Raw genomic sequence first — 72,089 nt, 5'->3', positions numbered from 1 at the left:
CAACACCTAGATCCAACACATACTAGTTTACGAGAACAATGGGAATCTGACATGGACTGACCCTTTTGTGACACGGAATGGACAATAATCTGTGCACATCCGAATAAGGTATTATGCAATGCCTGCTTTAAGCTGATTCAGTTGTCATATTTAATAGAGCTTTTGTTGTGTCTAAAAGGCTACACACTCAAGGCCGGAAGGGCCGAACGGGCATTGGGCGTTTCCCCAGGAGGCTGCAAGGGAGGGTGAGGCACTTTTGTACTGGGGGCAGCTTTTGTAGCAGTGCAGCAGTTTTAAAAGCACTGGAGAGTTCCTTGCATATCCAACAGTTTTTGGGTAACAATAAAAGTGGCAAGATAATTATGGTGTTTAATGTACCTGCTGGAGAGAGATCAGAGTTTTGTTTAAAGGCAGTTTTGACTTATCGAAGGTAGGGCAGATGGTTGATATGCCTGCTGCATAGAGCGTGCACTATGCAGATCACAGAACAGTATTTTATGTGCATTGCTCAATGAGTAATTGCTTTTGTCACAGAGATCTTTTTGTCACTGTGTAGCTCATAAGTTACAATCGCAATTTAGGTTAGAAAACTATGTTTTTTCCCAGTCTTTCATTATCCTAATTTTGCTAAAAAGGGTTTGTTTGGGTAGAAATAAGTTCTTAGTAGTAAGATCAACCCTAACAACTGTGTTATGTTCTGAATACTGAGTATGTGCTTCCCCAGACCAAGGATGCCTTCCAATATGGATGACATGTGAATCCTACACCTTTTAGTCCCCTTTGTCTTATGTAACATTTTCTATACACTGAGTATGCAACTAGTATACAACACGTATGGTTCACTGTCTCTGTATGTGGGTGTGATGTAAAATGCCACACTTGTGAGAAGCACTATAAAACACAAATCAAATACATGTGAGAGAGAGGCTATGGAGCGATGAGAGGAAATCATTTAGGAGCCTCAATAAAGATTGCTGTATTCTGGTGCGCTGTAAAATCATCATTTACTATGCTTTAAAAATAAATACAATTGAATATATAATGAAAACTGTGTTGTAGAGTGCACCATTTTCCCCCACATGTTCTCGGGGGAGAACCCCCACTCCCCCAAGGTCCCTTGTAGTGGTCAGGCGTACTTGTTGCGCACACTCGCAATGCACCATATGGGGGCTGGTCTGACAAAATTTGCCAGGGTTTCTTTGGGTTCCCAGTCCGGATCTGTCCACAAGCCGCAGGCTTTTCTCATATGATGTGATCCAGCACTGCTCTGCAATTTAACTGGGACGAGATCCTTCCCACCGTATGCACTTCCCAGAGTATGCGCTCCAATGCACAGTTGTGACCTGTATACTAGGTCTCTTCACACATTCTAAATACGGTAACGCTTAAGGGAAAATTATTGAATTGGTCTTACTTTAAGAGCATCACACTATAATATTTTTATTACAGTGCTCCTCACTTAGTAAATGCTATTTCAATTTCTTGATTCTGAACCAAGGTAAATGTGTGTCATTCCCTTGCTATAGGACTACTACGCAGATGGGCTGCTGAAGACGCGATTTATGTAACTCCATGATTGAGGAAGTACAGAGATGTGACATTACAACTGACTGTGTGCAGGATAAGGGTTAGGCAGGGCGGGAAGCGTTTGTTCCTGTTGTAGTTTTTTGTTGGCTTTTCAATTGAAAAAATTAACAATGGTCTACTCGTGGTAATTTGCAGCTGGATATCCCCATGAAACTAATTTGATGCATGTAAAAGTCTCCAATGTCTGAAACGCCTTACTGAATACTGTAGCATGCATTTTGCTAACTGACCAATACAAATATATATATTTTAAAAACTAAATGAGTGCTTAGTGCAGAAAGAAATCCTCCCCCACAGCTGTGCAATTCCCAGAAATCGGAGTAATGAGATTGGTCTGAAGTTACTAAATTCTGTAGAATTTAAAGTATTTGTTTTTAAGAGTGGTTTCACCACTGCCTGTTCCAATGTTTCTGGGGACCTGGGAGCTGTTTAGAATACTGGGTGATTGATGGAGAAGGACTCTGAGAAAGCCAGTAGGCAGTGATCTACTCATGGAAGTCCTTTAGGGGTTGAAGGTGCAACCCTAGCTTGCCCCTTGCTACCCCTGGCACTGCCTTTGCGACCCCTGACCTCAGAGGTGGCAAACTCAGTGCCAAGAACACAAGGGTGTCTCACATTATCAGAGTCAGGCTCTAACCTCGTTTTCTACTCATTTTTATTACATCAATAGTGAATAATAGTTATTATTTACTATTAGTGTAATATAAAGAGGAGCAGCAAGATCTGGACCTTCACTGACATCTTAGATAAGAAAAATAAAATGGTTTTAATGTATGTTGTGTGAGTGCATATAGGAGTGAGGTAGTTTGGGTAAGAGAGCATGTACATGTGTGAGCATGTATGTTTGTATATGGAATCGTGAATGTGTGTGTGTGTGTGTGTGTCAAAATTAGTGAGTAAGTATAAGTGAGTCAGAGTAAGAGTGAGCGAGAGAGTGTGAATGAGTGATTATGGGTGAGAGTGCACAAGAGTAGGTGAAAATGAATGAGTGCAAGTCAGTGTTAATGTCAGAATGAGCGTCAATAAGTGAATGTAAGTGAGCATGTGTTGTTATGCTTGTAGATCCGCTGTTGGACCTGCCATGCTTCTTGGCTTGTAGAAGCACCCTTGACAAAATGTTGGCACTGGAATACTGGAGGCAATACTTGCATATGGGATAATCTCGCCAAAATGCTACTGCTGGCACTCTAACAAGTCGTGCTGCCCGGACGCACTCTGCTTGTAGCTCCGCGTTCGGGCAGCAGAAGAGACGGTGTCACATCGTCAATCCGAGCTCCGAGCCGACTAAACCGAAGTCGGAACTCAAGCTGCGCCTAGAGGGACGCTGTAATCACGGAAAGCCGCAGCGTTGACGAGGATTATCGCAGAAGAGCCATCCCGGTGTCCGGCAACAAGATGGCGGTATCCAGAACTACGCCCCGGTCAAGCTCCATTTCGCGAGGGGCACAATCCCGGAGCGGGGGCACCAGATGGCGGCCCAGGGCGGCGGCAGGGGAAATAGCTACCTACTCCACACCGATCTTCCACGCCGACCCCCGCAAACCTTGAGAGCCGCGTGCTGCTGCACGGTCCCCCGCCCAGGTGCCAAATCTCCCCACTCCAGTGAACGTTTGAGGCACCTACTGGGGGCCAGAACACGGACGCATCGCGGGTACCGCCACCCCCCCTCATCTTACTGGCATTTCCAGAGGTGGCTGTCACTTCGCGCCACACCGCCATCCTGGCAGCAACGGCAGAGAATGGCCACAGTGGACCCGACGCGCATGCAATCTGGGAGTGCACTGGCGGGCTGCGGCGATCCTCCGTTGAGATCTGGGAAGAGAACGCCCGTCGGGTGCTGGAACGGAGCGCACACCAGCTGTAGCCATGAGCTAGTCTTGGAGGGCAGTTGCGGGGAGGCCCGGGACACAGGAGTAGTGCCCCCACACAGTGCCTGACTTTAAGATGGCGGGCGGCGGCTGACATCGCAACAAAGGCACCCTTGGGCTGAATACTGGGCTGAATACTGACAGATTGAAGCGGAGGCAACGCACAGCAAGAAGCCAGCGCCGGTGGTCACCCTGAGGATTGACAAAGCACTACATGGGGGGACACCAGAGGCTCAAAGGCAGATGACACGAGGTCTGCCCGATTCCAAAATGGCCGAGACCACACACGGTGAGCTCGACTCCATGTAGCACCAGAGTGCACATCTACAAGCAGGAATCAGGCCGGACAGGGCACGTTCATTTTGGCCAGGGGCACTCCTATAAGAAGCATCGGAAAGTCGGATGATCATAATTACAGACCCCGATACGGGTATCACTTGAGACACTGCATTTGTGGACCACAGACTCTCATGGACTTCTTTACTTTTCCTTCTGTCCTGCCCGCCATTTTGCTGCTGTTCTCGGCCGTTTTTCTCTGGTCCCTGGCCTGTCTTCTTGTCCATTCCTTTGTCTTTTACCCTTTTCCCTTGTTTCGCCCTTGATGTTCCTCAAATGTTTCTTCCCTTTTCTGCTTTGCCTTCTCTCCTTACCCTTGATTCCCTCACACCCTCTCTTGGTGTTGTGACCACGTCCCCCCTACGACCCCACTTAAGGGAACTCTGCCTGAGTAAATCTACTATGTGTGTATATATATGTATATAGGGATAACTCTAATCACTAGTATATGCAGTAGACCTTTGTACCATCTACCGTTCCTATGTGACTCTTGGAGTATATCCAGTCATATCCCTTCCCTATGTATATAGAGTTAACTCTAATCACTAGTATATGCAGTAGACCTTTGTACTCTACCATTCCTATGTGACTCTTAGAGTATATCCATTCGTATCCCCAACCTATGTATATAGAGATAACTCTAATCACTAGTATATGCAGTAGACCGTTGTGCTCTCTTCCATTTCTATGTGACCCTTAGAGTATATCCACTCGTATTCCTTCTCTATGTATATAGAGATAACTCTAATCACTAGTATAAGCAGTAGACCTTTATACTAGCTACCATTCATATGTGACTCTTAGAGTATATCCACTTGTATCTCCTCCTTGTGTGACTTTACATCTTGTACATTTGAAATTTTTTCCGTGTGTATCCTCTTTGTAACGCATGTAATCCTTAGTCCTTATGTTTTTCAATTGGTGCTTATGTAAAGCGCTCTGATACCTTCGGGTAAAGTTCGCGCTATAGAAAATCGCATAAATAAAATAACTCTGTAGACAAATTGTGGTATGGAGCCCCCATGAAAAAATGCCAGCCCTGTCATCCTGGAGGAAATTCTTGGCATAGCTGGCACCTGTGGCAAATTTCTGGTGATGGCACATTGGAGCAAATTCTTGGCATATGGAAAGACAGCTGCGGCAAATTCATGGGGCCATCCATGACAAAATGTGGTCCTTGACCTTTCAGACATAACATTTGGCATAAGGGACCCCCATAGTACAAGAAAGGCAATATTAGGAAAATTCTGGCACTGCCATATTGCATGTAATGTTTGGGCAAAAGGGGACACATTGGGAAAATGCTGGTCCTAGCAATGGAGGTAATGTTTGACATATGGGAGCACCCATAGGACATTTTAAAAACCCAATTAGGTGAACTCATGGGGACTGTCAGATTTCAGTACTTGGCACACCATGAAAGGACTTGAATATCTAGTGAGTGGTTTTTTAGAGCCTATGGCTTTTTAGCAAATTTATGTCAAAATTGTGCATTAAAATTCACAAGTAAAGCACATTTTTTTCAAAATGTTCTCAGGGAAGAAAAAGCCCCCACCCTTTGTTCTCCCCTAAAAGAATATATAATAATAATTATGCAATGATGTTACTTCAGCAATGTTTGTGATGTCATCAGGATTAATGTTATGTGACATCACTTCTTCGAATGATGCAGGGTCAAAGGTCATATGACATCACTTTCTGTGACATCATTAAGGTCAAAGGGTATATGAAGTCAATTCTGCTACCACAGGAATTTTAGTGAATCAATGTCCATGGACCTACTGCTTATGAAAACCCCCCTTCAAATTATGCAGGCACAGGGTCATATACTAGGTAAACCTATTGTTAGAGTCAGTAGGCATTAGCCTATTAATTATGAAAACCTATAGGCAGCAGTATATTGATTGTGAAAAGCTATTGGCAAAGCTTTTAGGCAGGGGCTAATTGATAATGAAAAGCCATTGCCAAAACTAGCAAGCAGAGGTCTATTTATTGTGTAAGCCTATATTACAATTTTTGTTTTGTTTCTTCATGGTCATTTATTTTATCATGTTTGTTAATTTGTGAAAAAATAAGTGTCAGGCATAATGAGGAGGCTATTGCAGCTTGCACCAGCCCATTGCTCCTATGAGTGCTGCTTATAACAGAACCAACACTACTGACCATGAAAACCTACAAGTGTGACACGTTAGACTAGTCCAGGCCCTTAATGCTGTAGGAATGGCTCGGAAGGCAGGTGAAAGTCATTTTAAGGTACATTGAATTCATAACAACCGTTGTTGTGCTCGTCTCTATATTAGCCAAACAGCGCCACCATGTGGCAGGCGGTCATGAGCGCCGGTGTTGACAATTAAGTGCTGGAGCCGAGCACCAGAAACTACCGGCTCAAATTAATCACTACATGTGTAGTATTCAGCTGTGTTTAGAATACATTTCTTTTTCTTTATAAAGTAAATTCACTGCTGTGGGTATTAATTGTTATTATAGTCTCTGCTAAATTCTGGGTTTCTTGCCCACACCCCTTCCCTGAGTAAGACTTGGACCACTCTTCGTAGCTATCTGAAGGCCCAAGGGCTAAAGGGATGTGCTTGGTGCTTGGGTTTGTGTGCAACAGCAACCCCTAACTGCCCTCAGTTCCCTGGATCAGTTCCCACACCATCATGTTTGCAACAGAACTTCCTACATTGATTTGCAACATTACAAGCCAACAAAACATTAGACAGAACTCTTTACTTATACCCAACACAGACAAGATACACTATATAAACTGGCCTTCACAAAAGAGATAGTCAACGTGAAAGTACGCAAATTCATCTCCATCTGCTCAGCTATGGGAATGTCTACTAACCTGCAAGATGCAGTCGCAATTAGTGAAGCCTTCGGCCTTAGCCCTGAGACATTAAAATTTCACTCATGTGGTTGAATAAAAAAGACACAACTACCTAACCAAAAAAATATGTAAGCGCACAATATTGGTACCACAACATCACAAGTTCAATTAGCCTCTGGTGGAAAAATCAGAACCATGCTGAGAGGGCTTTCGGAATGCGGAGAGCACTGTGAGGTCATACCGGCAGAATGTGCATTGTACAAAGTCTACTAAAGTAATAAGGTCACTAAGTTGTGAGATCCAGTAATACATTTCAGCATCGTAAGCCTGAGCTCAATCCCTGCTGGCTGTGGCACTGAGCAGACAGGCTTAACTAAGACAAATGTGTAAAGCAAAAAGTAAAAACCACTGCACAATAGAAATCCCACTCCAATTCACAGAAATAGAGAAATATGTAATAAACAAAGAGACACCAAAACAACAAAAGTCCAATAAGGGGAACAGGATATATGATTTTTGTTAACGAATTAAGAGAAATGCTGCCAAGAACTGCAAAGCTCTAATTGTGGCTAGTAGTTGTGGTAAACCGGGGCCTATGCGCACTTTGAGGCTGATTGTAATGCAGCGCAGCTGATTGGCCTCTCAAGGGCCTGGGAGGAGGGAAGTTCAAAAAAATTTCTAAGTCCCACTCTGAAAAGGGACTTTGTTGTTTTTCTGAGGAAAAACTCTTCTCCACACGGACAAACTTGAAATTCAACCCAGTGTAGTAGAACTGCCAATCAGACGCTTTTTGCTGTTGAAGCTCTAAAACAAAGTTTTAGAAAAGTCCCCACACTTCCATTCGTACCCAAACAACCACATGAAGACACTTCCAAGACCCCAAAGACCTCAGGGGGACCACTTAGGGACTCTCAGGCAGAGAGGAAAAGCAGGGCCCAGTCACCACTTGTGAGAAATGTGGTTTTTTGGTTCAGGGAGGTGAAACCCCTACTTAAGTAACAGCCACAATCCTTGTCAGGGTGAACCAGAAAAAGTCCCTACATTAACCTGTGGTTAACCCATTAGCAGCGTGGCACAAATGTGGTGAGGTTTAACTTAGAGGCAATATGAAGAGTATTTATGGAGCACACAAACAGCAATAAAGTGAAAACACAACACAAGCAAAATCCCACACCAATTTAGAAAATAGAGTTAAATTTAATAAAGTATTTGACACCAACATGACAAAAATCCAATCAGTAGAACCGGAGATATGCCATTTCAAAATTTCAGGTAAGTATAGCGCCTAAAATCACAAAGCGCCACTTGCGATTATCTGGTCATATGAAACTGGGTGAAAGTCACAAGTTCACGCATGGGCCCTTCTAGTCCAGCTGAAAATGTTACCAGAGGGAAGAGTTCCATTCACTGTGGAGGAATCTGTCAGGAGCAGGAAAAGCATCTCAGATGGTCTTCGTGTAGCGTCAAGAGCAGGCTGTATGTTGTGGACAGACATGGTTGTACCGCGAAGATCCTGCTGATAGTTGCAGGTGGTTGTTGCTGGAGATTTGCATTGGTGGTTACTGCAGGCTGTTGGTGCTGTAGAGTAAAGTGCAGATCTTGTGGTTGGCGGTTGCTGTAGTGCGGAGTCGGGTTTACTGGAGCTATGCATTAGATGTTTTGCTGGCAGCACGATCATTGAGCAAATGGGCCCATTTGTGGTCCAAATCTACAGGATTTCTCCTTTTTCTTCATGGAGGAGCTCATCAGAAAAGGAAGGCAGTCAGCTGACCCTTTGACCCCTTCAACCTGGAGGGTGCAGGTCCAGTCTTCCTTCTCAGACTGCTTGGGGCAGGCCTCAAGCAGCAGGGCAGGAGGGTGTCCTTCTTCTGTTGCATCCGTAGGTACAGATGTGCACTGAATAGTGGGTCTGAAGTTCCTATTTTTATTTGTTGTGCACCCTTTGAAGTGAGAGAAGATTCTGGAGTTTTAACCCCACAGACGTTTCTGGAATTTCCTGCCTCCCTGTCCTGGTCCCAGTCTGTCTGGGGGCACAATAGGCTAGTGTAAAGTAGTGTAAAGTAATTTGTGTGTGAGCTGAACAGTGTTTTTTTAAGTGGAAGTATGGCAGGTTACAGCTCCGTGCCTGTCATCAACTCAGAATGGCCCATCTATTGTGATACTGTCCGGAAGGAATACCCAAAGGCCAACTACACCTGGTCACCTGACCCGGAAAATAGGCTGCACACACCAAATGGTGAGGACAAGAAAATGGCAACGTTTTAAAAGTGCCATTTTCAGAATTGTGACTTGAGATCTGACTTTACCATTAAAGATGTTTTAAATTGCAATTCCTCAGACACGAAACATGACATTCCCACCTGCTCCCAAACAAAAGTTATTACTCGTTAAATGTAATAAGGCAACCAAATGTTATCCTATGGGGTAGGTATGCCTTGCAATAGTGAAAAACAAATTGGAGAGTGTAGGAAAGTAGGATCTGCTTTCATGGTTACCCCCAATTGTTGCTGATGTCATTCTGTTTTATGACTAGTTTGTCTGGGATCCTGCTAATCAGGACCCAGTCACTGTGCTCTCTCCCTAAATTTGACTATGGCAAGTACTTTGGTACCTTCCCAATTGGCTACTGGTGTATCCTTCTAAGTAAACACAAGGAGATGAGGGACGGAGTGCTGAAACTTTTAAGACACTCACCCCCAGTCACAGATCAGGGCAGAATTCATCATCGATCTTCAGCTCACTTTGCCACTCCAGCTCAGACCCACCCATATGCAAATCAGCCTTGAAACTGTTCCTCATGGGAACAGTTCAGCCCAAACTGCCAGGCCAAGTCTTCCCTGGACCAGAAACAAGCACCTGGGATGAGGTTCGGGGTAACACCACTACCCTTACGGGTGATTGTGCGCTTTACAAATGTGGACTTTACTTTTACTTTACTATCATGCAGGCTAGCTTGAAACCAGTGCCAAAGTAAGCAAGGGACCCACGTCTGGGCATACCCTGCCATTCCATTAACACACTCCCAACTAAATTGAATGAAAAGTCTTTAATAGTGTAGTGAGTCCTCAGGTCCAACCAACTCCCTAAATTTACAAATAACACTACCCTAGTTGAGATCAAAACCTCCCCGCTACACAAAATGCAAGACAACAGGCTACATTCTCAACGCTGAGAAATTAGACGTACAATATTCACTTGCCATTAATCTAACCACCAGTGCAGTAGTCTAACCACAGTTGCTGAAGTAAAGGTATTTTGAATTCATTTACTCCTCATTTTGAGACCATGATTTGTCAGTCATTACTGCAACAGATATTTAAAGGTTGGCCTTTTACACTAGTAATAGAATTCACTCCAAAGATATTTGTGCACATCATCATTTCAGTAATTTAACAAAAAAATTATAGTGGTTCCCTCTGAAAAAGCTTCAAGTCTATTCTCCCATGGCAAGGCACAATGTAAAACAACATAAACCTATATTTAGTTAGATTTATACACATGTATTCTTGACATTTTGAGAACAGTGGAAAGATAATAAGAAAAACAAGAACATAAGAAAACGTAGGTGTTTCAAAAATGTGGCACGTAGTGACAGAAGTGATTAATGTTGCACTTGTGATATTAAACCAGCAAAAACGACACTGTTGACTGTTTGGCTGAACTATGTAATTACAACAAAACTCTGTTATTGGAAAGTCTGTTTTTTTAATCAACAGTAAATGGCAGGCAACAGGACAATCATTGATGTTTCGGCCCACATACCAACTTCAATGAGGACTTCCTCAGGACTAATTAATGGTAGCAACCCTGATAAAACATCCACGCGATATGTATAAAGGATATTTCTAAGTGTTACAAGATCACTGGTTTCCTAATGATGATACATTGTACTGAGCATGGTGTCGCTGTAGAAGTAATTTCTCTTCATGTCTCTTGAAACCTTGCCATACTCAAAGAGACGCGTTTGGAGAAAAAAGTTGCTCACGTATGTAATAATGCCATCAGAAAGATCACATTCTATTCCATTATTTGTAGCATCTCGAGCAATGTCTCATCTGATATAATTTCTTTGTCCAGGCTCTATTCGAGGTATCCAGGGCTGTCCCTTAATCATATAGGATAATTTCAGTGTAAGGCATTAAATCAAATGCAATTTCAAAGTTAACTCTTTATCGAACATCGTCAATATCTTGCACAGTACCAAAATATGAGTTACCCTTCCTCTATCATCACATCCAAAAAAAATCCGCATACGATGTTTTATAGAAGTTCATTATTTTTTCAGTGTGAAATGTAAACTGTAAAGAATAGCCAAACAGCAATATCTATTTGTTAATAATAGAGATGGCAGGAGGAATTTATCCCACTGTGTGCCAAAGTGACAGCGCTACCTTATAATCAGTACTAGGTGTAATGGGTTTCAGCATGATTTGTCTGTAATAAAGGCACCGTTGTAATGAAATCCCCCACGTTCACTCATTTATTTCTTCTCTACATCTTATTCGCTGGTATCCTTGAAAAGCCTGGTAACATGGAGCTTTTTTTCCTACTTTTTTATATTCTGGGTGCAAATGCAAAGTGTTTAAAAGTTCTCAGGTTTTGCCCTTGACAAAGGTTAAATGCATGCTGCACAAGAGGCATGTTTCCTGCATTAGGGTGACAGTCATCTCAGCATTCTATCGTTTGCACCTCGTAGTCCCCTCTAGCATTGTTAACAGTCAAGTTTCTGTTCTACAACACAATTTGAGCACAGCGATCTTCCCAGAAGCATCGTATAGATGAACTAGGTTTGGTTGCTTGTTTACATCCATGTGGTGCTCTGTTGAGCTACAGATTGAGCCCACTTGGGCTATCAGTGGCGTAACGCAGGCCCCTGCAGCCCCCACAGTCCCGGCGGTGCGGGGGTGCCCCGAGCTGCAGGGGGGGCCCTCAGCACAGTACTCAGGCCTGGGAGCTCCATATTAAAGACAGAGTGGGGGCCCCTTCATGTACCTCGAAGGGGGCCCCCCTCAACTTTCGTTATGCCAGTGTGGGCTATCTATCCTGTGGCCACACAATTCACATCTCAATTGCCACCTATTACTCTTCCCTACCTCTACTGTAAAAAGATCACAGGAAACAAATAGGAAGATGTTTCCCGCACTGGTTGTCTGGAGAGCTTACATTTGAAGGTTGTACACCTCACTGGGCCCATGCTTTCTGCAAGTGCCACCGGTTTTCGGAATTAATAGACAGCTGAAGCCACGGATTTGCACTGATTTGGACTTGGGCAGGAGCATCAACTGATCTACATCACATCTAGAGAAGTAGAACATCCTAATGCTGCTTTCCTTTAGACTGGAACTAAGCCTACCTGGAAAGATGAGCTGATCCAGAATGAGGAGATAAAAGACTTTATTAAAGTTACTGGAACATCAGGAGAGAGCTGCCAGTCAGCTCCTCAACAGTTGTCCTTCTCCCATTGTCATTTGGATCTTGACAAACGCATGCTGTCCAGAGTATTGCCTCGCACCACGTGTCTCCTGAAGCAGACTCTTAGGAGTCTGAATACAATGCATCTCCCTCCTCATATTAACCAACACATCTTAGTATGACTAGGAAACAACAACATAACAATAATAATAATAAACAACTGAAAGGAAAAACAAAGGCAATGCATAAATGTGCAACACATAATGCATTGACCGGTGAATATCTTCCTCAAGTGAAGAAAACAAAGAACCTCTCAATTGTAACTATACATTATCCAGTAAAACATTTAAAATACAAATGCCCAACAAGCTTTATACCGACATGTGTGGTCTCATCTCATGACAAAATCTCCTTGCCAAACTGGCTTCTGTCTGACCCTTTGCAGAACTTCCACCCTATTCTCTCTCCCTACACTGATGACTAAGATCACTGTCACCCTGTAATTCTGTAATTCATCTTTTTGTCCTTTTTGCTGCTTCCTATCCCGCTCACAGAGTTTTTCATCTTCATTAATTCCATTTTCCCTTTCACCTTTCAATAAATAATCTGCAATTTTCACCACCTTTTTACAGTTCCACACAATTCCATCACTCAACAACACAGTGTACAGCTACACCGTCTTAACCTGTAAAGCATCTGAAAACGTAGCCAACCCTTTGTCCTCTTTATGTCGTTTCCTTACACAGACTCATTCTCCAATTTTTAAACCATATCCTGGTCCTTCAGTCTTCTCTGAACCATCTCTTCCTTTCCACTCCTTTGGACATCGACACTCTTGCTTTTCTTTCTTTCATAACTTCGAACTGCACTTTTCCAGTAGCACTGTTGGCCGTAGTGCGATAAGCCCACAACACTTTTTCCCCAGTCCTTTTCCATTGGTAACCTTGGCTCAAGGCCAGTTGTAAACCTTCCTTTAAAGCTCTGTTCCACATTTCCATGAGCCCATTGCTCAGTGGATAATAAACTGAAGGTCTGATGTGTTCAAACCCATACATACCCCAAAAATTCCTTAATTTCCAATGAAACGCACTGCACACCATTATCATCTGTTACCATCTGATCTGGAATCCCTTCTCTGTGCCATAATTCTTCCAGGAATTTTATCACATCCTGAGATGTCACATCATCAGTAGAAATGTACCTCTGGCCACCATGAATAATAATCAATGGCAACCACGGAACATTTGGGACAAAAACCCAACAGTCTGAAATGAGCCAGAGATGTCCAAACCAAGGGGCCGATTAGGATGGCGGACGGACTTGCGTCCGTCCGCCATCCCAGAGGTGGAGGGACCGTCCGCATGGACTGCGGAGGTCCCTCCATGCAAATCAGGATGTGACCGCCACCCTGGCGGTCACATCCTGGATATTTAACATTGCGGCGGGTGCTGCTTCAAGCAGCACCCGCCGCAATGTTAAAAGTGCATGTGTAACATTTACATGCACAAAGCGGCAGGCACCGCGCGGTGCCTGCCGCTTTGTGCATGTAAATGCTGGGGGGTACCATAGGTACCCCCCATGTGCACCCCCCACCCGCCTACGCCCTGGGGGCCCGCAACTGGCCCCCAAAAGCAAAAGTACACATGCTTTTCCACGGCGGAAAAACCGCCGCGGAAAAGCATGTTTACTAATGCTTCCTAATTTGGCTGGCGGTGTCTGATAGACACTGCCAGCCAAAGGAGAGCTTTTCCGCCGCGGTTGTAATCCGACCGCGGCGGAAAAGCAGCGGACAGAATCCAAGACCCACCAGCCATCGTAATGCGGCGGTGGGTCTTTGGTGACTCCGCAGAGGATTTTCCGCCTCCTCCGGGCCGGCGGTGGCTTCCGCCGGCCCGGAGGAGGCGGAAAATCCTCTATCATAATCGGCCCCTATATTTCTTCCAAGCCTCCTCCCTTTTGTCCACTTCCACTGGTGTATACTCCATCGTCTTTTGTGACTTGTCGCTCCACGCACATGGTAAACAATCTCTTATTGCTCTTTCAACGTCATTGTCTAACCCAGGCCACCAGTACTCTGACCTCATCCTGTAATTGGTTGCACTCATGCCAAAATTACCCTTGTGTGCCAATCTCACTATGCGATTCCTCAATACCTCTGGTACAACCAGCAGCTCACCCTTGAGGAATACTTCACAAGTGATTGATAATTTTGTGTTAACATTCCTAAACAATCCTGCTTTGTCAGAAACTTTACTCTTGGCTTACCCTTCATCATATACTCCTTCACCTCTTCCAATGTGGTATCCTCACTGACAACCTGTACCCATTCTTCACAAGGGATTCAACCCTCAGTGAGTATCCCCACATTTGCCCCAAGCCATTGCTCCTCTTCTTCAATCCCTCCATCCTCACTCTTCACTGGAAACCTTGACAAACAGTCTGCAGCAACATTTTTATTTTCTGGCACATATTCCATTCTGAAAGTGTATTCCATCAATCTTAAAATGCACTCGGTAATCCTTGATGAAAGCTGAACTGTGCCTTTCCTGGTAAGCACATCCACCAAAGGTCAATGATCAGCGCAATCACAAAGTCCATTCCCCACATAAACTTCCGAAAATGACATACACCCCACTAACAGTCCAAACTTTCTCTTTCATTAGTGGAATAGAACAATTAGGTACCTCTCCATCCTTTCCATCTCCCTACCAAATGGCTTCTATGCTGGTACTAATGCAATGCATTTCTTGATCAAATCAAACTCCTTTTGGCATTCCACATTCCATTCAAATTTGACATTTCTTGCTACAAGTTTTCTCATACTGTCTTATCCTCAAACATTGAAACATAATGTGAATATTACGCTGGCAGTCACAAAAATGACCTCAACTGATCTATGTTCTGTGGAGATATAACTTCCTCAATGATCCACCAATTTCAATTTGGGTGCCACCCCTTGCTCATTCAACCAATGACCCAAGTATTCCACACTTTTCGCCATAATTTTGCATTTTTCATGCTACATGATCAATCCACACCCCTGCAAAGTTCTCAGCACTCTCCTCAACACCCTGTCATGCTCCTCAATATCCTTCCCAGACACCAGTATATGATCTTGAAAATAAGTCACCTTGTCTTCTTTCTTAAACAGTTGGTGCATGGCCCTCTGACATACCTCTACTGCAGATGCTGGACCAAAAGGCATGCGCTTGAACTGGTATGCTCCCTCAGTCGTGACAAAACAATTGAGAGGCCTTGACTCTGGATGCAGTGTGATCTGGTGATATGCTGATGACAGATCCAATGTAGAGAAAAACTTAGCAAACTTGATCGTCATCAACATATCAATGCTGATCTGTTCAGATACATTTGTTTACATCACGCAGATCTACACACATCTGCAAGTCCCCATTATGTTTTTTTAGCTAAAACTAATGGGGCCAACCACTATGAAGGTTCAATTTCCTCAATGATATCCTCTTGGCAGAACCTCTGCAATTCATTCCGCAAAGGTTCTCGTAACACCAATGGCACTCCCCGAGGCTTATGTGCAATTTTGGGTGCAGACTCATTCAATAAAACTAGATTCTCCTTAAAGACCCCCGAAAATTCACTCTCCCACTTGGTCTCCCTAACCACATTCACATTGGTTAATGCACCCAACACCTGATCTTAGACTACAATTTGATTTTAAGTTACCTCTGCTGTGGCCAACCCAAAAAATTCAACCCATACTTGCCAACATACACTTTGGATATTGTTTTTTCACCTTGAAACTCTAGTGTACCCATCCAATAACCCACCAAGTTAATGTGCTTGTCCCTGTATACCACTAACTTGATGTCTGGAGCGTATATTTATTTTCCAGGAAATGTTCCTCCCCGGTCTTCTCCAACTAAGGTGTAGCACGCCCCTGAATCTGCCATCGTGCGCACTTCCACTCCAACAATGGTGACACCACAAAACAGGTGATGTCTCACCACAGAATCTCCAACCTCACTCACGTCCAACAGAAATTCTTCCTGCAAATCCTGTAATTCTTTCTCATCATACAACATGTTAATACTTTTCTTGTCTACAGATGCACTGGCCTGAAACAACCCTTTTCCACTACAAACTCATACAAAATTACATTTCATTTTACATTTTCTATACACTTGGCCCACAGCTGGGCACGTTGATTCCGTTTCTATATGCCCCCTCCATCTGTATTTGCAGCAAATTGCTGTTCTCCTCTGCCCACAAGTGTTTTTCGTCAGGAATCCATCACTTCTTTCTTCTCTCTGGATGTTTTATACACCACACCTTTAACACCATCTATTTTCTTTATATCACCAGTAGCCATTTCCTTCATACCTTCTTCCGTGTTTTCAGCTCTTTTCGCTATTTTAGCAGCTTTCTGTAAAGTTAAACCTTTTGTGTTTAACAATCTTTCTTGAACATTCTTAACTCTCAACTTGTGTACTAACTGGTCTCTCAACATTTCATCCAGAACCCCCTTGTAGTTGCAAGTAGATGCCAGCATTCTAAGTGCTGCAACAAATTTGTCTACTGACTCTCCCAGCAATTGTGTGTTTTTTTTCTCACTAATGCCACTCTATCGCCTCATTTTTTTTCTTCCCGAAATTCAGATCTAATTTCTGCATTGCCACCTCATAGTTCTCTCCTTCTGAATCTTCATCACCTTCACCAGGTAATGAAGGCAAATATTTTTAAATGCTTCTTCCTTCTGCCACCAAACAATGCTTCAGCATAGCCAACTTTCGTGATGCTGTAAAGTCTTTACCACCCACAGCTTCTAAATATACTTGAAACCCTTCCTTCCAATCATCCCAAATGACATTTGGTTCTCCTGGTAAGTTCAGGAATGATGATGGTGGCATAAACCCTTCCATCATAAGAACAGTTCTAAAGCAAGAGTGGACTAGAGATGACACACTACCTGAAACCATAAAAAAAGAAATAAGGATGAACGTGTTAAAGTGACAGTGACCTAAAGAAGAGGTGTGCGCATCACCACAAATGAACTCACTGCATGGCCACAAATTGCATTAACTTCTTATTTTTCCCAATAATTATTCTTATAAATGCATGCACATAGTATGTCTGTCACTGAAATCCTGGTACGGTTGCCACCACCTCCAGGCGAAGTTCAATGGACAGGAAAGCTAAATAACCAGCTTCATTGTTGCCTGTCACCGTAATGTCATCACAAATATTGTACATACAAGGACACGCAAAGCTCAATGAACAGCTTCAGGTGTGCCTGTCACAGTAACATGAAAACAAGCATTGCTCATAAATCACAGCAGTTATATTGCAGTGAAACGGCAATTCAATTCGAAACTGGACTACATAGTCAATTCTTTCTAACGAGAATCTGCCCAGTCACCCAAAATGGCCACCAAATGTTCTTTGCATGAGTTTCCCTGTGCGCGTTAGGCTTGTATAACGACGCGCCGATGGCCAGAAGACCTTCAAGAAGGTAGCTATAGAACATCAGGTCGTGCACTACATTGTGGCTTCTGCTCATGCGCAGACACAGATACAACGATGAACCAGCGCTACACCACATCTTACCAGTGTCACAAACTACCAGGAAACCGCTGAATCCTCTGTCAAACATTATTTTACTTGCAGAGGCAACGCATCGTTTTTCAACAGCCCCACACAAAAGTCTTTAATAGTGTAGTGAGTCCTCAGGTCCAACCAACTCCATAAATTTACAAATAACACTACCGTAGTTGAGATCAAAACCTCCCCGCTACACAAAATGCATGATAACAGGCTACATACTCAACACTGAGAAATTAGACGTACAATATTCACTTGGCATTAATCTAACCACCAGTGCAGTAGTCTAACCACAGTTGCTGAAGTAAAGGTATTTTGAATTCATTTACTCCTCATTTTGAGACCATGATTTGTCAATCATTACTGCAACAGAAATTGAAGGTTGGCCTTTTACACTAGTAATTGAATTCACTCCAAAGATATTTGTACACATCATCATTTCAGTAATTTAACAAAAAAATTATAGTGGTTCCCTCTGAAAGAGCTTCAAGTCTATTCTCCCATGGCAAGGCACAATGTAAAACAACATAAACCTATATTTAGTTAGATTAATACACATGTATTCTTGAAATTTTGAGAACAGTGGAAAGATAATAAGAAAAACAAGAACATAAGAAAACATAGGTGTTTCAAACATGTGGCACGTAGTGACAGAAGTGATTAATGTTGCACTTGTGATATTAAACCAGCAAAAACGACACTGTAGACTGTTTGGCTGAACTATGTAATTACAACAAAACTCTGCTATTGGAAAGTCTGTTTTTTTTAATCCACAGTAAATGGCAGTCAACAGGACAATCATTGATGTTTCGGCCCACATACCAACTTCAATGAGAACTTCCTCAGGACTAATTAACGGTAGCAACCCTGATAAAAACATCCACGCGATATGTATAAAGGATATTTCTAACTGTTACAAGATAACTGGTTTGCTAATGATGATACATTGTACTGCGCATGGTGTCGCTGTAGAAGTAATTTCTCTTCATGTCTCTTGAAACCTTGTCATACTCAAAGAGACCCGTTTGGAGAAAAAAGTTGCTCACGTATGTAATAATGCCATCAGAAAGATCACATTCTATTCCATTATTTGTAGCAGCTCGAGCAATGTCTTATCTGATATAATTTCTTTGTCCAGGCTCTATTCGAGGTATCCAGGGTTGTCCCTTAATAGTTTAGGATAATTTCAGTGTAAGGCATTAAATCAAATGCAATTTCAAAGTTAACTCTTTATCGAACATCGTCAATATTTCGCACAGTACCAAAATATGAGTTACTCTTCCTCTATCATCACATCCAAAAAAATCTGCATACCATGTTTTATAGAAGTTTAGTATTTTTTCAGTGTGAAATGTAAACTGTAAAGAATAGCCAAACAGCAATATCTATTTGTTAATAATAGAGATGGCAGGAGGAATTTATCCCACTGTGTGCCAAAGTGACAGTGCTACCTTATAATCAGGTACTAGGAGTAATGGGTTTCAGCATGATTTGTCTGTTATAAAGGCACTGTTGTAATGAAATCCCCCACGTTCACTTATTTATTTCTTCTCTACATCTTATTCGCTGGTATCCTTGAACAGCCTGGTAACATGGAGCTTTTTGTCTTACTTTTTTATATTCTGGGTGCAAATGCAAAGTGTTTAAAAGTTCTCAGGTTTTGCCCTTGACAAAGGTTAAATGCATGCTGCACAAGAGGCATGTTTCCTGCATTAGGGTGACAGCCATCTCAGCATTCTATCCTTTGCACCTCGTAGTCCCCTCTAGCATTGTTAACAGTCAAGTTTCTATTATACAATACAATTTGAGCACAGCGATCTTCCCAGAAGCATCGCATAGATGAACTAGGTTTGGTTGCTTGTTTACATCCATGTGCTGCTCTGTCGAGCTACAGATTGAGCCCACTTGGGCTATAAGTGGCGTAACACAGGCCCGCAGCCCCCACAGTCCCCGCGGTGCGGGGTGCCCCGAGCTGCAGGGGGGGCCCTCAGCACAGTACTCAGGCCTGGGAGCTCCATATTAAAGACAGAGTGGGGGCCCCTTTATGTACCTCGAAGGGGGTCCCCCTCAATTTTCACTACGCCAGTGTGGGCTATCTATCCTGTGGCCACACAATTCACATCTCAATGGCCACCTATTACTCTTCCCTACCTCTACTGTAAAAAGATCAGAGGAAACAAATAGGAAGATGTTTCCCGCACTGGTTGTCTGGAGAGCTTACATTTGAAGGTTGTACACCTCACTGGGCCCATGCTTTCTGCAAGGGCCACCAGTTTTCAGAATTAATAGACAGCTGAAGCCACGGATTTGCACTGATTTGGACTTGGGCAGGAGCATCAACTGATCTACATCACATCTAGAGAAGTAGAACATCCTAAAGCTGCTTTCCTTTAGACTGGAACTAAGCCTACCTGGAAAGATGAGCTGATCCAGAATGAGCAGATAAAAGACTTTATTAAAGTTACTGGAACATCAGGAGAGAGCTGCCAGCCAGCTCCTCAACAGTCGTCCTTCTCCCGTTGTCATTTGGATCTTGACAAACGCACGCTGTCCAGAGTATTGCCTCGCACCACGTGTCTCATGAAGCAGACTCTTAGGAGTCTGAATACAATGCATCTCCCTCCTCATATTAACCAACACATCTTAGTATGACTAGGAAACAACAACATAACAATAATAATAATAAACAACTGAAAGGAAAAACAAAGGCAATGCATAAATGTGCACAACATAATGCATTGACCGGTGAATATCTTCCTCAAGTGAAGAAAACAAAGAACCTCTCAATTGTAACTATACATTAGCCAGTAAAACATTTAAAATACAAATGCCCAACAAGCTTTATACCGACATGTGTTGTCTCCTCTCATGACAAAATCTCCATGCCAAACTGGCTTCTGTCTGACCCTTTGCAGAACTTCCACCCTATTCTCTCTCCCTACACTGATGACTAAGATCACTGTCACCCTGTAATTCTGTAATTCATCTCTTTGTCCTTTTTGCTGCTTCCTATCCCACTCACAGTGTTTTTTATCTTCATTAATTCCATTTTCCCTTTCACCTTTCAATAAATAATCTGCAATTTTCACCACCTTTTTACAGTTCCACACAATGCCATCACTCAACAACACAGTGGACAGCTACACCGTCTTAACCTGTAAAGCATCTGAAAACGTAGCCAACCCTTTGTCATCTTTACGTCCTTTCCTTACACACACTCATTCTCCAATTTTTAAACCATGCCCTGGTCCTTCAGTCTTCTCTGAACCATCTCTTCCTTTCCACTCCTTTGGACATCGACACTCTTGCTTTTCTTCCTTGCATAACTTCGAACTGCACTTTTCCAGTAGCACTGTTGGGCGTAGTGCGATAAGCCCAAACACTTTTTCCCCAGTCCTTTTCCATTTGTAACCTTGGCTCAAGACCATTTGTAAACCTTCCTTTAAAGCTCTGTTCCACATTTCCATGAGCCCATTGCTCAGTGGATAATATTTGAAGGTCTGATATGTGCTCAAACCCATACATTCCCCAAAAATTCCTTAATTTCCAAGTAAACAAACTGCACACCATTATCATCTGTTACCATCTGATCTGGAATCCCTTCTCTGTGCCATAATTCATCCAGGAATTGTATCACATCCTGAGATGTCACATCATCAGTAAAAATTTACTTCTGGCCACCATGAATAATAATCAATGGCAACCACGGAACATTTGGGACAAAAACCCAACAGTCTGAAATGAGCCAGAGATGTCCAAACCAAATTTCTTCCAAGCCTCCTTCCTCCCTTTTGTCCACTTCCACTGGTATATACTCCACCGTCTTTTGTTACTTGTCACTCCACGCACATGGTAAACAATCTCTTATCGCTCTTTCAACGTCATTGTCTAACACAGGCCACCAGTACTCTGACCTCACCCTGTAATTGGTTGCACTCATGCCAAAATTACCATTGTGTGCCAATCTCACTATGCGATTCCTCAATACCTCTGGTACAACCAGCAGCTCACCCTTGAGGAATACTTCACAAGGGATTGATAATTTTGTGTTAAAATTCCTAAACAGTCCTGCTTTGTCAGAAACTTTACTCTTGGCTTACCCTTCATCATATACTCCTTCACCTCTTCCAATGTGGTATCCTCACTGACAACCTGTACCCATTCTTCACAAGGGATTCGACCCTCAGTGAGTATCCGCACATTTGCCACAAGCCATTGTTCCTCTTCTTCAATCCCTCCATCCTCACTCCTCACTGGAAACCTTGACAAACAGTCTGCAGCAACATTTTTATTTTCTGGCACATATTCCATTCTGAAAGTGTATTCCATCAATATTAAAACGCACTCGGTAATCCTTGATGAAAGCTGAACTGTACCTTTCCTGGTAAACACATCCACTAAAGGTCAATGATCAGCGCAATCACAAAGTCCATTCCCCACATAAACTTCCGAAAATGACATATACCCCCACTAACACGCCAAACTTTCTCTTTCATTAGTGGAATAGGACAATTAGGCACCTCTCCATCCTTTCCATCCCTGTGTTGCACGAAGACAGCTCCCAAGTCTACACCACTAGCAGCAGTGCAAATTATACATCTATTTCTGGTACCAAATGGTACTAATGCAATGCATTTCTTGATCAAATCAAACTCCTTTTGGCATTCCACATTCCATTCAAATTTGACAATTCTTGCTATAAGTTTTCTCATACATACTGTCTTGTCCTCAAACATTGAAACATAATGTGAATATTACGCCGGAAGTCACAAAAATGACCTCAACTGATCTATGTTCTGTGGAGATATAACTTCCTCAATGACCCACCAATTTCAATTTGGGTGCCACCCCTTGCTCATTCAACCAATGGCCCAAGTATTCCACACTTTCCGCCATAATTTTGCATTTTTCATGCTACATGGTCAATCCACACCCCTGCAAAGTTCTCAGCACTCTCCTCAACACCCTGTCATGCTCTTCAATATCCTTCCCAAACACTAGTATATGATCTTGAAAATAAGTCACCTTGTCTTCTTTCTTAAACAGTTGGTGCATGGCCCTCTGACATACCTCTACTGCAGATGCCAGACCAAAAGGCATGCGCTTGAACTGGTATGCTCCCTCAGTCGTGACAAAACAATTGAGAGGCCTTGACTCTGGATGCAGTTTGATCTGGTGATACGCTGATGACAGATCCAATGTAGAGAAAAACTTAGCAAACTTGATCGTCATCAACATATCAATGCTGATCTGTTCAGATACATTTATTTACATCACGCAGATCCACACACATCTGCAAGTCCCCATTATGTTTTTTTAGCTAAAACTAATGGGGCCAACCACTTTGAAGGTTCAATTTCCTCAATGATATCCTCTTGGCATAACCTCTGCAATTCCTTCCGCAAAGGTTCTCGTAACACCAATGGCACTCCCCGAGGCTTATGTGCAATTTTGGGTGCAGACTCATTCAATAAAACTAGATTCTCCTGAAAGACCCCCGAACATTCACTCTCCCACTTGGTCTCCCTAACCGCATTCATATTGGTTAATGCACCCAACACCTGATCTTAGACTACAATCTGATTTTAAGCTATCTCTTCTGTGGCCAACCCAAAAAATTCAACCCATACTTGGCAACATACACTTTGGACATTGTTTTTTCACCTTGAAACTCTAGTGTTCCCATCCAATAAGCCACCAAGTTAATGTGCTTGTCCCTGTATACCACTAACTTGATGTCTGGAGCGTATATTTATTTTCCAGGAAATGTTCCTCCCCGGTGTTCTCCGACTAAGGTGTAGCGCGCCCCTGAATCTGCCATCGTGCGCACTTCCACTCCAACAATGGTGACACCACAAAAGGGGTGATGTCTCACAACAGAATCTCCAACCTCACTCACGTCCAACAGAAATTCTTCCTGCAAATCCTGTAATTCTTTCTCATCATGCAACATGTTAATACTTTTCTTGTCTACTGATGCACTGGCCTGAAACAACCCTTTTCCACTACAAACTCTTGCAAAATGACATTTCATTTTACATTTTGTATACACTTGGCCCACAGCTGGGCACGTTGATTCCGTTTCTATATGCCCCCTCCATCTGCATTTGCAGAAAATTGCTGTTCTCCCCTCCCCACAAGTGTTTTTCCTCAGGAATCCATCACTTCTTTCTTCTCTCTGGATGTTTTATACATCACACCTTGAACACCATCTATTTTCTTTATATCACTAGTAGCCATTTCCTTCATACCTTCTTCCGTGTTTTCAGCTCTATTCGCTATTTTAGCAGCTTTCTGTAAAGTTAAACCTTTTGTCTTTAACAATCTTTCTTGAACCTTCTTAACTCTCAACTTGTGTACTAACTGGTCTCTCAACATTTCATCCAGAACCCCCTTGTAGTTGCAAGTAGATGCCAGCATTCTAAGTGCTGCAACAAATGTGTCTACTGACTCTCCCAGCAATTGTGTTTTTTTTTTCTCACTAATACCACTCTATCGTCTCATTTTTTTTCTTCCCGAAATTCAGATCTAATTTCTGCATTGCCACCTCATAGTTCTCTCCTTCTAATTCTTCATCACCTTCACCAGGTAATGAAGGCAAATATTTTAAAATGCTTCTTCCTTCTGCCACCAAACAATGCTTCAGCATAGCCAACTTTCGTGATGCTGTAAAGTCTTCACCACCCACAGCTTCTACATATACTTGAAACCCTTCCTTCCAATCATCCCAAATGACATTTGGTTCTTCTGGTAAGTTCAGGAATGATGATGGTGCCATAAACCCTTTCATCATAAGAACAGTTCTAAAGCAAGAGTGCACTAGAGATGACACACTACCTGAAACCGTAAAAAAAGAAAAAAGGATGAACGTGTTAAAGTGACAGTGACCTAAAGAAGAGGTGTGCGCATCACCACAAATGAACGCATTGCATGGCCACAAATTGCATTTACTTCTTATTTTTCCTAATAATTATTCTTATAAATGCATGCACATAGTATGTCTGTCACTGAAATCCTGGTATGTTTGCCACCAACACCAGGCGAAGTTCAATGGACAGGAAAGCTAAATAACCAGCTTCATTGTTGCCTGTCACCGTAATGTCATCACAAATATTGTACATACAAGGACAAGCAAAGCTCAATGAACAGCTTCAGGTGTGCCTGTCACAGTAACATGAAAACAAGCATTGCTCATAAACCACAGCAGTTATATTGCAGTGAAACAGCAATTCAATTCGAAACTGGACTACATAGCCAATTCTTTCTAACGAGAATCTGCCCAGTCACCCAAAATGGCCACCAAATGTGCTTTGCATGAGTTTCCCTGTGCGCATTAGGCTTGTATAACGACGCGCAGATGGCCAGAAGACCTTCAAGATGGTGGCTATAGAACATCAGGTCGCGCACTACCTTGTGGCTTCTACTCATGCGCAGACACAGATACAACGATGAACCAGCGCCACACCACATCTTACCAGTGTCACAAAATACCAGGAAACCGCTGAATCCTCTGCCAAACATTATTTTACTTGCAGAGGCAACGCATCGTTTTTCAACAGCCCCACACCGTCCTATGCTGCTGGTCCCCAAGGGGGCTCTCTTCCTGATGTTGTTCTCCTCATCATAGTCGAAAAGATGTGCCGATCCAGAATGACCAGGTAAAAGACTTTATTGGGGGAGGAGCTACGCAAGCAACCAAGATGGCCGCATAAGCTCCCGGCTCCGTCGACCTCCGTCGCGGGCGGACTTATCCTGAACTTTATCCTGACCTCCCGCCAGACTTCCGTGTGTCTGAATCGTTGCTAAGCCCGGGGGGGCAATCCCGGAGTTTTTATCACCTTTCTTGACAAAGTTACACCGTCTTTCATTTTCGGGCCTACTCCAGTGTGTGAGCCGGGGCCTCGAGTACTGACCCAGCCGGGTTTCAGTTGAACAACATCGGCAGCGGGTACCCGGCGGAGTCCGGTCTCATCGGAGTGGAACATATTCTCGATCCTGGTGGTGGTCTTGGTCCCGGCGAATACTAGACGACGGCGACGAGACGTGTTTGCCGCGGTGGGGGGGGCCAGGTCCCGGGACCCTGCTGCAGCCTCGGAGTCCGCGGGTGGGGCCCCCGCTCTCGGCAGCGGTGTAAAGAGTGCCAAGCCTATGAGTCGCCAGTCGCTTCCGTCCACTCCGCGCCTTTTGGTTTCCCCGGAGTAGCCGGCCTCCGGGGCTGAAGATCTGCTTTATTATCGCTCACGCGGACATGGATCGGACGCCGTGTGGACCGACCCTGGGGACCGTAATGGCCGCCATCGGGCTCTTCACCTGACAATGGAGACTGCTCTCCACAATTTGGCTGCGAGTATCGAGACTGTTTGTTTGAGACCGGACTCCAGCCTTTTGTAAGACCTGCAACATACGATGACCCCCGCGAAGCTTGCTCTACCTCGAGAGGAGGACCCCGAACATAATCAGACACTGGAGCCAATTGTATCCACACAACTACAATGGTACGTTACCGGAACCCCCGAACAACTAGCAAGATCGGCAAAGTTATCGCCCGCACAGGACTCACTTCTTTCTTCTCTTTTGGATACCTCCGCTGATACCTTTCAGACTGACTTTCGTGTCTCTGACAGACTTCGAGACTTAACCTTTTTTGCCCTTCCAGGCTATATTGATCTCCTTTTTCATCAACGCTTTGACTCTTTTGCTAGTATATTGGTCCTATTGGATGGGGTGTGTACAATGGATCGTAAGGGCCAGGGCTGAATTTGACTGTGTGACTTCGGTACAGTGACTTTCTTTTGGCTCTGCTGGGTTGTATCTGTGGGAGTGAGGGCCAGATGGGATTCTGATTGTCTGGGTTTGGTGTAACGGTTGTGTTCGACAAGGGATTTGCTGCCTCTGTGGTGCCGGGGACTGGGCGGGACGGTCCTTTCTCTGTCGGTGGCTCCCCTATCGGTTTGCTTATTAGTCTGCTATGATTCGCTTAATACCACGGTAGGGGACGTTTGCCTTTGGCGGGGGGGAGGGGAGTCTGGGAGCCCGTATCGTTTTGTAACATGTCTCCTCCTCTATCTTTTCCCTTCCTTGGGGTGTAGTTTGGGGGGCACCAGGCACGCTGCTAGTGGGGTTAGGTCGTAGCCATCTGCAAGGGTGCAGGGTGGGGGGTTGTGTTTTTTTTTATTTTTCCTTTATTTTGTTCTATGACCTGTCTATTCCCTTTTCCCCCTTTTTCACAAGAGATGTGGCATATTCTCCTGAGCCTTTTGTTTTTCGTATCTGGGTGTCGAGTGTTCAATCTATATATCCTGTCTCCTTGGTGGGCGGGTTCTGATAATGTTGGCCTACGGTTATCCGTGTTGTATATTTTGCCCTAGTTCTAAGCTGGTATTGATATTTCTGAGATGCCTATACCTGTAGTGTATTTCCTCAACTTCTTTGCCCGTTCACTACTGTAACTTGTTTCGCCAAATGACACCCGATATGTACATTTTTACTCTTGTGTTATAATCAATAGAAATATATATAAAAAAAAAAGACTTTATTAAAGTTACTGGAACATCAGGAGGGAGCTGCCAACCAGCTCCTCAACTGTTGCATTTCTCCTGTTGTCATTAGAATCTTCAAAACCCCACTGTGCGAAGCATTGCCTCGCGCTGCATGTCTTGTGAAGCAGACTCTGAGGAGTCTAAATACAATACTATCACCAAAGATAAGGTCTAGATTGCGGATGAGTTTAGAGGAATTGCTCTGATTGTTAGGACCAGAGTCAGGGCTCAGTGGTCTGAGTAAGACACGCATGGAGGATGACTCATTGAGACAGCCTATGCAGGAGCCATGAGATCCACATCCATGCTGGCTTGGAACAAATCTGATACAAAGCATCTTTATAGGGATGTGACATAGACACTTGAGGTCTGTTCTTAAAGGTGAGCATCTTCTTCCCCCTTGACTTGGCCCACAATACACCTACCCTGTAGTCAGGAAGAGGGTGGCTGGTGTTTATTCATAAGCTTACTTGCATTGGTTCCTCTAACAGTACTGGGCCCTCTACGATTAGACAAACTACAACAATTTAACATACCACAGAGGCAATGATCCTCTGATTAATATTTCTCTGCTGACAGGAAGGGTGGAAATTAGGGTAACCAAACTCCACATTAGCTGTGTAATGAGGACCATTAATTGACAGCCAACTCACTAGTTAAAAATCAAATTTAGGTACACCACACTTAAGACATGACCATACCAAGCAGAAACAAAGAATAGCAGCAGGAAGACCCAACCTCCTAAAGAAGTTAAGTCGAGTGAGGATTATGCCAACCAAAAGCTCTGCAATAGCAACACAAAACAGGAAAAGTAACACCTGATATTCAGTCAGAGCTCGCCGATACTCCCTACAACAAATGTTAATCATTATTAACAGCACAGTTTAATTGGAAGAACCAGCAGGACTCAATAATAGGCTCAAACAGATATATGATTACATTTGGTTCTTGTATTATAGAAGCAAAACTGATAGACACAAGTAATTTCCTAAGAAGTTCAGTTAAGAATATAACAGCTTTTATAAACATGCTAAGCATTTAAGCAGGCGCTCGTAACAATACCAACCGCAGAGTTAACAATGTCCTCCCACCATTAAGGCAGAAGGATAGTTTGTTCTTTAACAGCTCAGATTCTAAAAAGGTGGGAAAGGATTTAGTTTAGAGCCCTTTAGGGACGAGTCAATTAGCATAAACTTGAAATAGAGAATTTTGGTAAAATAGAAATGGTTCGGAAGAAAAGGCTCTGTCCATCTGCTACCAACTGTAACATAGACCAGGAAGTCCAAAATTGTAAAAAGTTAAAAGATCAATGAGCATAGCATCCAGGTCTTCAGTAGGAAAAAGTCTACTGGCATCCACCAGGAAGCCACAATCAATAGCGTTGCCCCTCCTTTGGGGTTTCTACTTTTATAAAGTTTATAGGATCATCCCAGAGAGGTGGTATCACACCACCATCGAAAGATCCTCACATGTCCATAGTAACATAGTGCCACCTAAGACAATAGCAACATTGACATAGTTTCCAATGCTAGTCATGGGAATCGAAAGCTTGTGAGTCCACATAAGCCTAGTGTCAATAAAAGAGTAGCAAAGTAGTCAGTCGATTGCAATAACTGAAATTCTCTTTCCAACAGGAACATTTCAAGGTGCATGTAGAACAAACATTCAGGAATGTCAGGGTGCAGTCATGCACAGAACAAATAATCAACATTTCGCTTGTAGTAAAACGACCCATTGTATTAAATCAGTGGAAAGGTCAGCACTAGAGAAAAAGCATTTAGAAAAAGGCCTTTCAGTTAGCATCACACATTTAAACGAAATGAGATCTGACTTAAGTGTGGGCGTAAAATCCGTTTCACGGGCGAATTTGCGAAATATTGACTATTTCGCGATCCGCGAATCGCGTGAAATTACCCAATAATTCACAAATTCACAAGCTACGAATTATTTTGCTTGATCGCGCTTGAAAAATACAATAACGCGCGCGCGGTGTTGACTCTGAGCCTGCCGAGTTGTTTTTCTCCCGGTTTTGCATGTGCTGAGCCATTTTCGATCTTGCTGCGTGATCGCGCGAGACTTTTTCGAACGCAATTACGTCATCGCGGCTTGCCATCTTTCACGGCGAGAGTTTGACAATTCTGCACAAAAAATCCACTGCAGGAAGCATAAACCTTGTGAAAATGATGATTTTGATCAGAATAACTCCTCAGATTGACATTTGGCTGCACTTTTTGGTGCAGGAGTCCATTTTTTGGGGTGGGGTGGGAGGAAGGAAGTGCCCCAGAGTCTCCAACTTCCTGTTCCTGTCCAGCAGGCTCCTCCCAGTGCTTTGTCCATCTACTGGCCACTTTTCATTTGGCTGTGGAGCTGGAAGGATTACTTTTTCTTGCTGCTGGTGGATTTTTGTATTTGAGGACTTTTTGGACTTTGGAGTTTGGATCACTTTTGGACTTGAGATTTTACAAGTAAGTTGGTGTTGTTTGTTTGGGGCATTGCAGTTGAGGCAACTTCAGTTCTAAAACTTTTTTCACAACTTTAACAAAATAAATATTGTGGTGGGTAGCTAGCCACAGTATCCAGTAGGCCCAGGGATAGTCATGGGTGCATGATACAACTGTTTCTCAGATTTTTTTTTTAACTTAATTCTCATTTATGTCATGGAATTTTAGCACACTGTTATATGTTTTTTTTATTTTTTATTTTGGGGTGCCTGTAAAGCCTCACTAGCCAGTAGGCCCAGGGGTAGTGAGTGGTGCATGGACCAAGCGTTTCTGTGGGGTATCTTGAATTTAAATAAACACTAAGGAGGTCCCAGGGGAATTAATTTAACGACCCTAACTGCTAAACCCCCTGACTGTACATGACACCAACAAAGATTAGCAGCGAGTCAAAACCAACTATGTATCCAACAAACAAAAAAGAGTGGGACAAGCTAACAATGTGAACGAGTTCCCATCAGTCCTCTATCGAGACCGCCCTTCATCATCTGGGATCTCTCATTCCTTTCAAGATTGAAAACCACATGAGACTGGCAGGTTTAGTAACCAAGTCACGGGTATCTCAAGAAAGGGTACCTCAGATGTGAACTAGGTGTGCCTAGTAAGGAACTAAATAGCAGTGCTGAAAAGTGAAAAGTGATTAAGTGAATATAGAGAAAGAAGCTCTAAAATTAGGTAGTGATAGGGGAAAACACATTTTAATATGCATCCTCTCACTCCCAAATCAATAAAAACAGTGCAAGTAGTAGTATAACAAATGACTACTAACAAAGAGTGTTAGGTCGACATGTTTCTGCAGTCTCTGGAGCCTATGTTTCTCCCGCTGCTTCCTCAGGACCATTAGTGCTACTGCTATATGTTAAAAAAGGTAAAAGGTATCACCTGGTATATGAAAATGTACTCGTCCTCCCAACTGTTATTCCAGGAGATCAGCCAGGAGAGAAAATAGAAGGATACATAAATTAGGAAAAAGGAAGACAGTCAAAAATTAGTAACAGTATGCATTGACTGTGCTGTGATCTTTTGAATTAACCACACGTCGTTTGTAAAATCTCGACTGGGGCAGGACACTCACATTTTGTCACGTTTAATTAACTTAAATTTCACTCACCCATTTGCTGGGAAGGAACAGCCCCACCTCACCTGGCACCAGCTCAGGTAGTGGGTGCACCGCACTACAGTAAAACGGAAAGGATTTGTATTAGATAGGAATAGTATGCCTAGCATTCCACGTTACACCGGTTTCTCACATGCCGCATCCGGCACCTGCATTCTCTCATTTAATTTGATCTGAATTGTTTTAGGGAACACAGCATGTAGAGTAAAAAAGCTTGTTACACTGTCGCACATGTCAACATTCGGCCCAACTCGAAAACCCTATCTAAAAATGGGCTCCGACGGCAACACTCGCACATCCATCATAGAAAAATCAATCAGACGTGCTGTATAAGACAGCCAGTCAAGTACTGCTTCTGACCCTCTACAAACGTTTGGCCCCTTACCTCTCCGTCGGTACACCGGTCGTCCCTCTGAAGCTGTATCGTGGGGAGGTATCGACCTGGTGTATCGGCGGTGGATAAATACGTTTAGTTACTTCCGTATAGGGCGTGGGTATGCACGACGTGATGACGTCGAGACGCCTAAAGATAGTCGGGAGATGTAGTTCCCGTTTGTAGTATCCGTGTTCCAGATCGGATCGAAACCCGGTATAGCTTGAAAATCAGGGAAACATTTTTAAATCAGAAAAATGTCTGGTATCCGAATTACAATATTGGTGATTCAAAACAATAGTAATCGCATACGTATGAATGACTTGGTGATATCGTAACGCATAGCAGCAATCTGGAGACGTAATTCTAGTTTATAGTTCCTGTTTACCCCGCGGGAGACTTAGTTCGAATCCCCATAAGGCACAGTGGTGAGAACAGTATTTTAAATATGGGCAATATTTTTGAGGGCGATACTTTAGTATCAAATTATCAAGGTAATGATTCAAATCAAAGCAGTTGGATTCCGAGCGACGCACATAAATGTTAGCACCCACCTGGAGTATAGAAATGTGATAACGGTCTTCAGAGAGACATCCAGGGAATATCTTCATTCAACCCTGATTTGTCTGTTTTCAGTCTAAAGACCCACTTTTGTTCACATTTAAACAGAAACTTAGAAATGTCAATGATTGTTGGTGGAATCCATGGTTGATCAAGTACTGTCCAGAACAAATCAGAGGGTTGATGCCCTACTTCAAGGAAGTGGTTGGTTAATTTTGTCGCTTGTCTGCAACACCGAATCGAGCTTTTTGCTCCAAGATTCTCAACTTAATTTTTCTCGTTGTCATCCCTACATAGTTCATCTTGCAGGGACATGTAATTAAGTAAATAAGATTCGAACTGTTGCAGTTCGTAAACCTTCTGAGTTGCCACGGTCGATCGGTGCCTATGTCAATGGTAAGTGTTTTAGCCGTTTGGGGACAAGCAGCGCAGTTGCCACATGGGTGATGTCCCATAACTGCGGGCAAGTCCCATAGGGTGCCAACTGCTCGTGGGATCCCTGTCTTGGGTCTGGTATGTACCAGCTGATCCTTCAAATGTTGCCCTCTCTTAAATGCAAACAGAGGAAGGGGTAAAGTATCTGTGCCCGTATTTAGAATCTTCCAATGTTTTTTGATAATTTTTTTAATTTTGTTGGAATACGTGCAGTATGTGTTTACACAGGCAATTCTATCCTGTTTGGGTTTTGGAGTTGCCAATTCCAAAAGACCCTCTCTGTTATTATTAGAAGCCCTTTTCTTGGCATGTCGAATCAGGTGTTTCGGATATTTCTTTGCCAACAGATTTTTTTCAAGGACTTTAAAATGTTCGTAAAAAGCAGGTTTTGTTGAGCAATTCCTCTGAATACGGAGAAATTGCCCAAAGGGCAAATTATCCCTGAGGGCTTTGGGATGGAAACTCTCGTAATTTAGCAGGGAATTCCTTGCCATTGACTTGCGGTACAACTCTGATTGTAATCCCCCTCCTGATGGTGAGATCAATAGATCTAGAAAGGGCAGTCGATGTTTATCGAATTCCATGGTGAACTTAAGAAAACGATTCCTTTCATTTAGCCACACATGGAACTGACAGAGTTCGTCGGCAGTGCCAAGCCACACCACCAGGATGTCGTCTATGTATCTTTTCCACACGTGCAGACACCGAAGATGGGGATTGGTATCTGCGAGTATGTGGAGTTGCTCAAATTTATGAACATACAGGTTAGCAAGACTAGGAGCAAAAACACTGCCCATGCTAGTCCCGCTAACCTGCAGATAGATCGACTCCTCAAACTGGAAAAAATTCTCAGTCATGGCCAGAGTGGTCAGGGTAATGATAAGTCTGACAGGCGTAATGGAATTTAAGTCTCTATTGGTAAGCAATTCTTCAATCACTTCCAGCGTCTCTGATAGAAGTGTAGAGACTTTCCACGTCAAATGACACAAGGAGATCCGAATCCTCATTGAACTCAATATCAGGGAGGATCCTCAGGACATCTTTTGTGTCCTTCAGATAGGTGGGCATCTCCTTCACAATTGGTTGCAAGAAAAAATCTACAAAAGTAGATAAAGGTTCAAGCAATGAACCAATCCTGATATAATTGGCCTACCAGGTGGGGGCCGTTGGGTCTTGTGTACTTTTGGTAATATGTAAAAGTACGGCATTTTTGGGTTCACAGTGCAAAGATATTGGGATTCCTTTTGGGTGATCCATCCCTCTGCTAGTGCTTCCTCCACTATATGGCCAATCACCACAGTGAGTCTATCTGTTGGGTCAACATTCAATTTACAGTAGGCCCTGGTGTCATTTAATTGGCGTAGGCATGCGTCTCGATAGGAGCCCCCATTCCATCAGTACAATCGCCCCGCCCTTGTCTGCCGGTTTGACTATCAAGGATTCCATATTGGACAAAGTTTTTACTGCCTCTTGTTCTTTTTTTGACAAATTAACGAAGTGGTTACATGGTTGTTGGTACAGTTGTCTCTGGTCGCGATCCACCGCCTCCTCAAAGGTCAGGACTTTGACTGGTAGCCCGACAGTACTTGGATTGAAGGTAGATGGTCTCTTCAGTCCAGTATTTTCAGTGTCCTCCATTTGTTGGCCACCCTGTTTGTTGGCAAATAGGTAATGGAGTCTAATTTTGTGGAAGAATTTTCCCACTTCTGTTTGAACGAGAAAGGGATCACCTCTATTGGTGGTTACAAAGCCTAGTCCTTTATTAAGGACTAATTCCTCAGTGTCAGTAAGGATATGTTGGCTGAGGTTTATCACGAGGCTAGCCCCGCTGATGTCCCCGCCTGGTCCTGTGGGATCTTCTTCCCGTTTCTCAAGTCCATAGTTACAGGTGGTAGATTCCAACGGACTTGTCCTTGTTGTTGGGCTCTCCTTCGACCTCTCGGGCGTCCTTGGCCCTGTCCTAAAAAAGACTGTTGGTTAAAGTCGGGGTATGCTTGTTGTGGTCCAAAACGACCTAGTGGTGGAAAAGTTGGTGGACCCCAAGGTGTTGGTTGCCACCAGGGCGGGATTTGAGGTTGACTGTAATAAGGGTTATGCCCCCTCCAATTTCTCCTATTATTGCCCCTGCCTCTGGCCCCACCCCTACTGTTGCCTTGATTCGAGGAATCAGAGTCAGTGGATGTATTATCAGAATCTGATGTTCCATATGTTGATCCTCCTGTGCGGCCGTTTTTATTAAAGGGCACAGGTACATAACTCTCACTTGTATATGGGTATATCTTCTCAGCAGAAAATTTTGCCAAATCCTTCTTGAATTTTTCAAGTTTATTGAACAGAATGGAGTCCCTGAGTTCTTTACTGGTCTTGTTACCTTCCTCCTGTCCCTTCCCGAACACTTTTCCTGACAGGGTGGTCCTAATCTGGCCCTCTAGAGTTTGAATTTCAATTAGTATCTCATCGGCTGTTTTTTTGGCGGTCTTGATGATTAACACCAGCCAATCCCTAGTGCATTTCCATGGTATAAGATACCAATCCCTGTGAAAATCTTTATTGTCAAGAAAAAGGCGAGGGGCATTGGTTACAATTAATCCACTCGGGGCACAATTACCCCTTAAATATTCTGCCATGGTAATGCCATGAACACAGACTCTAGCCTGGTTCTTTTTAAGTACCAGGATCTTAGCCCATCCGTCATCACTTGTTGTCTGAGGGGACGGTAAAGTATCTAAAATACTAGGATTGTCTGCCAAGATTGATTCGATTTCAGCTTCATCAAATGCCAGCCCTGGATTACTGGCCTCTACGAACGTTTGGCCCCTTACCTCTCCGTCGGTACACCGGTCGTCCCTCTGAAGCTGTATCGTGGGGAGGTATCGACCTGGTGTATCGGCGGTGGATAAATACGTTTAGTTACTTCCGTATAGGGCGTGGGTATGCACGACGTGATGACGTCGAGACGCCTAAAGATAGTCGGGAGATGTAGTTCCCGTTTGTAGTATCCGTGTTTCAGATCGTGATTCGGATCGAAACCCGGTATAGCTTGAAAATCAGGGAAACATTTTTAAATCAGAAAAATGTCTGGTATCCGAATTACAATATTGGTGATTCAAAACAATAGTAATCGCATACGTATGCATGACTTAGTTATATCGTAACGCATAGCAGCAATCTGGAGACGTAATTCCAGTTTATAGTTCCTGTTTACCCCGCGGGAGACTTAGTTCGAATCCCCATAAGGCACAGTGGTGAGAACAGTATTTTAAATATGGGCAATATTTTTGAGGGCAATACTTTAGAATCAAATTATCAAGCTAATGATTCAAATCAAAGCAGTTGGATTCCGAGCGACGCACATAAATGTTAGCACCCACCTGGAGTATAGAAATGTGATAACGGTCTTCAGAGTGACATCCAGGTAATATCATCATTCAACCCTGATTTGTCTGTTTTCAGTCTAAAGACCCACTTTTGTTCACATTTAAACAGAAACTTAGAAATGTCAATGATTGTTGGTGGAATCCATGGTTGATCAAGTACTGTCCAGAACAAATCAGAGGGTTGATGCCCTACTTCAAGGAAGTGGTTGGTTAATTTTGTCGCTTGTCTGCAACACCGAATCGAGCTTTTATGCTCCGAGATTCTCAACTTAATTTTTCTCGTTGTCATCCCTACATAGTTCATCTTGCAGGGACATGTAATTAAGTAAATAAGATTCGAACTGTTGCAGTTCGTAAACCTTCTGAGTTGCCACGGTCGGTCGGTGCCTATGTCAATGGTAAGTGTTTTAGCCGTTTGGGGACAAGCAGCGCAGTTGCCACATGGGTGATGTCCCATAACTGCGGGCAAGTCCCATAGGGTGCCAACTGCTCGTGGGATCCCTGTCTTGGGTCTGGTATGTACCAGCTGATCCTTCAAATTTTGCCCTCTCTTAAATGCAAACAGAGGAAGGGGTAAAGTATCTGTGCCCGTATTTAGAATCTTCCAATGTTTTTTGATAATTTTTTGAATTTTGTTGGAATACGTGCAGTATGTATTTACACAGGTAATTCTATCCTGTTTGGGTTTTGGAGTTGCCAATTCCAAAAGACCCTCTATGTTATTATTAGAAGCCCTTTTCTTGGCATGTCGAATCAGGTGTTTCGGATATTTCTTTGCCAACAGATTTTTTTCAAGGACTTTAGAATGTTCGTAAAAAGCAGGTTTTGTTGAGCAATTCCTCTGAATACGGAGAAATTGCCCAAAGGGCAAATTATCCCTGAGGGCTTTAGGATGGAAACTCTTGTAATTTAGCTGGGAATTCCTAGCCATTGACTCCCGGTACAACTCTGATTGTAATCCACCTCCTGAAGGTTGAGATCAATAGATTTAGAAAGGGCAGTCGATGTTTATCGAATTCCATGGTGAACTTAAGAAAACGATTCCTTTCATTTAGCCACACATGGAACCGACGAACTCGGTCATCAACCCTCTGATTTGTTCTGGACAGTACTTGATCAACCATGGATTCCACCAACAATCATTGACATTTCTAAGTTTCTGTTTAAATGTGAACAAAAGTGGGTCTTTAGACTGAAAACAGACAAATCAGGGTTGAATGAAGATATTCCCTGGATGTTACTCGGAAGACCGTTATCACATTTCTATACTCCAGGTGGGTGCTAACATTTATGTGCGTCGCTCGGAATCCCACTGCTTTGATTTGAATCATTAGCTTGATAATTTAATTCTAAAGTATTGCCCTAAAAAATATTGCCCATATTTAAAATACTGTTCTCACCACTGTGCCTTATGGGGATTCGAACTAAGTCTCCCGCGGGGTAAACAGGAACTATAAACTGGAATTACGTCGCCAGATTGCTGCTATGCGTTACGATATCACCAAGTCATGCATACATATGCGATTACTATTGTTTTGAATCACCAATATTGTAATTCGGATACCAGACATTTTTCTGATTTAAAAATGTTTCCCTGATTTTCAAGCTATACCGGGTTTCGATCCGAATCACGATCTGGAACACGGATACTCCAAACGGAAACTACATCTCCCGACTATCTTTAGGCGTCTCGACGTCATCACGCTGTGCATACCCACGCCCTATACGGAAGTAACTAAACGTATTTATCCACCGCCGATACACCAGGTCGATACCTCCCCACGATACATCTTCAGAGGGACGACCGGTGTACCGACGGAGAGGTAAGGGGCCAAACGTTCGTAGAGGGTCAGAAGCAGTACTTGACTGGCTGTCTTATACAGCACGTCTGATTGATTTTTCTATGATGGATGTGCGAGTGTTGCCGTCGGAGCCCATTTTTAGATAGGGTTTTCGAGTCGGGCCGAATGTTGACATGAGCGACAGTGGAACAAGCTTTTCTACTCTACATGCTGTGTTCCCTAAAACAATTCAGATCAAATTAAATGAGAGAATGCAGGTGCCGGATGCGGCATGTGAGAAACCGGTGTAATGTGGAATACTAGGCATACTATTCCTATCTAATACAAATCCTTTCCGTTTTACTGTAGTGCGGTGCACCCACTACCTGAGCTGGTGCCAGGTGAGGTGGGGCTGTTCCTTCCCAGCAAATGGGTGAGTGAAATTTAAGTTAATTAAACGTGACAAAATGTGAGTGTCCTGCCCCAGTCGAGATTTTACAAACGACGTGTGGTTAATTCAAAAGATCACAGCACAGTCAATGCATACTGTTACTAATTTTTGACTGTCTTCCTTTTTCCTAATTTATGTATCCTTCTATTTTCTCTCCTGGCTGATCTCCTGGAATAACAGTTGGGAGGACGAGTACATTTTCATATACCAGGTGATACCTTTTACTTTTTTTAACATATAGCAGTAGCACTAATGGTCCTGAGGAAGCAGCGGGAGTCCGATAGGCTCCAGAGACTGCAGAAACATGTCGACCTAACACTCTTTGTTAGTAGTCATTTGTTATACTACTACTTGCACTGTTTTTATTGATTTGGGAGTGAGAGGGTGCATATTAAAATTTGTTTTCCCCTATCACTACCTAATTTTAGAGCTTCTTTCTCTATATTCACTTAATCACTTTTCACTTTTCAGCACTGCTATTCAGTTCCTTACTAGGCACACCTAGTTCACATCTGAGGTACCCTTTCTTGAGATACCCGTGACTTGGTTACTAAACCTGCCGGTCTCATGTGGTTTTCAATCTTGAAAGGAATGAGAGATCCCAGATGATGAAGGGCGGTCTCGATAGAGGACTGATGGGAACTCGTTCACATTGTTAGCTTGTCCCACTCTTTTTTGTTTGTTGGATACATAGTTGGTATTGACTCGCTGCTAATCTGCAGGGGCGGTGGGTGACATTTCAAAGTGGTGGGGCGCAAAGTGATTAGCAAACAGCACCGTGCGAGCGAGCGCAGCGAGCGAGCCCGAACCCCAAAAGGGGGGTTTGGGGGGATAATCCCCCCCAAGAAAAATTTGAAAAAAAAAGAAGAATAATCGAGCATTTTCAAGCAAATTTGAGAAAGCAGGAAGGTTAATAAAGCAATTGTGAAAGTGCAGTTATTACATTAATAGATGGCATAACATAGGTAGCTGCTTATTCAGTATAACCACAGAATGACCATGCACGGTTCTACAGCATATTCTAAAGCAGAACAAAACAAGTGGAACTACCCCTCCCTTAAACCATACAAAAGAGGATGAATGAACTAGCCAAATAAAAAAAAAACAGGGGAGGAATAGGAAACATACATGGGCAAAAAAGCGAAATGACAGAGCAAAATTTACAGCGTGATAAACCAGTAAAATTAATAAAATATCAGATATGCATGTAATAGCAACCCAGCAGTAGGCTGCTCTCCCTCCTAGAGAGGGTAGAAGAACTACAAGGGCTGGCTACAGAGCCATGAAACACAGTTGGACGGCTCTCCGGAAGAACCAGTGCACAAATCTGGGGGAGACCCAAAGATTATGTGGTCTTAATGCATTCACCGCCATGTATCTGCAGCAGAAATGCTCTGGGTCTGAGAGAAGCACTGGCTTTTGAGAGATTTTGTTGCTGCCGTCTCTTGCTCAGGAATGTGTGTGTTCTCTTGCTCTCTCCTCTGTGTGCTGCTTCCCCTTTAGTTTCCCCCACCTCGTCACTTTCATTGTTGCTTCACTCTACTCGTCCATAGCTTCCTCCGCTCGTCCCCATCCCGCTCAACTTATTATAAAATATTTCACCTTTTCCCCATTAGCCCCAAGCCATTTGTTGCCTGGCACACCTTCCCATGCCCTCTAACCCTTTCCCAACACTCCTCTTTAATTTTTTTCAAACCTTTCAGTGCCTCCTGCACTATCTCTGAGTTTTTTTTATTTTTTATTTCCATTTCGAGGTTGCTGTGTGCGGGTGTGCTTGCACAACCAGGAGCCGGGGGCAGTTAGGAATACTTTGGTAATACTTTAGCATATCCCATTAAAAGCGTACATCCATCCATCCCATTAAAAACCACATCCACTTTGGGAACTGATGCTTGTCAGACAAGTCCTTTTAGCCAGTGAGAGATCAGTGGTCGTTCAATACTCAAGAGGCAAACTTGAGGCAAAGTTGGCAGGGTATGCTCAGACGTGAGTCCCTTGCTCACTTTGCCACAGGAGACATGGGAGGTGTACTTTCTTAAAGAATGTGACTGGGCTGCAGATGGCTACTAATTTCAAGAGACCTGTAATTTTCAATATACACATGATTGTGTTTTACCTCCTTTGGATCGTCTTACTCTCAAAAATAGCCAACAACTTTCAAAAGCAAGATCAAAGTCCTGAAATACTCTCCTAGACTGCAGTGGTTCTAAAATATCACTTCCAGCTGTGGGCCTCAGAAATATTCTTAAACCTGCTGGTTGATGTTTTATTACTGAGTCACCTGCTTTACTTCCTATGCCCTTACGGGACTCTAACAAGTCCAAGAGGCAGTCTGGCTCTCCACTCAGATCTCAGGCGTATGAAACGTAGAGTTGAGTGATTGCAAGCGGCATCCTGCACAGTTATTGCCTTACACTGACTTTTATCACAACAGCTAACATTTTACACACTGAAGTAATCAGACTTTCAAAAACTAGGCTCCCTTCCAATTTCAGTCTTAGCATTTTTCTCACAAACTGATTAATTCTGGAACTATGTTAGAAAACAGGTACAGCTGTCAATGACATCAAAAGAGTAATTATTGAATGTATGGATATTCTCTCCAGGGCCACTTCAAAGGAATTTATACATGTTACTAATATGATGTGATCATTCAGTACAGCGAAATTGCAAAGGACTGTTGTGGACGTGGTAAATATCAAGATGTACAGGCAACATGTCAACATTAATTGGAGACCCGTGGTTTTGCTTGGCAAAAAATAATGATAGTCTAGATTTTACTTTCTTAAAACTTTCTTCATGTCAGTGAAAGTTAATTTGTAAAAATACCTTTCCCATTATCCCATTCTCTAAATTCACAATTCCAGATTCTGGCAAACACAGATCACAGCCTACATTTAGAGATATCAGCTTGCCCCATGTCAGTGAGTAGGCCTTGCCTTGATTTGAGTTTTAGTAGTTGTAACCTTGCACTTATAAATGTAAGATAACTAAAATTACATTCAAGTGTTTCAAAATGCAAAGTGAAGTAAACAGCCTTTCCTTGGTTTTTAATGTGCTCGCAAATCTATTGTGTTGCATTTATCCAGTTCATACCAAAATACCAAATACCAAATACCAAAGCTGGGATCCGATTTAGAAACATTGTGGTTCTTGTCAAGCAGCATGTTAATCTAATTCTATTGTAATACAACGAGAATTTGCATAACTTCACGTATGATCAGGCAGGTAAGCCAGAACTACATGCTCTACATTTATATTCCATTGCCACCTTCCTATTTTTTCTAACTATAAATCGACAACTCGCTGGATATATTTAATAAATTTAACTGTAACAGCTCATTCTTGATTGACAATAATTCATCTTTATTTCAGTTCTGTGACATTATTTTATATAACTGAAGTAAATTGTGGTTTTGATTTTCAAATGGTTTTTCTCTTCGCACTTTTCAAATGCAAAGCTCTCAGACAGCCTTTGGGCTAACTTCGGCGCTATACAAAAAAAAATATAATAATAAACTGGGGTCTGGAGGTTCTATAATCAGCACCATGGGCACTACTCACCGAGACCTCACGTTGTCACGATTGGTAACAGCAATTTGGTTTTCTTTGCATTCTGACACCTGCAGGAATGTAAAGAAAAAACAACACCGATCTGAAGGAGCTACACAGGCCTGATAAGGGAGAACTTGAGACGGCTGCAGCCTTAAATGCCCAAATCAGATTAACAATGCTAACGGTTTAACAGCGCAGGAATACGTGATCCGAGGTCTAGCTATTAAATTGGAAAATGACCCACTGAAATGACAGTCATCCGTCACTCACCACAGCAGAACAACACGTGCATTATGCAGTTTTCTATTACAGGAAAGCAGTTCAAGGCTTACTGGCAAATTTGGGATGGGGGGGGCTGGGAGTGGAGAGGAAAACAATCCTCATTCACGAGTCTTGTTCCGACTTTCATTTTTACATTTGCTTCCCAAAAATGTGCTTCCTCAGGCCACAGCTAGGAATTTATCGGTGGTCTGTTTGAACTTTTTTATTTTTTTAAGTTAACAGAAAAAAAAGCAGACAACTAAGAGCAGGAGCGTGTGATCTGTGGCACCTGGCTGTGAGCACGGCGTCAGCAGAGCCCTGTGTGATCTGTGGCACCTGGCTGTGAGCACGGCAGCGCTGTGTGATCTGTGTCGTGACTGGAGTATTAGAGATACATTACTATGACCCAAATACAGCACTAAACAAATAGGCAGAGATGGCCAACCGCAGCACTCCCTTACTCTGCCAACAACAGTGACACAGGGAGGTGTGAGGGAGGCACAGTGCCCTTTTGAAAGTAGGCTCTGTGCACTGGGAATGCAGTGAGGGTGCGTGTGCCTTATTGAGTGGAGGCACTGTGGAAAAGCAGGAATTGTACAGTGTGGAGTAGAGGGGATGTGCCCTTTGGCGGGGCAAGGTGGGTCTGTGTCCTGTTGGAAGGGGCCATCTGCTGCGCTTGTTTGTGAAATCAAGCCAGTGCCTTGGGTGGGGATTGACTTGTGTGCAGCTTGATCCCAGTCTGTTTGCAGCCACCCAGGTCAGGAACCCCCAAACCGTGCACACCCCGCAGGGCCTCGAGGGTAATGCTAATGATACTTTGGGTTTTTTATGATTTTTCTCATGGAGATGAACAAGAAATGATCAGCATTAGGTAGATGGTCGGACAAAGGCGGTGTCAAATAAATACATCCCCAACCCCTCTGGTTTCGGGCGCTTATTGCAGTTGGAGGTGACAATCCCAGGAGGGCTGGGATTGTTACAACAGGGGCCAAAAATGGCAGAGATCAAGGGGATAGGGTGATTTTCACAGCTGCAGATGCAGGTGGGGTGTGCTCCTACTTTTAGCCTCCTGTGCACATGTCCACAGAGCCACACCTACAAAACCTTACAGCCACATAGGATTTAAAGCAGACCACTCCATCAGTGGGTACATAAGAAGTAAGAGTGTCCCTAAGTGTGCATTGGACCTACGCGGGGAACTTCCTAGGATAACACAGCTCCCTCTGACCTCAGACATGCACTGAATGCTGAGCCCGAGCTCTGACTTGATTCTTGGAGCAGCAACAGCGCTATCTTATTAGAACCCGGCTACCATCATTAGTTGCAGGGCACTTTAACAGCACCCTAAGAAGTCTGAGCACACACACTGCATGCACACTTCCCTCCCCAGGACCTGAGGGAATGTTTGTGGGGCTTACCCTCCTACAATGGTCTGTCTCTTACTGCAGTGAGGGGGAGAGTGTGCTGACAAGCAAAGGGCAGTGCACTTTATTGCATGGGTCACTCTGATTTGGGTCCTGCAACATTAGCCTAGGACTTCTCACTCCTCTCTAGCCTTCTCTTCGTCCACTTAGTTCTCCCCCCCCCCCACCCCAGCCCAGTTCCCCATGGTCTTTCTCCATGAAATCCTCATTAACCTCCTGATCCTGCTGCACTCACTCCTGGGACCTTCATTCTCACATGGACTCAATTGCACTGTTCCCTAGGCCCCTCGCTCTCACCTGCGTCCTGCTATGTCCTCCACCTCGGCACACTCCACTGGGATCTGTACTAGCGCTTGATACCTTCGGGACGCGTTCGCTACTTGGCGCTATATAAAGCTGCACATTACTGTAAAGACCCCACATCACCCACGCCTTCGTTATCTGTCCCCAGATTTCATGAAGGGTATTACTGCCCAGCCCCAGCCTCAATAGAATTAATTATTTTTCGTTTGGCAGCGTGTCGTCTCAAACGCTGGTGCTTTCATGCAAAGAACGCTCCAAACTTCAGATTTAAAATTGGCTAAAGCGTAGGGTGGGGCGATTCACTGGGATCATGATGAGGGTACTTACGAGGCGCTGAATGGGCTTTTCAGCACAGGAAATGGGGCCCCATTGAGGGTACAGGTTGTGTCGGCTCCCCATGAGGGGGCGATGAGCCAAATGGGAAGGCGGGGCTGACACCTGATCTTAACTATGTACTAACGCCTTCGAGGGTGCGTGTTTATTATTTCAGGCATCACCATATGTCTTAGTAAAAACACTTGCACGTCCCGTTTTAGGCAAACTGTATTGTAAATGCATTTAGATAGCGCTTGCGACCCCTGACGAGGCAAACCCTTTTTTCTATTAACCGTGTCCAATAAAGGTTTAAATAGCCGAAAAAATGAATTCGCAAACCAAAAAATGAAAAAACCCTGAATTTCGGCACTTAAAACAGGAAGCAGAGTTGTTTTTTTTACTTATTTGCTACTCACCACACTTATCCCCGCAGTCAGGTCTGGCGAGATTCCTTGAGTGTTGTGCAACTACCAGCCAGGCAAACGTCACAGCGCACGTCCAGAATGACCAATCACTGCATGGCTTCACAGTGAAGTCACACAGTGATTGGCCATGCAGTGCTGAGCCTGAGCCAGTGTGCCACCAGCCAATCTGATTGGCTAGCGAGGCGCATTTGCTGCTCGCCCTGTCGCCCTTAGAAAACCCGGGCTGTGGCACCGAACAAGCACCCCTGGGTCCCGCTGGGGAACTTACAGTGCGCATGCTTGTGAAAGTTTTCAACTTTCCCAAGCATGCGCACTATAAGTTCCCCAACGAAACTGTGCCCTACTGTCTGCTGCAGCCTGAGTGTGGACTGTCACTCAAGCTGCAGCAGGCCACCCCCCTACACAATTCCCGCCGGCGGCTGATTGCTAGTAACTGTATTCTCAATGTATTTAATTGCGGCCGGCGGCCGCGATGCGTCCATGGTGGCTGGTGGGGCTACGCCCCTACGCCCCAATGGACGCACCGCTGCTGCTAATCTGTGTTGGTGTCATGTACAGTCAGGGGGTTTAGCAGTTAGGGTTGTTAAATTAATTCCCCTGGGACCTCTTTAGTGTTTATTTGTATTTGTGCAGCTTAGACTGCGGGTCCAAAATTCACTACAGTTATAAGATAGATTGTGCGTATTCCCATATGCATTAGTACTTACATACTAAATCACGTGCACTGTTAAACTCTCGACTTTATTATGGCCACTAATCCAGGGCTGGCATTTGATGAGGCTGAAATTGAATCAATCTTGGCAGACAATCCTAGTATTTTAGATACTTTACCGTCCCCTCAGACAACAAGTGATGACAGATGGGCTAAGATCCTGGTACTTAAAAAGAACCAGGCTAGAGTCTGTGTTCATGGCATTACCATGGCAGAATATTTAAGGGGTAATTGTGCCCCGAGTGGATTAATTGTAACCAATGCCCCTCGCCTTTTTCTTGACAATAAAGATTTTTGCAGGGATTGGTATCTTATAGCATGGAAATGCACTAGGGATTGGCTGGTGTTAATCATCAAGACCGCCAAAAAAACAGCCGATGAGATACTAATTGAAATTCAAACTCTAGAGGGCCAGATTAGGACCACCCTGTCAGGAAAAGTGTTCGGGAAGGGACAGGAGGAAGGTAGCAAGACCAGTAAAGAACTCAGGGACTCCATCCTGTTCAATAAACTTGGAAAATTCAAGAAGGATTTGGCAAAATTCTCTGCTGAGACGATATACCCATATACAAGTGAGAGTTATGTACCTGTGCCCTTTAATAAAAACGGCCGCACAGGAGGATCAACATATGGAACATCAGATTCTGATAATACATCCACTGACTCTGATTCCTCGAATCAAGGCAACAGTAGGGGTGGTGCCAGAGGCAGGGGCAATAATAGGAGAATTTGGAGGGGGCATAACCCTTATTACAGTCAACCTCAAATCCCGCCCTGGTGGCAACCAACACCTTGGGGTCCACCAACTTTCCCACCACCAGGTCCTTTTGGACCACAAGAAGCATTCCCCGACTTTAACCAACAGTCTTTTTTAGGACAGGGCCAAGGACGCCCGAGAGGTCGAAGGAGAGCCCAACAACAAGGACAAGTCCGTTGGAATCTACCACCTGTAACTATGGACTTGAGAAACGGGAAGAAGATCCCACAGGACCAGGCGGGGACATCAGCGGGGCTAGCCTCGTGATAAACCTCAGCCAACATATCCTTACTGACACTGAGGAATTAGTCCTTAATAAAGGACTAGGCTTTGTAACCACCAATAGAGGTGATCCCTTTCTCGTTCAAACAGAAATGGAAAAATTCTTCCGCAAAATTAGACTCCATTACCTATTTGTCAACAAACAGGGTGGCCAACAAATGGAGGACACTGAAAATACTGGACTGAAGAGACCATCTACCTTCAATCCAAGTACTGTCGGGCTACCAGTCAAAGTCCTGACATTTGAGGAGGCGGTGGATCACGACCTGAGACAACTGTACCAACAACCATGTAACCACTTCGTTAATTTGTCAAAAAAAGAACAAGAGGCAGTAAAAACTTTGGCCAATATGGAATCCTTGATAGTCAAACCGGCAGACAAAGGCGGGGCGATTGTACTGATGGATTGGGGCTCCTATCGAGACGAATGCCTACGCCAATTAAATGACACCAGGGCCTACTGTAAATTGAATGTTGACCCAACAGATAGACTCACTGTGGTGATTGGCCATATAGTGGAGGAAGCACTAGCAGAGGGATGGATCACCCAAAAGGAATCCCAATATCTTTGCACTGTGAACCCAAAAATGCCGTACTTTTACATATTACCAAAAGTACACAAGACCCACCTGGTAGGCCAATTATATCAGGCATTGGTTCATTGCTTGAACCTTTATCTACTTTTGTAGATTTTTTCTTGCAACCAATTGTGAAGGAGATGCCCACCTATCTGAAGGACACAAAAGATGTCCTGAGGATCCTCCCTGATATTGAGTTCAATGAGGATTCGGATCTTCTAGTGTCATTTGACGTGGAAAGTCTCTACACTTCTATCCCACAAACAGAGACGCTGGAAGTGATTGAAGAATTGCTTACCAATAGAGACTTAAATTCCATTACGCCTGTCAGACTTATCATGACCCTGGCCACTCTGGCCATGACTCAGAATTCTTTCCAGTTTGAGGAGTCGATCTATCTGCAGGTTAGCGGGACTAGCATGGGCAGTGTTTTTGCTCCTAGTCTCGCTAACCTGTATGTTCATAAATTTGAGCAACTCCACATACTAGCAGACACCAATCCCCATCTTCGGTGTCTGCGCGTGTGGAAAATATACATAGACAACATCCTGGTGGTGTGGCGGGGCACTGCCGACGAACTCTGTCAGTTCCATGTGTGGCTAAATGAAAGGAATCGTTTTCTTAAGTTCACCATGGAATTCGATAAACATCGACTGCCCTTTCTAGATCTATTGATCTCACCATCAGGAGGTGGATTACAATCAGAGTTGTACCGCAAGTCAATGGCAAGGAATTTCCTGCTAAATTACGAGAGTTTCCATCCCAAAGCCCTCAGGGATAATTTGCCCTTTGGGCAATTTCTCCGTATTCAGAGGAATTGCTCAACAAAACCTGCTTTTTACTAACATTCTAAAGTCCTTGAAAAAAATATGTTGGCAAAGAAATATCCGAAACACCTGATTCGACATGCCAAGAAAAGGGCTTCTAATAATAACAGAGAGGGTCTTTTGGAATTGGCAACTCCAAAACCCAAACAGGATAGAATTACCAGTGTAAATACATACTGCACGTATTCCAACAAAATTCAAAAAATTATCAAAAAACATTGGAAGATTCTAAATACGGGCATAGAAACTTTACCCCTTCCTCTGTTTGCATTTAAGAGAGGGCAAAATTTGAAGGATCAGCTGGTACATACCAGACCCAAGACAGGGATCCCACAAGCAGTTGGCACCCTATGGGACTTGCCCGCAGTTATGGGACATCACCCATGTGGCAACTGCGCTGCTTGTCCCCAAATGGCTAAAACACTTACCATTGACATAGGCACCGACCGACCATGGCAACTCAGAAGGTTTACGAACTGCAACAGTTCGAATCTTATTTACTTAATTACATGTCCCTGCAAGATGAACTATGTAGGGATGACAACGAGAAAAATTAAGTTGAGAATCTCGGAGCATAAAAGCTCGATTCGGTGTTGCAGACAAGCGACAAAATTAACCAACCACTTCCTTGAAGTAGGGCATCAACCCTCTGATTTGTTCTGGACAGTACTTGATCAACCATGGATTCCACCAACAATCATTGACATTTCTAAGTTTCTGTTTAAATGTGAACAAAAGTGGGTCTTTAGACTGAAAACAGACAAATCAGGGTTGAATGAAGATATTCCCTGGATGTCACTCTGAAGACCGTTATCACATTTCTATACTCCAGGTGGGTGCTAACATTTATGTGCGTCGCTCAGAATCCAACTGCTTTGATTTGAATCATTAGCTTGATAATTTGAATCTAAAGTATTGCCCTCAAAAATATTGCCCATATTTAAAATACTGTTCTCACCACTGTGCCTTATGGGGATTCGAACTAAGTCTCCCGCGGGGTAAACAGGAACTATGAACTGGAATTACGTCTCCAGATTGCTGCTATGCGTTACGATATCACCAAGTCATGCATATGTATGCGATTACTATTGTTTTGAATCACCAATATTGTAATTCGGATACCAGACATTTTTCTGATTTAAAAATGTTTCCCTGATTTTCAAGCTATACCGGGTTTCGATCCGAATCACGTTCTGGAACACGGATACTACAAACGGGAACTACATCTCCCGACTATCTTTAGGCGTCTCGACGTCATCACGTCGTGCATACCCACGCCCTATACGGAAGTAACTAAACGTATTTATCCACCGCCGATACACCAGGTCGATACCTCCCCACGATACAGCTTCAGAGGGACGACCGGTGTACCGACGGAGAGGTAAGGGGCCAAACGTTCGTAGAGGGTCAGAAGCAGTACTTGACTGGCTGTCTTATACAGCACGTCTGATTGATTTTTCTATGATGGATGTGCGAGGGTTGCCGTCGGAGCCCATTTTTAGATAGGGTTTTCGAGTCGGGCCGAATGTTGACATGTGCGACAGTGGAACAAGCTTTTTTACTCTACATGCTGTGTTCCCTAAAACAATTCAGATCAAATTAAATGAGAGAATGCAGGTGCCGGATGCGGCATGTGAGAAACCGGTGTAACGTGGAATACTAGGCATACTATTCCTGTCTAATACAAATCCTTTCCGTTTTACTGTAGTGCGGTGCACCCACTACCTGAGCTGGTGCCAGGTGAGGTGGGGCTGTTCCTTCCCAGCAAATGGGTGAGTGAAATTTAAGTTAATTAAACGTGACAAAATGTGAGTGTCCTGCCCCAGTCGAGATTTTACAAACGACGTGTGGTTAATTCAAAAGATCACAGCACAGTCAATGCATACTGTTACTAATTTTTGACTGTCTTCCTTTTTCCTAATTTATGTATCCTTCTATTTTCTCTCCTGGCTGATCTCCTGGAATAACAGTTGATAGGACGAGTACATTTTCATATACCAGGTGATACCTTTTACCTTTTTTAACATATAGCAGTAGCACTAATAGTCCTGAGGAAGCAGCGGGAGACCCATAGGCTCCAGAGACTGCAGAAACATGTCGACCTAACACTCTTTGTTAGTAGTCATTTGTTATACTACTACTTGCACTGTTTTTATTGATTTGGGAGTGAGAGGGTGCATATTAAAATTTGTTTTCCCCTATCACTACCTCATTTTAGAGCTTCTTTCTCTGTATTCACTTAATCACTTTTCACTTTTCAGCACTGCTATTCAGTTCCTTACTAGGCACACCTAGTTCACATCTGAGGTACCCTTTCTTGAGATACCCGTGACTTGGTTACTAAACCTGCCAGTCTCATGTGGTTTTCAATCTTGAAAGGAATGAGAGATCCCAGATGATGAAGGACGGTCTCGATAGAGGACTGATGGGAACTCGTTCACATTGTTAGCTTGTCCCACTCTTTTTTGTTTGTTGGATACATAGTTGGTTTTGAGTCGCTGCTAATCTTTGTTGGTGTCACGTATCTTGAATTTAAACATCATTGAGGGCATGGATGGCATGGGATTGTGGTGATGTTTAAGTGTTTTTTGATTTTTGGGGGTGTTGTTGGGGACTGGCCATGTGGGTGGGGGCCATTTTGATTGCTGGTACAGGCAGGGCCTGGCCATGTGCTGGGGGGAAAGGGGCCATTTTGAAGGCAGGCAGTGTTCTCAGGCCTGCACCCATTTTGCCTAGCTTTCATCCATTATGCCCAGGGGTACTCAGTGGTGCATGGGCCTAGTCTTTTCTGTGGGGTGTCTTGAATTTAAACATCATTGAGGGCATGGATGGCATGGGATTGTGGTAATTTTTATGTTTTTCGATTTTTTGGGGTGTTGTTGGGGACTGGCCATGTGGGTGGGGGCCATTTTGAGTGCTGGTACAGGCAGGGCCTGGCCATGTGCTGGGGGGCAAGGCTCCATTTTGAAGGCAGGCAGTGTTCTCAGGCCTGCACCCATTTTGCCTAGCTTTTATCCATTATGCCCAGGGGTACTCAGTGGTGCATGGGCCTAGTCTTTCTGGCATGGATGGCATGGGATTGTGGTGATTTTTATGTGTTTTTCGACTTTTTGGGGTGTATAACTGATGTTCCTCTGTCTTCCATTGCTTTTAGGTGCACAAGAGAACCACCAGTGCCATAAAAGAAGTCCTGCAGCGGTGTGTGCAGCACAACATCACGCGACATCACGTGTGGCCACAGACAAGACAACTCTGCAACTCGTGCAACTGCGACCTGCTGTTCTGACATCTGAAGAAGATGGGCCCAAAGAAAGGTGGCCGTAGCGCCTCAGCGAAGAAAGTTGCCAGTGCCACTGCCAGTAAGAAGGAGCAGAAGAAGCAAGTGGCACCACCTACCAAGGAGACGGGTGTGCCCACCGACATCTTTTTTGGGAGAAAAAAAAACTACGCCTGCAGCAGCAGCGGTGTCCGCCGGGGACCAAGCTGGAAGCAGCACCTCCGCCTCATTGGGGTCAGTGCCACCACGCCAAGTTAGGTCCAAGACCATGAGTGCTGCTGCGGCAGCCACTTTGGTTGTTCAATCACCATCGACCAGTGATGTTGGCTCATCACAAGAAAGTACCATCCAATCAACGCCGGGTGTAACTCAGCTGCTGAGTGCTCAGCAATCACAGCCTCAACGACAACCACAAGTGCAACTAGTACAAGCTCAAGTACATGGGCAAGGAGAGGCGCAAGTACATGGGCAAGGAGAGGCGCAAGTACATGGGCAAGGAGAGGCGCAAGTGGAGGTGCATGGAGAGGTGCCACTAGAGGTTCATGGAGCGGCACAACTACCTACAACGCTTGTTACTCCAGAAGAAGGGGCACAACAGGAAATTGATATTCAAGTGGAAGAATCATCCGAGGAATCCACTCCTCCTGAGGATGATCCATTGCTTTCCAGATCCCCAGCAAGAAAAAGGTTAAGGAGGGCTGCTACTACTACAAGTTCTTCTTCAAGCCCCCTTCATTCAATGACCTTGATCTTGATTGGAACCCACCAATGTAGTCTGACAGTGAGGCACGCCATGAGCCGACAAAGGTAGCTAAGCCTAAAAGGAAGGTTCCCGCAAGGCTTCGACTTATGGTTGCTGACGATGAACAAGAAGTGTAGCCTTCTGCTGCTGATGAAGAGTCTGACGATGACCCAGTCATCACAGACGTCACTCCAGCCACAGCGGGCATGCAGCAGACAAACATTTTAACCCTAGCCCGAATGGCTGCTGAGCGGGATGTGGGCGGTGTGGCACTGGTACCACCACCAACGCAGTTAACTACAACACCAACACAACCTCCAGCTTCCATATTTTCTCGTCAGAAGGGCCGGCAGGGACCTTCATCCAGCTCGACCTCCATTACCTCAAGTAGTGGTGCTGTAAGTGAACATCAGAAACAAATTCAGCCACGCCCATCCTCCACTTCATCTGGCATTGAAAGTCAAAGTAGCGCCTCCACCACCAGCAGACATCTCCAGTCCCCAGGTTGGGACTTCTTTACTGTTAGCAAAAAGGCGGAAAACATGGTCGTTTTTTTCGATTTGTAAAGCATGCGTTAGTCCGGGTAAGCTTAGCACCAACTATGGTACCGGAGGCCAGAGAAGTCATCTCAAACAACACCACACTATCATTTGGGAGGCACACATGAGGAAGATCGAGGAAGCCAAAACAAAAACAAATCCAAATGTATCCCTTGAAATTGCATCTGATGATGATGACGAGAGGCTGATCGTGCAGGGGGGAAGTGAAGAAGCGACAGACATTTTTTCTGGTACACCCAGTACCCCTGGCAGCAGCACTGCAGTGGTAGCGCCCACACCCTCTACCCCTGCAACATCTATGAGGCACACTAAGAGTCTGGGACAGACACCAATGCAAAAAACTAAATCAATGAGCCTCACTGGTTTGAAGTCTGTATCATCATCATCATCATCATCACGTAAAACGGTCCAGCGCACCATTAGCAGAATGTTTTGGTCGGATGCGCCATTTGAACGCAACCAGCCAACGGTGCGTCTGTATAACGCAAAGCTGGCTAAAATGCTAGCGCTGGACCTTCTCCCTTTCTCTTTCGTGGAAGGGGTGGGTTTTCGTGAATTGTTGGCAACAGTCTGCCCTAAATGGAAGGTTCCTAGCCGGTCCTATTTTGCAAGGGTTGCTGTTCCAGCACTACATCAAGATGTGCTGGAGGTGATTGGTGCAGCTATTCTGAAGAGTGCTGTTCACACTATCCACATGACAACAGACATGTGGACCAGTTGCCAAGCCCTTGATTACATGTGCATCACTGCACACTGGGTCTCTTTTGCAGGGGTCGGAAAACAGTTAAAACACAAAGATGTTGACACGGAGGAAGTTTTTCAAGCTACTCGCAAACATGCAACAGTAGGCATGTTTGCCATGGAGAAATCTCACACTGCACCTAACCTTTTGGAGGAGTTTAACAGGAAGGTCAATGAATGGCTGCATCCAAGAAACCGCACAGTTGGTTATGTTTCCACGGATAATGGCAGTAATATAGTTAAGGCCATGGACAACAGTGGCTATTTCAGAGTGCCGTGTTTGGCGCACAGTATTAACATCGTGGTGCAAGCCTTCTTGAAAACAGAAGAGCCAGTCGTCAAATTACTGACCATCTGCCGAAAAATCTGCACACATTTCAACCATTCTTTTAAGGCCCGGAAGCAGCTGAGGAGCCTTCAATATGAACGTAAACTGCCAGTCAAAGGACTAATCCAGGAGGTGGCAATACGTTGGAACTCAACCTTTTACATGCTTGAGCGTCTGTCGGAGCAGTGGGAGGTAATACATGAGTTTGTCTTTAAACTGGGTTCTACTCACAAAGACATGATGCTAGAGTTGGAGGAATGGAAGCTAATTGCAAGCCTGACAGACATGCTTCGTCCTTTTGAGCTCTTCACGCGTGAAGTCAGCCGGGAGGACTGTTCTTTGAGCAAAGCTATCCCATTGTTGCGCATGCTAGAGCACCAACTGAAGGAGGTTTCTTCAACGTTCCGAGATGATGGTGAAAAGCGAGAAGCATATGGTTTGGCGGAGAAATTATTATGGCGCCTACTTGACAATGAAAGGCTTAAAAAGATACATACAGAACAACATTACATTTGTGCCACTATTCTTGATCCACGGTACAAAAAGGCACTGCCCACCAATACTTTCATTCCTTTTTCTGAAGCAGATGTTTCAAAGTACAAACATTGGCTAGCTGTGTCAGCCACTCGGTTCGAAAAAGAACGGCAGAACCGTCAAGGAGGCAGCACAAGTACAACTGAATCAGCAGGCCATCCGGCGTCAAGTTCCACTTCTCAATCCGTGGCCGAAGGCAGTCACTTTCCCTCACAGCCGTTAACGACACCAGCAACCATATCATTATCCTCACCTGCACCAGGCCGCAAACAAATATTGTCAGAAGGGGATTGGCTAACTCAGCAAGGGTTAGCTCGGTCCACTGATGAAAAGGTCGCAGATGGTACGCAAAGTGGATCAACCCTGGGGAACCTTGAGTCGGTGGTGCAGGCCTATCTGGATGACCCAACAGAGGTCTGTCATAATGAGAACCCATTGGGATATTGGTATACGAAAAGCTCTGTATGGCGACTGATCACCAACCTGGCTCTAAATTATTTGTCTTGACCACTCGCAAGCGTGTCTTCTGAACATGTTTTCAGTGCTGCTGGTGCCATTGTTACTTCAAAAAGGACCCGCCTTTTGCCCAAAAATGTGGAGAGGTTAACAATAATCAAGATGAATCAGCACTTCATACCACCCGATTACAAAATACGTGAATGCACGCAGGAAGAAGAGGACACCGACTTAGGTGACGACGACGGAAGTTCTTCTTGGTCACCAGACCTACTCCCGTCTCAATTCATAGACTTGGAGGACGAGCTCTACTTCCCTGACACCGAGGACTGAAAATTACTTCCTTTTTTTCCGTACTTATTCACTTTTATTCCTGTGTGTCATTCTTTGTTTTGCTACTTTTACCACAACAAAACTCTAATCACCTAATCACAATAATTCCATCATCAGCACTGTCTTCATCTTATTTTCCTTATTGATTTGAAGGTGCCGCAGTCTGCATTCAGATGTTTACAAGTTCACAACTCAATCATGCTCCTCTATCCTCCTCCTCCAGACTCCCCCTATCCTTTTCCCTCAAGGCAGATGGATGGATTATGGAGAAAAAAAAAACTTTGTCTTCGTAGACGAGTCCCTTCAAGTGGGACTGAAATAACTGACTGACTACATGCTTGCTGATTGTTGACAGACCTACTTCTGAAATTTACAGGAGAGGCTGCCCTGTGGGCCCTCACTTTCCGAAGAAGATGCAGACATAAAGTAGAACAGGTAATGAATAATGAGAAGATGGCATGCAGTGGACAGCAATGGCTTGCTGTCTCTGTTGAAACCAATTGCTGTTTGTTTTTTATGAACAGCGCAATTTGCCATGTTTTCAATATACCAGTATTGCAGGTTTTTGGGGGTTTATTTGGGGGTGTTCTAGATTTGCGGTGCTGAGTCGGGGGGTCTGGGAGCACTGCTGGCACAGTCTAATGTTGATTGCATTTGTTTTTCAGGAAATCCATGGTAGAAAAGGGGAGTTAGGGCCTAGCTGCACAGCGCATTTGGACTGAATTCCAGGTTGGCCCGAAATTTGCTAAGTCTCACTTTTTAAGGTTTTGCTTTTTGGCTGTTTGGGGGTCTTCTACTTGTTTCCGCCTGGGTTGACGGGTCTGGGGGCATTGCTGGGAAGGTCTAATACCGGATAAAAGTGTTTTGGAGAAAATCGGAGGTGAAATTTTGTTTGCATTTTCCTCACTTTAGCGTTTTCGGGGGCCTGTTTGGGGGGCTTCCTGGTGTTTGGGGGTGGGTTTTGGGGTCTTGGAGCAACGCTGGGTATGGACACTTTTGATTGCAAGAGGTTTGAAGCAAATCCATGGTGGCAAAGGGGAGTTAGGGCCTAGCTGCAGAGCGCGCGCGGAGTGATTTTGGAAATTTGCCTGAAAATTTCTAAGTCCCCATTTTTGTATATTTGCTTTTTGCCTGTTTGGGGGTCTTCTACTTGTTTCCGCCTGGGTTGACGGGTCTGAGGGCATTGCTGGGAAGGTCTAATACCGTATAAAAGTGTTTTGGATAAAATACATGGTGAAAATGTTTTTGAGTTTTTGCTCACTTGCTTCTCTTTGGGGTGCTGTTTGGGGGGGTTCCTGGTGTTTAGGGGCGGGTTTTGGGATCTGGGAGCACTGCTGGCACAGTCTAATTTTGATTGAATTTGTTTTTCAGGAAATCCATGGTGGAAAACGGGAGTTATGGCCTAGCTGCACAGCGCACTTGGAGTGATTTTGGAATGAGGCCTAAATATTTCTAAGTGTGAGCTTTTCCGGTTTTGCTTTTTGCCTGTTTGGGGGTCTTCTACTTGTTTCCGCCTAGGTTGACGGGCCTAGGGGCATTGCTGGGAAGGTCTAATACCGGATAAAATTGTTTTGGATAAAATACATGGTGAAAAAGTTTTTGCGTTTTTGCTCACTTGCTTGTCTTTGGGGTGCTGTTTAGGGAGGTTCCTGGTGTTTGGGGGTGGGTTATGGGGTCTGGGAGCACTGCTGGCACAGTCTAATTTTGATTGCATTTGTTTTTCAGGAAATCCATAGTGGAAAACGGGAGTTATGGCCTAGCTGCACAGCGCGCTTGGAGTGATTTTGGAATGAGGTCTAAACATTTCTAAGTGTGAGCTTTTCCGGTTTTGCTTTTTGCCTGTTTGGGGGTCTTCTACTTGTTTCCGCCTGGGTTGACGAGTCTTGGGGCATTGCTGGGAAGGTCTAATACAGGATAAAAGTGCTTTGGATAAAATACATGGTGAAAAAGTTTTTCACTTTTTAGCGTTTTCGCTCACTTTCGTGTTTTCGGGGGCCTGCTTGGGGGGGTTCCTGGTGTTTGGGGGTGGGTTTTGGGGTCTTGGAGCAACGCTGGGTATGTACACTTTTGAATGCAAGAGCTTTGAAGTAAATCCATGGTGGCAAAGGGGAGTTAGGGCTTAGCTGCAGAGCGCGCGCGGAGTGATTTTGGACATTTGCCTGAAAATTTCTGTCCCCATTTTTGCATATATGCTTTTTGCCTGTTTGGGGGTCTTCTACTTGTTTCCGCCTGGATTGACGGGTCTGGGGGCATTGCTGGGAAGGTCTAATACCGGATAAAAGTGTTTTGGATAAAATACATGGTGAAAAAGTTTTTGCGTTTTTGCTCACTTGCTTGTCTTTGGGGTGCTGCTTGGGGGGGGGTCCTGGTGTTTGGGGGTGGGTTTTGGGGTCTGGGAGCACTGCTGGCACAGTCTAATTTTGATTGCAAACGGGAGGTAAGGCCTAGCTGCACAGCACGTTTGGACAGAATTGAAAGAAGGCTGATTCTAAGTATGAGATTTTCCATTTTTGCTTTTTGCCTGTTTGGGGGTGTTCTGCTTTTTTGCGGGTGGGTTTGCGGGTCTTGGGGCATTGCTGGGAAGGTCTAATACCGGATAAAAGTGGTTTGGAGAAAATCCATGCTGAAAAGCGTTTTGGCACTTTTTTTAACTTAGGGCTTAGGGCTCGTTAGGGTTAGCAGCAGTATTGCATGTGTTTGAGAGTGTTCTAGATTTTTGCAACTGGGTTCTGGGGTCTTAGAGCACTCGTGGGAATGTGTAATTTTGGTTGCAAGTGGTTTGAAGAAAATCCATGGTGGGAAAGGGGGGATTTGGCCTAGTTAAAGAAAGCGTTTGCCACTATTCTTAACTTAGGGCTCGTTAGGGTTAGCAGTATTGTATTGCATGTGTTTGGGCGGGGGTTCTAGATTTTTACGACTGGGTGGGGTCTTGGAACACTTGTTGGAATGTCTAATTTTGATTGCAAGTGGTTTGAAGAAAATCCATGGTGGAAAAGGGAGGTTTTCGGCCATACTTTCTGAGTGCGTTTTGGCACAATTTGAAATTAGGCCTCTGCGAGGTAGCAGCAGTATTCTGCACGTTTTTGGGAGGGTAATGTGGGGTGTTCTAGATTTTGAGGATTGTCATCTCTGAAAGTGACAGTATAATTTTTGCACTACACAGCGTGCCTTATATATTTTTTTCTCCGAGGTGTCTTTAACACTTACTGTAGTGTTTTTCCATCATCAATTACAGGCAGGCTTTTACCCTGTGCCATCGATGTACTACTCAGGCTTACAATTAGCGATCCGCAAATCCGCATCAGGCAGGCAGTGGACAGTCATTGTGTCTGGTCACCAAGATTGATAGACGGAGCATCCGATGGAATGAAGGAGTACCGCGAATAAGAGGAATGGCTGGATGCATCAACTTCACAAATTCAACGGGACAACTACAAAAAACAGTAACAGTATCCAAAATTCTCCTTCTCTTTTAAATGATATTCTTGTGAACTTGAACTTACTTCTACGAGTGTGCGTTTGTTTGATCTCTGCTTCAAATTCATCCCTCCAGCTATTTGATACGTCTTTGCCATGTTTAACACTAATTTAATGTTCTAAGTGTTTATTCTCTCTGAGGGCAGAGAGGCAAGTGAAATTGCGTAATGACTGCAGCCCTGTACTGTCAACTTGTTTCTTCGTAGTTACTAGTAAATTGCAGTAAGTAGTAGTACTACTTTTCAGTAAGCTAACCATCCATTTAGTAAACAACTTCTGGCATGCAGTAGTGCACTTCCTTTAAGTCTATTTAAAGGTTTATCAATATCTTCAAATCCAAAGATTTGTTTCTCTTCATTTGTTGTTTGACTGTCCATGATGTGTTTAATTTCCTCACTACCAAACTTTCCCAAAAAAAACCATTCCCATCCAATTTTCAAACCCTAACCCTCTTCCCCCGGGCTGTGTGGTATTTCATTGAGGTGTGACTGACAACAACAATAAATTCCACACACTTGCGGGGGAGGATAAGGTCAAAGCAACCAGAAGTTCATCTGCGCCATCGTGGATTGATAATAAGAACATCCTCCTCCTACACGACGTGAACAATCTAATGCTTAATGCTTACCTTACGTTGGCACTGCTTAGGCTACAATTTAGGGCACTGTTCTGTACCGTACTATCTATTGTACTGTTTCTAATGCTACGCTCAGGCCACTCAATGTTTAATTTCCTCTTTTTTTCATATGGTGATACTGAAAGTGTGTACCACTACTGCTACCAGCACAACAATGATATTGCATCCGTCGAGGATTCAAGTCAACAACCAACCTTAATCACCATTTGCAATGCAGCCAGCCCTGGGGCCACCCCGATTCTCAAACACGAATCACAGGTAAGATAAGCATTTTGGAGAGGTAGAATAATGGGCTAGGACTGGAAGGAGAGCAGAGATTGCCAGTACTACTAGTAAAGTACTAGTAGGGCTACTGAATTCACTAACTCGGTTACTGGCACTTTGGTACATTTCAGGACTAGATGTTTCATTCATGCTGGTAAGTTGGAAGAAACCAAACGTCCAGTAACCACCGCCCACCGCCCACCCCCACACAAAATAATACGAACGCGTATACTATGTCTTGGTATGAAAAATAATTATTAAGAAATATATTGAGGTAGTCAAAAAATGAAATAAATTAACCCAACTCACCCCCCTACCTAACCCCAACCAATGTCCAAAAGTCCTCTTTCCCAAACACCCAATTCCCCCCCCCCCCAAAAGTCTTTAAAAAAGGGGCAAGGGACAGTCACTTCCTCCGGTGGCGTAGTTTTGCAAGCTGTTGCTTCATGTCCCGCTGCTCTTTGCGGAGGTCCCAGAGCTGGCGCTGATGTTTTTCGGCCAACCGCTCCAGGTAGTCCACTATTTTGCGTAGTCGGCGCACACGAATGATCCAGGATCTGGGGGGGCGCTGATGTTGTTGCGGCTGTGCGGCGGCGGCGGGAGGCTGTCGGGCCACGACTCCGTTTCGCTGGAGGCTTCTGGCTGGTGGACCCGGGGGCAGTGAAGGAGGATGTAGATGTTGATGTCTCCTCATGCTCCCGAGCCCACAACTGCCGATACTCGGCACAAATAGCCTCCAGCTTACGGGCCCTGGCCCGGACAGCCATCTCCTTACGGGTGAGCTTTTTGGGAGTAGCATCTATGAAGAAAGAAAGAAAAATACTGTAGCCAATAGTCTTTAACATTAAGTCAAAATAATTCAACGGAAGGTTGACACTCAGTAACATCAGCTAGTAGCAAACACAGTATAACATTTTGGCATGTATCTTTCCACCGTCTTTGTAAGCCTGTGACACTGTGAGTTTCAGGAATTCCACTAGCAGCACTATAGGTGGACTCACTACTACATACATAGTCAGAGAGTACTAAAAAAAGGCCTTTTTTTACTTTTTTTCTCTTGTTTTGCAATAGAAATTACTGGTACGTGAACTTGTGGTAGCCGCCATAATGGCAGCTCACTCAGCTTTCACCCAAGAAATACAGACACAGGCCATGATGATGCAAACTCGCAGTACTTTAAGCAGTACATACAGGTGGGGATAGGAATGTCTTACTTTTCTATAGGGGTGGCACTGCCACTGGCCATACTTCATCCACTCAGCGTCTGCTCTACTACATCATACACCTCTGCTATCGACGAGGAGGATAAAGAAGATAACATCCAGGCTTCCAAAGTACGTCTATGATTCTTCTTAATGTCTCAAATGCACCAAAATTTCTTTTTGTCAACAACCAACTAACACCCTTTTCATTATATTTTGGACACCTTTTTCTTATGTTGAATTGCATTCAACAAAACCATTCTTTACAGTCATAAATAAATATTAAGACTCGCTCGTCCTTCGTTTCACCCTTCTTTAACTTTTCGTTCTTCACATCCCTAAACTACATCTGATATGACTTGGCTTCACAATAAAAATTTGCCAGCTGAATTGAAGTGAAATAGAGGGGGCCATTGGTTACCAGAGAAGTACCGCCGCTAATGCTATTAAAAGTCAAGGTTGACTGTCTTCTCCGTGATAGCCCAAAAAGTAGTTCTACATTAGTAAATGTTCTTGACAGTACAGTGTACTTATACTAGTGTACTGTGTACTACTGTACAGTACATCATACACTCCTTTGCAAGCCTACTCAAAAATGTTTAAATAAGTAAGGAGTATAATAACTTACCACCGTCCGCCACCGCTGACTCTTCCCCCCCAGCTCCTCCTGTTGGCGCCGCCACATCCAGAGTGGACCCCTCCGCACTGCTGGCCCCGGCACTGGTGGTCATATGTGCCGCATCAGATGTTGTGACGTCTAGGAAAAACATGTCATATTTTCAGATGCCATACACAACCCCTTATTACTGGGATTGAAAAAAAGTAACGCTTTTGGGGAGGGTGTTAACCTTGTATATGCTTATTCCATTAAATGCTACACTTCTTATGACAACTGAGGAATGCTTGCTTAACGTGCACCATTTTTCTCATTACAGAAAGAAGATTCCATTGCCCTTCTGCCAGACGATTCACCAACTACTACTGAGTCATCACCAGCAGAACTTTAAGTACTTTAAAGAAGGTGGGGGCTCCCGCACAGTTATTCTAATAATAATTTCATGTGTCTGTTAACTATTATTAAGTTTGAGTCATATTAATTTCATTCATGGGAATGTTTAAACTTTAACGTCATCTTCATCCATCAGAATACTACGCTATTAAAAATAAAGAAATAATGTTTTCATTTCTTAATTGAAAATAAAACTTTAAAACTAACAAACACTGTGTGTTTTTTGTTTACGAGTGAGTGAGCGGAAAGGTTTGAACTACTGCACTTGGCAGTCATGTTTCAGTGACTCAGATAGGCAGGGAATGGGAGGTAGTCTTCTTCTGTTCTTCTGGGTCGTAAAATCATTGGTCAGACATTCTAGATAGTCGGTCAGGGGATTGGGGGTTCAACTTCTGTTCGGGCTGAGGTATGTCGAAAGTCGAACTGCACCTATCATCAACAATGTCCTATTTATCTTGTCCATACTTCTTTGTGTGCAGAATAGTCCCTGAAACACTAACGGTATGGGATGTGCTCCTCTCAAATCAAAAAGGCAACTGCTACCTTTTACTTTGTGTAAACAATGACATTTTGTTGTTGGAAATTGTCAAAGCACTTACATTAAGAAGACTGGAATAGACAGCAAGGGCAACCCAGAGGACTGCACTCAGTGCCTAGAGCTATTGCTGTATCAGAGTTTTGTTTCACACCGTTTGCCGAATGGGCAAGCTTAGCTACCTACACAGACTGACTCATAATTGTAAATACTAGTAGCACAGAGAGTGATGGTAAAGGCAGGATAAGAATGTAGAAAGTAGTCTACATTAGAAGAAGATCAAAGACTATTTTGTAAAACATAGAATTATTAGGAACCAGTTTGTAATGAATAGGAGCTGTAAAAGTTAGGGAAGTATAAGTATTAATATAACAATAGAACAACTTACTGGGGCCAGCAGAAGAGCCTGCAAGGGACTGAGCCTCTCCACCTTCTGCCACCGGAGTCTCTGTCGCCGCCGGCGCCTTGCCCCTGGGAGGTCCTGGTGATCATGAAATAAAGAAAGACAACATGGATGATTGTTTTTTGGGAAATATTTGATTTCTTTGTACTCAATCTAAAATTATGTTGGGGAAACAAATGAACATCAATTGCATCTGATCTGGTCAACTAGGATGATAGTAGTACAGTATTGCAGGATTCGCAGACCGTCCAATAGGAAAGTTATGTAATTCACTAACTACATCAACAACAAAAAGGTTCTACTACGACTGCCATCACTCAGCAGCACGAGACGTCGCGTGACAGACACAGTCCGTCATCATGAATGCAGACCACTAACAAATGTCCTATAACAAGTAATAAATAATATACTCAACGTATCAATCCACCACTATCTCTTCAAAGTGGCAGCAGCAGGAGTACAAAGAAGGACTAGACTTGAGTCTACTGTCTCTAGCATTACGCCATAATGCTCTCAAATGACTAAAAAGTTGCAAACAAGTAAGCAAGCCAATAACCAGGCGAGCACCTGGAATGACAGAAGCTATTTAAACATTAATTTACCTGCAATGTAATCAAATCGGCAGCATTCGTACTCTTCAGGAAAAAAATAGATTAGCAATATAACAGAGCAGAAGGAAAAAAAGTAGTTATTAAATAGCTACTTACCAAGGCCAGGGATCTCCACACCGAGCAGGTCGAGCATGTCATGCTCCCGGTCCAAGATGTCACTCCACCGGTGCGTCACTTGCTGGTAGGTGCGCCGGACCCCAGACTCCTTGTACATGCGCCGGCACACCTTCTCCCACAGCTGGCGACGCTCACGGAGGCCGTAACCGGAAGCAATCCGCCCACCTGCTGCCACGGTCTTAGGGAGGTGGACTTGGATGAAAATCATCAAGGCAGCCACCTCCACCTCAGAGAAGATCTCCCTGGCCTGGACTTCCTCCCCCCTCAAACGCCCGCAAGGGAGCCGGGTACGGGGTGCTGGGCCCTTCCCCTTGCCCTTGTCGCCTCCCTTAGCCATGGTCCTGGGCACAAGAAGAAGGAAAGAAGAATAGGTGTGAAAAAAAATAAGAGAGAGAGCGAAAGAAATAAAGTAGGTAATAAAGTAACAAAAAGTTTAAAAAAACACAAAATATAGATGTAGGAAATTGAAGAGAGAGATAATAAGCAAAAAAAAACAAAAAAAGTTCAGAAAAACATAGGATTACAAAGATGTAGGATGGATAGAAAGGTAGCATGCCCAAAACCATAGCAGAGAATGAAAAACAAGATGGCCGCGCCCATAGAGGACCGCGTGGGTAAGTTTGCGCAATATTTCCCCCGCGAGCACGTAAAAACGCCCAGGAACTCGTAATCGCGCGCCGTATACGACACGAGCATGCACCGAGCGCCCGTAAACGGAAACACGTCACGCAAACAAGATGGCCGCGCCCATACACGACCGCATGGGCAACCTCGGGGTCGGTGCGCTGCAAGCGGTCCGTGAATAAGCAAAAAAGCGCACGAACACACGAAAAAAAAGAAATCAGCAAATTCACACGAATTTGCGGATTGCAAGTTCGATTTTGCACGAATTCGCGCCCCGCAAATCTCGTGAAATGGCAGAAAAACAAATTTTGGAAAACTGAAAGCACTTAGCAGGTGCAAAAGTTCAAGCTAATTTGTAATCATTCCCTGTAGTGCTTGCTGAGGGGCCCCTCCAGAGTTCAGCTGCCTACTTGCAACTATTCTCTGACCCTGCTCTGACCCTCAAAGCAGGGTCAGAGAATAGTTACAAGTATGGCACAATGCTCCTGTAAAAAAAAATAACTGCAACAGGAAGCACTTACAGCTAAGGAAGCAGGTGCCAGACTTAAAGCACAAATTCAGTGACACATTAACCAGCCCCAAATTAATTCATCTCAGTTGAGGCTGGGCAGGTGTGCTTTCCTCCCATAATCTACAGTGGTGAACAAGAGGGTGGTAGTGGTGAACCAGAGGGTGGCAGCAGGGGTGAACCAGAGGGTGGCAGTAGTGAGTGCTGAACCTGAGAGTGGCAGGGGTGAACCAGAGGGTGGCGGTGATGAACCAGAGGGTGGCAGTGGTGAACCAGAGGGTGGCAGTAATGAACCAGAGGGTGGCAGTGGTGAACTAGAGGGTGGCAGTCGTGAACCAGAGGGTGGCAGTGGTGAACCACAGGGTGACAGTGCTGTACCAGAGGGTGGCAGGGGTGAACCAGAGGTGCTGTGATGAACCAGAGGGTGGCAGTGGTGAGTGCTGAACCAAAGGGTGGCAGCAGGGGTGAACCAGAGGGTGCTGTGATGAATCAGAGGGTGGCAGTAGTGAGTGCTGAACCTGAGGGTGGCAGGGGTGAACCTGAGGGTGGCAGGGGTGAACCAGAGGGTGGCGGTGATGAACCAGAGGGTGGCAGTGGTGAACCAGAGGGTGGCAGTAATGAACCAGATGGTGGCAGTGATGAACCAGAGGGTGCTGTGATGAACCAGAGGGTGGCAGTGGTGAGTGCTGAACCTGAGGGTGGCAGGGGTGAACCAGAGGGTGGCGGTGATGAACCAGAGGGTGGCAGTGGTGAACCAGAGGGTGGCAGTAATGAACCAGAGGGTGGCAGTGATTAACCAGAGGGTGCTGTGATGAACCAGAGGGTGGCAGTGGTGCGTGCTGTACCAGAGGGTGGCCGCAGGGGTAAACCAGAGGGTGCTGTGATGAACAAGACGGTGGCAGGGGTGAGTGCTGATGCTGAACCTGAGAGTGGCAGGGGTGTACCTGAGAGTGTCAGTGGTGAACCAGAGGGTGCTGTGATGAACCAGAGGGTGGCAGTGGTGTACCAGAGGGTGGCAGTGGTGAACCAGAGGGTGGCAGTGGTGAAGTAGAGGGTGGCAGTCGTGAAAAAGAGGGTGGCAGTGGTGAACCAGAGGGTGACAGTGCTGTACCAGAGGGTGGCAGGGGTGAACTAGAGGTGCTGTGATGAACCAGAGGGTGGCAGTGGTGAGTGCTGAACCAGAGGGTTGCAGCAGGGGTGAACCAGAGGGTGCTGTGATGAACCAGAGGGTGGCAGTAGTGAGTGCTGAACCTGAGGGTGGCAGGGGTGAACCAGAGGGTTGTGGTGGTGAACCAGAGGGTGGCAGTGGTGAACCAGAGGGTGGCAGTAATGAACCAGAGGGTGGCAGTGATGAACCAGAGGGTGCAGAGATGAACCAGAGGTGGCAGTAGTGAGTGCTGAACCTGAGGGTGGCAGGGGTGAACCAGAGGGTGGCAGGGGTGAACCAGTGGGTGGCAGTGGTGAACCAGAGGGTGGGAGTGGTGAACCAGAGGGTGGCAGTGGTGAGTGCTGAACCAGAGGGTGGCAGCAGGGGTGAACCAGAGGGTGCTGTGATGAACCAGAGGGTGGCAGTAGTGAGTGCTGAACCTGAGGGTGGCAGGGGTGAACCAGAGGGTGGTGGTGGTGAACCAGAGGGTGGCAGTGGTGAACCAGAGGGTGGCAGTAATGAACCAGAGGCTGGCAGTCATGAACCAGAGGGTGCTGTGATGAACCAGAGGGTGGCAGTAGTGAGTGCTGAACCTGAGGGTGGCAGGGGTGAACCAGAGGGTGGCAGGGGTGAACCAGAGGGTGGCAGTGGTGAACCAGAGGGTGGCAGTGGTGAACCAGAAGGTGGCAGTGGTGAACTAGAGGGTGGCAGTCGTGAACTAGAGGGTGGCAGTAGTGAGTGCTGAACCTGAGGGGTGCTGTGATGGACCAGAGGGTGTCAGTGGTGAGTGCTGAACCAGAGGGTGGCAGCAGGGGTGAACCAGAGGGTGCTGTGATGAACCAGAGGGTGGCAGTAGTGAGTGCTGAACCTGAGGGTGGCAGGGGTGAACCAGAGGGTGGCGGTGGTGAACCAGACGGTGGCAGTGGTGAACCAGAGGGTGGCAGTAATGAACCAGAGGGTGGCAGGGATGAACCAGAGGGTGCTGTGATGAACCAGAGGGTGGCAGTAGTGAGTGCTGAACCTGAGGGTGGCAGGGGTGAACCAGAGGGTGTCAGTGGTGATCCAGAGGGTGTTGTGATGAACCAGAGGGTGGCAGTGGTGAACCAGAGGGTGGCAGTGGTGAACTAGAGGGTGGCAGGGGTGAACCAGAGGTGCTGTGATGAACCAGAGGGTGGCAGTGGTGAACCAGAGGGTGTCAGTGGTGAACCAGAGGGTGGCAGTGGTGAACCAGAGGGTGGCAGTGGTGAACTAGAGGGTGGCAGGGGTGAACCAGAGGTGCTGTGATGAACCAGAGGGTGGCAGTGGTGAACCAGAGGGTGTCAGTGGTGAACCAGAGGGTGGCAGTGGTGAACCAGAGGGTGCTGTGATGAACCAGAGGGTGGCAGTGATGAACCAGAGGGTGGCAATGATGAACCAGAGGGTGCTGTGCCCATACACGACATGCAAGCGGCCCACGAACACGCAAAAAGCCCCGCGAACACGCAAAAATCCCCACGAACACGCAAAAAACAAAAATTTGCAATTTCGCACGAATTCGCGAATTATGCGGATCGCGAATTCGCTTTCGCACGATTTCGCGGACCGCGATTTCGCTGATTTCGCCCATACTTAATCTGACTGTACTTTAAAAATAATGAAATCAATTAAAATAAGGAATATATGGTACCAATTAATAATACATGTAAATGGCTAAGATTGGAAATACCCTACTTCAACAAATTTCCACATTATTCATAATTTCATTCTACAAAAATTGTTTTTAATATTTCAAAAACTATAGAAACTCTAGTATCGCTGTTCGAAATTTCAAGTTTGCCCTGCACTACTATACAATTTTGCACCGACTTTTCTAACTGGTGCACATTGACAGAAAGCATCCAAAAACACTAGGCCTCTCCACTTCAACATCAAAATTTCATCGGTATACGTTAATAAGCGACATGTGCATAAGAAAATCCTTAATGCAACTCAGTTTAAATGTATAAGTATTACTTTATATGTGTGTTTTCTTTATCTCACGTTTTAAAGCATACTTTTACGGTGCTTCTACTGTAACTGGTGTCCTTCGAAAATGGAGGGGCATACATAGGATACATTTTTTCCCGTTATTTACGAAGCACGAATTCTATCTCTTACAGTATGGGAGCGCTTAGCATGAGCACTAGTTCCATTTACTAGTGCTCATGTTAAGAGCTCCCATATCGTGAGAGAACGAGTTCACGCTATGTAAATACCAGGGAAAAAACAAAAGGCATGTGTAGCAGCCGCATGATGCTATTAATGGCCTTGGGACATCAAATATGTGACATTTTTTATGTCACAATGCAATTAGAAGCATGGGGCTGCAACACACGTCTACTGTTTTTACCTCGGTATTTACATAGCATGGATTCGATCGCTCACAGTATGGGAGCGCTCAACAAAGCACGAGTTACATTTACGCAATAAACAAGAATCCATTACAAAAACCATTTTAAAATAAACACCTTACCTGGCCTTCTTTTTACCTGGCCTTCTTTCCACGCCGGGGCGACTCTTAAATCTACTGCGCTGCCTGTCTGCTGCACTGAAGAGCTCTGCACGTTGAACATGGGGGTACGCACCTCAGCCTATGAAAGCAGTCCTCTCATGCTGTTTATAATAGTTAACAGCATGATCTCCTCACAGGTGCTTGCTCATCATCCATGTCACTTTGATCTGATGGCCCAGAGATTTTAGAAATAGTTGGTACTCGACCAGCGGTCATTAAGTGGTCACGGTCCCGTGTACGTCTGCTGACGTACAAAATTCTTGACCATGACCAGCCAATCCAGAGACATATGCATCATAATGTTAAGAACCACTGTTGGTACTAGTAACTAGTTTGTTTTCCGTCATCCTGTGCAATTTTAACTTAGACTGGGAATAGCTGGATTCTCCACTATTCCCTGGCCCCTTTCACTAACATCAGAACATCAAAGCCCACAGCCCCAGGCACATACCAGCCACTTTTGACAGAAGACCATGGACATTTTCAGTGTCAACCCCCTCTCTCAGTCATTTGGACAACCCAGAAAACTTGTGGGTGGTGGTTTTTGGCCACAGGACAAGTGCCACAACTTTGGCTTGAACTCAACAAGGTTTCTCCCCCGAGGCCTCAAGCTTGAGAGAAGCTGACACACATAGCAGGTGTATAGTAACATGTAAGACATGTTGTAATCCCCGGCTGACACCCAGACTTCACTGAGTGGAATTTGGAAAGCAAACTGCATAGTAAAACTAAAAAGAACTAAAAAGACCAGATGGGATCGGGTATTGGCACGTGCTTTGCGGTCTCCACCCAATAGGACCATGGGCTATGATGTTAAAAGGACTATCGCACCTTTTTACGAATATCTGGGATCGAATTGTACCTTAGGTCCAGTTGGTACCAGGACCTTATGGTTTTTTCATGTTTAAAAGATAGACTAATTATTTTAAATCTTTAACTCTGCATTATATCAAATGTATGATGTGTGATCAATTCTATCTATTGAACAAACCTCCTACCACCCCTTGAGTAACCTTGACTGCTCACCCAAGCTACCACTGAAAGGTGCATGTACAAAGGGCGTATCTAGTAAAAATCAAGTGATGTACATTAGTACCAAAATCTCATAGTCACCAGGGATAAACAGCGGTACTGAGCACAGATAATGCCATTTAACCTCTACCTGCAGCAGGACCAAAAGAAAAGCCTCACAAATAGAGTGTATATTGTGGCAATCTGCTCTAAATGAGCAATAGCTGTTTTTCTTTAAATGGCTGGGCTGTGGCAGCTTTTCTATAAATGATTGTGTGTTGTGGCACCTTTTGGGCAGAAGGTATCCAGTGCTGTAGCACTTCTGCCACTTATAGCGTTGTATACTGTAGCAGCTTTTCTACAGATGACTGTGCTCTGAGGAAGCTTTTGGGCAGAGGGGATTGGATGCTGCAGCAGAAACGCAGATGGTATTGTGTAAAGTGGCAGCTTTTCTGCTTACGACTTACTGCTGGGCCAACTTATGGATAGATTGTAACTGTGTTCTGCCAGTATGTAATATACTGCACAGTTTGCTGTCCAGCTGTTCTTGAATTGACTCTGTTAATAATGGTATTTCCCCATGCATGACGTCTCTTCAAACAGCACTGGCACGTAACGTGTATTTGTAAAGAGCACTATCACCCATGAGAGTATCCTGGCACTATATGCTTATGGCACTGTGGCTTATGGCACTGTGTTCTGTGGCTGGTTGCGCTTTGGCCTGCAGCAAAGCGAGGACATCATCGAACAAGGCTGCTAGGAGGCCCGTTGCCTTGTCAGACACCGTCAGCCTGTCTGGGCTCTTCCGTCATGTTGAGAGTGTACATTCCATATTTTTAATGATAAAAGTGAAACCACAAATGAAGAATGCACCTTGGCCCTTCTGAAGGAAGGCGGGGCCGATTGAGGCTCAGGATATCACAGGTATCACGAGGTCACTTGGCACTACACAGGGACCATGGCTTTTGCACTGCACCGCATGTCAGGCACTTGAACCAGTGATGCCACGGTCAGCAGGGCAGCATGTTTCTGCTGCCAGGCACTGAGCTTTAATGTGACTATGTGGAATCCCAGGCACTAGAATACAGAGGTGAGAGGTGAGGTCGTTTTTAGAAGGACTATTTCTGTATGTTGCTGGTTGTTCCTTTAATAGGTGAACAAATAAGGTTACAAATCCATGTCACCGGTGCTGCCGTCCTGACCTGAGTGTTTAACAACCTAATGAATTCTGGGAGTTGGAGTCCTTCTTTACTCCAGTTATTTAATGAGCTCATCTGAAAACAAAGAGTGGCAAAAGAAACACAGAGGACTGGGGCATTACGACCTTAGTGACATGAAATAATCTGTTAAACGTATACACAAAGCAAATAGAGCTACCAAGCATGCCCATGGCATCATAAGATGCAATTCAATCATGCTAGCCACGCCAGTGGTTCTTAAAAATAGGAAGCATTGGCCCAAAAAACGACAGCAATGAATGGAATGCACGCCAGCGACGGTGCTTCGTGCACTCGGACCTATAAGCGCTGGGACTCGGAGGTAACAGCATAAGTCGGTGCATCGAAGGAACCTGGAAGGGACGCAGACACATTACCTCCCTGCGGTGGACCTCGCACTCGTTTGGCTGTCACGCGCCGTTTCGGGATCCTCGCACATCTTTAGCGAGGGAGGTCGGAGGGCGGCAGACACGCAGAGAGCAGTTCATAAGGATAAGACTTGGCCGTGGAAATACCCTCGGCCCGTCCCCGCTCTCTTTGGACGGCACCACAGAGCGGAGTATTTTCTGCTGCGGGGTCCGGGGGCAGAGGCCCCTGCGGCGCCGAGCTAGAAGCCCCTCCGCGCTATCTCCAATTGCCGCAGCTGATATTAATTACCCAATTAATTAGCCCTCAAATGGTACTCTCAACGGCACATTTATCATCTCGATTCTGATTAAAAAGAAGTCAAATGTGTCGAGATTGTCGGCGTCTGCGCTCTGCCGAGTGACCCGCATCCTGCGCCTTGCAGCGGGTGTTTGTTGACCTCGCGGATTGGAGAGATGCATCGCACGGAGCGCCAGCTGTGCTGTCAAAGACAAACACTTGAGGCAGAGGGGCTCCCGGTGTTTATGCTCTAGAAACGCAGGGGCATATTATCAAGGGCATTATCGCTGCTTTAGCGAGACTTTTTCCCCGCAAAAGCGGCAATAATTTTATCGCCCTATTAGCAAGCTGTCGCGACAGCTTGTAGGCGATAGCGACCGGTTTGGGGCCCGCTTTGCATGTCAGCGATATTTATCGCTAATGACATGTAAAGTGGGCGTACCCAAACTGTTAGCGACTGAAAGCAGTCGCTAACATCGCTATCGCCTATTATCAACGCAGGCGAAGCGTTTAAAAAATTCATGCTAAGCGCGAATATCGCCAAAACCTAACGCCTGCTCAGACCACTTCTTAACCTATATATCCAATGGGAGGTGGATATTCAGGTTAAGACCCTAATGGCGATGATGCCTGAATATCGCAGGATTTCCAGCGATATTCACGCATTGAGCCGTTATCGCCGGATATTTTATCGCATTTGAGATAAACGTTGCTAATAGCACGTTATCTCTGTGATAAAATCCATCGATGCGCAGCAATAAAAAAATATTGCTAAGCTCATTTAGCGATAAATATCGCTAGTTGTTGGTAATATGCCCGCAGTCTTTTTAGTGCCTATACTATGAAACAGAGGGGTCTTCGGAGCGCCTTAAGTCCAAAAACACAGGGTCCTCCCCCACCAGGGTCTTCCCGCTGCTTTGGCACTTGAAACACCACAGAGTCTTCTGAGCACGCAGCCTCTGAACATAGGTGCCGTCCAGCGCCTAAACTGCAGAAAAACAGGGGTATTTATTTGCAGTGCATAAGCTCTTGAAACACAGGATCCTTCCAGTGAGTAACCGTCAGAAAAGTAGGGCTCTCACAGTGTTTAAACTCTTGAAACAAACAGTCCTCCAGTTGCGTGAGCTTCTAAATCACGCGATCTCTTGTGTAAGTAAAATCAGAAACATAGGGGTCCTCTCTGTGCGTAAATTCCTGAAAAACATGGCTCTCAGTATGTAAAATCCTGAAACACAGGGGTGTCCCAGTATGTAAACTCCTCAACACACGGTCCTACAGATGCGTAAACTACCTAAACACAGGCGCCATTCCAGTTTTTAAATTCCAGAAACACGATTCCGAGACACAGGGGTCTTTCCAGTGTTTAAACTCCAGAAACAAATGGCCCTCAATCGCCTAAACTCCTGAAACACAGGGGTGTCCCAGTATGTAAACTCCTCAACACACAGTCCTACAGATGCGTAAACTACCTAAACACAGGCGTCATTCCAGTTTTTAAATTCCAGAAACAAGATTCCGAGACACAGGCGTCCTTCCAGTGTTTAAACTCTGGAAACAAATGGCCCTCAAGCGCCTAAACTCCTGAAACACAGGCGCCCTAATGGGTAACAGAGGTCTCCTACTTTTAAAAACACATGGTCCTCTAGATGCGTAAACTACTGAAACAAAGAAGTCCTTCTAGTTTTTACACTGTTGAAACACAGAGCCCTTCCTGAAACACAGAGTCCTTCCTGAAACACAGGAGTCGTTCCAGTGTTTAAACTCACAGGGTCCTCCCAGGTGCGTAAAGTGCTGAAACTCAGTGGTCCTCAAAGCGTATAACCTTCAAAAACACAGTGGTCCTACCAATGTTTACACTCCTGAAACACAGTGTCCTCCCGGTGCGCAGGATCCTGAAACACAGGCGTTTTCCCAGTGCTTAAACTAAGTATGGGCGAATTTTGCGGATTTGCAGTCCGTGAAATCTCGCGAAATGGCAAAAAATCCGCGAGTTCGCAAAAAAA

Source organism: Lissotriton helveticus, chromosome 5_1 (assembly GCF_964261635.1).
Source record: "Lissotriton helveticus chromosome 5_1, aLisHel1.1, whole genome shotgun sequence".
NCBI classification, from domain to species: domain Eukaryota; kingdom Metazoa; phylum Chordata; class Amphibia; order Caudata; family Salamandridae; genus Lissotriton; species Lissotriton helveticus.
This window is presented reverse-complemented; position numbering follows the sequence as displayed.